The sequence below is a fragment of the Arachis hypogaea genome, chromosome 14, assembly GCF_003086295.3.
Source record: "Arachis hypogaea cultivar Tifrunner chromosome 14, arahy.Tifrunner.gnm2.J5K5, whole genome shotgun sequence".
Taxonomy (NCBI): Eukaryota; Viridiplantae; Streptophyta; class Magnoliopsida; order Fabales; family Fabaceae; genus Arachis; species Arachis hypogaea.
The window spans coordinates 137,307,731-137,379,819 of NC_092049.1; the positions used below are offsets into that span (position 1 = coordinate 137,307,731).

General features: G+C 29.7%; 4 protein-coding genes and 1 non-coding gene across 11 annotated transcripts; 3 read left to right on the plus strand and 2 right to left on the minus strand.

Annotated features, from left to right (window-relative positions):
• Positions 1-6,042: 6,042 nt before the first annotated feature.
• On the plus strand, positions 6,043-6,123 carry TRNAL-CAG (transfer RNA leucine (anticodon CAG)). The gene has a single exon. It is a non-coding gene; the product is annotated as a tRNA-Leu (tRNA).
• Positions 6,124-7,152: 1,029 nt separating this feature from the next.
• LOC112744486 (large ribosomal subunit protein eL34) lies at positions 7,153-8,578 on the minus strand. Its single transcript, XM_025794136.3, has 4 exons — positions 8,421-8,578; positions 8,226-8,305; positions 7,487-7,596; positions 7,153-7,386 (listed from the first exon to the last, which is right to left on the minus strand). The coding sequence occupies exons 1-4, from the start codon at positions 8,497-8,499 to the stop codon at positions 7,293-7,295; spliced, it is 363 nt and encodes a 120-aa protein (XP_025649921.1). The 5' UTR covers positions 8,500-8,578; the 3' UTR covers positions 7,153-7,292.
• A 1,057-nt stretch (positions 8,579-9,635) lies between these two features.
• LOC112744487 (uncharacterized) lies at positions 9,636-15,865 on the minus strand. Of its 7 annotated transcripts, none has more exons than XM_072215173.1 (6): positions 15,562-15,865; positions 15,284-15,369; positions 13,571-14,874; positions 11,985-12,401; positions 10,599-10,861; positions 9,636-9,914 (listed from the first exon to the last, which is right to left on the minus strand). In XM_072215173.1, the coding sequence occupies exons 3-6, from the start codon at positions 14,853-14,855 to the stop codon at positions 9,654-9,656; spliced, it is 2,226 nt and encodes a 741-aa protein (XP_072071274.1). In that variant the 5' UTR covers positions 14,856-14,874; positions 15,284-15,369; positions 15,562-15,865; the 3' UTR covers positions 9,636-9,653. The 7 variants fall into 7 exon arrangements, with proteins under 7 accessions (XP_072071274.1, XP_025649929.1, XP_025649927.1 ...); XM_025794144.3 differs by having other exon boundaries at positions 15,309-15,369; positions 15,562-15,721; XM_025794142.3 differs by lacking the exon at positions 15,562-15,865 and adding an exon at positions 15,460-15,518.
• Positions 15,866-17,175: 1,310 nt separating this feature from the next.
• LOC112744489 (large ribosomal subunit protein eL38z/eL38y) lies at positions 17,176-18,890 on the plus strand. Its single transcript, XM_025794145.3, has 3 exons — positions 17,176-17,303; positions 18,095-18,278; positions 18,673-18,890. The coding sequence occupies exons 1-3, from the start codon at positions 17,301-17,303 to the stop codon at positions 18,693-18,695; spliced, it is 210 nt and encodes a 69-aa protein (XP_025649930.1). The 5' UTR covers positions 17,176-17,300; the 3' UTR covers positions 18,696-18,890.
• Positions 18,891-32,109: 13,219 nt separating this feature from the next.
• On the plus strand, positions 32,110-34,295 carry LOC112744490 (transcription factor MYB30). The gene is made up of 3 exons (XM_025794146.3): positions 32,110-32,798; positions 32,941-33,070; positions 33,166-34,295. Exons 1-3 carry the CDS (start codon positions 32,666-32,668, stop codon positions 33,929-33,931), a joined length of 1,029 nt encoding a protein of 342 aa, XP_025649931.1. The 5' UTR covers positions 32,110-32,665; the 3' UTR covers positions 33,932-34,295.
• The last annotated feature ends 37,794 nt before the right edge of the window (positions 34,296-72,089 follow it).

A 72,089-nucleotide genomic window follows, 5' to 3' on the forward strand; every position in this document is an offset into this window, starting at 1 on the left:
CTCGTAGCATCATTCATAACTCATCAAGGAACTCTAAATAGGGATGGCAAAAAACACTCGAAACTGCGGGTATCCATGAGAACGGGGAGAAAAATAGAGATCCATTAAATCTTCACGGGGATGGAAACCGTCCCCACGAATAAATGGGGACGGGACCGGGATTGAAGTACCCTCCCATGGGAACCCGCAAAATTCCCACTAGAGTGAAATTATTTAAATACCCTTTATAAATATGATGTAAGTATATGTTTAATTCTTTTTTTTTCAGTTTTATTTAGAAATAAATTAATGATGTGCATAATATCTAAATTTGCATCAACTAATTATTCATATTTGTATCATTACAAGAAGGGAGTACGATCACCGAGCTATAATGGTCGACCAATATTTATTATGTTGTTATGTTGGAAACTTTTCTACTATTTTGTTTTATTTTAGTTTATATGTTGGAAATTTAGTTGAAAATGTTGAACTGGGTTTAGTAATGTTGAATGTGGTTGAATTAGGTTTGATTTGATACATTTTAGCTGAATTGTATGAAATTTTATCGAGTTAAATCTCAATTTGACCCCTGAAATTTGGCTCAAGACTCAAAATGACCCCCACAATTTCATTAGCCTCAATTAGAACCCCCCAAATTTGTAATTGTGGCTCCGGCTTGCCTCTGCATTCATCACCGTCACCAGAAAGCTGATCTAGCACAATGTCATGACACAGTGGACTACACGTGACCTGTTAAGTGCTGAGTGGGATTGCTAACAGTTACATGACCTGGAGATAGAATTTTATGTCTCAATCTGGCCCTTACGATTGAAATAAATCCCTAGACAATGGCTCAAAACCCCTAAATTGATAATTCATCATCGTCTTTGTAGGCATGATTGGGAGCAGCAGTCAAGGTTCAGCGAGCTCAAATAGGTCACGTTCACATGGAACGTGGGCGAGGACCACCAATCGCATCAGAGCAGGGAAGCTTCCTCAATGGTGTGGATGCGGGATGCACCATGTTCTTCGTTGGTCTGGTACAGACACCAATCCTGAGCGACCTTTTTTTAGTTGCCCAAACTACAATGTGAGTTGTTGAATCCTGGGAGCTTATTAGAACCTCCTTATTAACTGTATTTTATGTTAATTTTTTTCTGGTATCATTGCAAACCGCAAGAAAGAGATGGTGCGGGCTTTTCGTATGGGCAGATGAGAGGATGAAGCCATTGTTAGGAGAGTTGATTCCGCAAGAGATGTTGACCATTGGAAAATGAATTTAAGCTGGACAATTAGGGATTTGGAAGCTGATGTTAGAGTTTTAAAAATATAGAATTGTGTTTTAAGTTTGCTTGTGTTTTTTATTGTGGTTTTGTGTATTGGTTATGGCTTAAGTTGTAGGAAAATAAACCATGTGAAATTGTTCCTGATTGTACAATTAAAATTGACTTGAATGCAATGGATATGTTAAACATCACTTTTTGCCAGTGTTATTTTCAAGTTGGCTAATATGATAATGTTGAATATTATCAATTTTTGTAATGTAGTGGTATGAAGTTGCAGTAAAAAACAACATCTAATTGAACATAAATTATTATAATAACTAATATGCAAGTTTCAATTTCAACTTGGCTAACATGGTGATATTGAATATTATCACAGTCTTCAACGTGCACACATCAAGTTGCAATTAAAAACAACACCTAATTTAAGATAAACGGTTATAGTAACTAATAGGCAAGTTTCATTTCCAATTTGATAATAAGGTGATACTAGCACTAACAGTTATAACAATCACTAGCATTGATGTCTATGTAGTATCATCATTATACAAAATATTAAAATCATTCAAAATAGAACCACCTATTGAAATCCAAACTTAAACATTCTATATCAGTTTTACTGTTTCTGACTTGTACATAAACTAATCCCAATATACAATCATCAAGATGAACCCAAGTTTAACATAATTAAATACAACAAAACAGAAAGCTTCTCATCACTTCTTCCTTGGAGGTATGAAGCCTGGCGTAGGGACAAACCTCATGACCCCTGCCAATCTTGCTGCTGTCCTAGAATTTGTTCCCTGTATTGGATCCATATTTGCAGCAGTTGAGTGTTGAGATCTTTTCTTTGGGGGCAACTTGTTTGGCCTTGTAGGTTGAATTAGAACAAGTGGAGCAACCTGCAAGATAATGAGTCAGTTCTGCTACAGAAATGTGTAAGAAATAATCATTGTTTATTGCTTTGAAGTGAGTTGGGAAGTCATACCACTTCATTAATCAATGGTTGTGAATAACTGGGTTGTGTAATTTCAACCTCTGAAGCTACAGTATCATTATTGGCAGTGGTGAGCTTAGATGAGTTGGGCTTCGATGTAGTTGGTTTAGCTTCATTGGTGGTTGTTGACTTTTTTAGGGCATTGGCTGATGCATTGGGTGGGGGTTTCAAAAATTGAAGTAGTCTCAACATTTAATTTTGTGGCTGCATTAGAAATGGGGATTGTAGGTGTTGAATTAATAGTGGATTGTTTGGTGGTGGTGTGGGGGGTGCTTGTATTTGGGTTTAGGGTGGGAATGGAAATGGGGTTGGGAAAAATCTCACACAAGTTTGGACACTCCTCTTCATCATCAAATTCTGGTTGGGATACTCCATGTTCAAAGTAAACATGTACAATTCCTTGGTTATTCTTCGCATGAAAACACATCTCCAACAACTCAGAATCATGTGAAAGAGATCTTAACCTAGTCTTCAGAGGTCTTCCAGGAGCCAGCTACCAACATTCCACAATGTTATCATATCCTACACTTTGTAGTAGTCCCTAATTGAAAACACACCCATTATGTCTTCATCTAATCCAACCAACTCATCAGTGTTGTCTCTAACATATGCTACATTACCATCCTCCTTGGTAACAAACCTACCTCCATGGTGAAATACTATGGTTATATGATCATCCATCTACAAAGAAATTTCAATTAATTCAGACTAATTTTTATGCATACGACATTCATAGGAAACCATCCCAAAAGCACCACTGTCAAATCTTTCTATTACAACATTAATCCTAGACCAACAAACAACCAATATGTCACTCATCAACAAAACTAACTTTGTAGCAAACTAAAAAAAACAGCATCAAACCCTAAGTCCTACATTGCATGTGCACATTAACCACAACAGTTTATTAACAAAATACAGGAAAAATCAGCAACCAAAGTTAAAGAAGTAGACGATAGCGCATTGGTAGCAATGGGTTTTGTAACTAACCTCTGTATGAACTTGTGCTTGTGGTTTCTTCACTCTTGCCCAAAACCCCGAAGTTTGCATAGATTTTCAGAATGGCAAGAAGGAACTCCTTTAGATTTTACAGCAATGCATTAGGAAAAATGAGGAAGAAGAAGAAGAAGATTTGCAACTTATGATCGTCGTATTGAGAAGAGGGGGAGTTTTAACCACCAAAACAAGTGAAACGATGTAGTTTCAATAGGGTTTGGGCGCGAAGCCATACGCCGTCGTTTTAGTATAGTCCACCGTGTCATGACACTGTGTCAGATCAGCTTTTCGATGACGGAGATGATCGCAGGGGCAAGCCGGAGCCACAAGTGCAAATTTGGGAGTTCTAATTGAGGCTAATGAAATTGTAGGGGGTCATTCTGAACCTCAAACCAAATTTCAGGGGACAAATTGAGATTTAACTCAATTTTATCATGGTTAAAATTTTTTAAAGGTCAATATCCACAGATACCCACGAGTATCTGCAACCCCGCGGGGAGAAATAAATGGAGATCCGTGACGAAGATGGGGCGAGAATGAGGGCAATTTCCTAAATGGGGAAAGAGAACGAGGAGAGGGTCCCTGTCCCCATGAATACCTATTGTCATCCCTAACTGTGAACCTTCAAACTACTCCTTTATAGTTGCAAGATTAACGAAATTCGAGCGCAACTGACTCTGGCTAATATACATCTGATTGTTTTCCTCTTCCGCCATATATATAACTACTATATCCTGCAATAAAGTAGACATCTACACCCGATCTCCCACCACCACCACCATGTTTAGCATCACCACCACTATCTCCACCACCACCACCACTAAAGCCCTTAACGACACCACCGAATCCCCCGCCACCTCTACCACCATCTCCACCTTACCCCCACCACCATTCCCACTCTATCCCTACCACCATCTCCTTTGCCACCCCCACTGATTGTCTTCTGAAATCACATGCACTTCACAATGAACTTGTCAATACAGTTCACAAGAGGTAGTACATTGAGTACCTCCTCGAACCAAGTCCAATCAGATATATTGTTCTCAATAAACCTCTCGAAGTTTGTCTAGGACTTACTTATGTAGTCACCATTGATTAGAAGGCTTAGCTGGTACGCCACATCCTGTAATGTGATGGTGCACTCCTCGAATGATATATGAAATGTATGCGTCTCAGGATGCCATCTGTCAACAAAAGCGCTAATGAGCAGTTCATCCAACTTAACCCAGTAGTCATTGAACCTAGCAAGGTGGTATAATCCGCCACTCTCTAGGTATAGTATGATCCAGTCATCCAGAATTATACCATACTGCATCCATGCTGCTAATACATCAGGTCAGTTACAAAATAGTAAAAAAATATCTATTAAGAATTCATAATAAACTTTATACCATCAACAAATAACTCGATTAAAAAAATTTAATATTATTCGTAACCCATTGAAAATTATATAATAGCCTAATTCATAATCATGTAATTTATTAACTACTCCTTATAAAAAATGATGACAATCTTATCCTAAAAAGTTAAAGCCCAATCATATCATATATGTAAAATCTAATTGATTTCTCTACTATATATGCTACTCTAGCCTTATAGATAAAAATCAAATTCCAATAATTCTACATTTAACTATAATTATTACCCATTTAAATTTAGCTATGATCAACAATTTTAAATCACTACTGTCATTGACATTTCTAATTAAAAAAATTCTAATCAACAATTCTAAATCACTGCTCTAACTAACATTTATAATCTAATAATATCTAAGACTCTAAGTTACAAAGAATTGCTAACATTATTAATCTAATATGAAGAAAAAAATTGTGTGGACTTACCTCTTCATTAATGTTGCTAGCAACATAGACAACTCCATCTAGTCAGTAGATACGATCCGAATTGTCCTCCATGACCCTATTTTTGAAGTTTGTCGTTTTCTACCATCTGAATCCTCTCGTGTGGGTGCAAGAGGGAATGAGTGAATGTAAATCATATGAAGGCAATTCAAACCTTAAATAAGCAATCCAAAAGTTAAATTGAATTAGATGCATTCGATTTACAATAAAAATTATTTTCTGTAAATTGAGTTTGGGTAATTTGATTTACCTTTATTTCTCTCTGTTATGCTACTATTAATTCGATTTACATGGCTGCGAATTTTTGTCATAAATCAAACATGTTTGATTCGATTTACACAAATTTAATTAAGATAGACGTGTAATCAAACTCTATTAAAGATATTTGTGTAATTTTTGTCTTTAATTATTTTATTAAGGTAAATTATCCTAATAATAATAATAATAATAATAATAATAATAATAATAATAATAATAATAAAAAAGAAGGTAATCTATATTCGCTATTAAGGGTAATAATGACACACTATAAATATATAATACGATCTTATCTAGAATTAACTGTTTTTAGGTAAACGGAATTTTATTTGATAACATAACATTACCTGAATAGCCTTCAAATTTAGCATAATGAGCCAATTACATTAAAAATATTCTCAGACACTGAAAATAAATCACTGTGTTCAATATTGTCCAGCAAGTAGCAATTACGCATTATTATATTTTTACGGTTAAAATATCGTATGCACAATGTATATTAATGTGCAAATTGCATTTCATTGGTGTGTGCGAAACATTCTACTACATGCACAGCTGCAGAAGAAATCTAAACTAATAAAATAAAGGTGTCATGAGTTATTTCGAATTATGAGCATGTTTATTATTTTTCAAGTAAGTAAATTTTTGTGAATACGTAAGAACAAAGGTCAAGATGGCCGAGTTGGTCTAAGGCGCCAGTTTCAGGTACTGGTCCGAAAGGGCATGGGTTCGAATCCCATTCTTGACATGAGAACGTTTAACTTTTCATAAAGAGTAATAGTTAGAAACTTAAGACTCTTTTTAACGACAATTCTCAAGTTGGTCCACATAAAGTTTAGATGTGATTAAATACCCCAGACAGTATTCTTGCACACATATATAATGAAGTTGACATGAAAATCTTACACGCTAAGTCCTAGTTATGTGCTATTACAGTCAGACTTTCACAATTATTTGTTGGAGCATACATATCAACTCGAGGTCAATCTGAGATAAAAGTTCTTCTACTTGCGTAGTACATGATTGTTTTCACTAACATTGTTGCTATAATGGATGATTAAAATTTAAACCTTATGTTTAGTTGTTAACTTCTACCCAGGTATCCTTGAAACTTGAAAGCCCTTTTACTGATTGGGATTTCAACATTTTCCCCCTTGTTTAAAACATTGATAATTAGTGATTCACTGTTTTCTTAATCATTTTTGTTACAGTTTTAATATTGATCTTTTTATTATCAAACTAGAGCAGAATAATACATTTATAATGTCTAATTCACGGAGGTCTCTTTCAAATATAGTAATAATATGCCATTCTACAAACTTTTCTAAACATCACTCTAATTCCTAAATACTATATATATAACAAAAAACCTTCAAGGTCCTTAAAAGTTTAAGAAAAGAGAATCAACTATGCCACTATTAGATTGGTACTTAAAGACAATAAACATGTAGTTAGAACAAATGACACCAATGAATTACTAAAAGAAAAACCCAAGATAATAATAATATCAATTTATTCTAAGTTACACCAACGTATAATGATATCATTTGTTGGTACTCTCGCATATATTCTCCTTTAAATAAACATCAATTGTTAATGTTATCGTGTACCTTTTCAATTCAGATCGTTTTGACTACAGGCTAATGGATGATTAGGATAATAATTAATACCTCAATCTCAAAGAAAATAACAAATACGTAATTGTTCTATATGTAGGGATCCTTAAAAAGATATGCACTTGAAAAGCATTAGGCTGATAATGTATGAAACTGAAAAATTAACTAACAAAACGCACAAGAATCCATAAAATAAACTTCAAATAAAGTTCCACATTCATAGTTAACAGTAACACAATCCAAAGTCAAAATTTTAACAGAAATTCAAGAGGTTTAATATTTTATCCATGGTCCACTCAGCTTAACTCCTTGATGCTTGCTTTTCTTTTGCCTTTTGGATCTTCAACACCTTCTTCACAATTTTTTGTTCCTCAACAAGGAAAGCACGGATAATCCTACACCAAGATTAAATTGCCATGAATGTTATTTACTCTAATTAATAAAACAAAACAATGCAAAGAAGTAAAATCTATTGAATCTTTTTCCAGGACAAACCTTTCTCTAACTGCTCCTCCAGACAAGACACCTCCATAGGCACGGTTCACTGTGCGGCGGTTTCTAGGCAACCTAGATCTCTTGTATTCAGCAGGTCTCAGATGTGGAATCTACATATTAAGTCTGCGTTAGAAAATAATAACAGGAGCAGGTGCAGTGCTACACAGAATGCAAGTCTACTACTTCAACCAGAAAGGGAGAGAAAGACAAACAGGGCCATTAAAGACACACAAACAAGTTGGCACATCCCACGACTACCAAGTTAGGGTTATGCCTTAAGACAAGAGAAAATGAAAGAGATGACAATATTTGAGGGAAACTTAAGTTAACAAGATAACAAGCAAGAAGTAAAGCACTCATCTCTAGAAAAAATGGGTGCATCAAAAATGAATTCAATGGATTTTTGTTTTTATTTTAATGAATCAATTTGATGAAAGCTTCGGATAGGGAACTCAGATGTATCAAACAAATAATAATAATCTGAAATGGTTAATGAAGCGTTCATGAAATGCTCCTTAACATATTAGTTCCTATTAGCTAGCTTCATCCATTGGGGACTTTCAACAAACACAAGGCATACATAATTTAAGCTTCCAACAAAACAATCCACCCCATAATAACATACAAATCACTATAAAAAATCATCAAAATTCATCAACAAACATCATCGGATCTCGCTGTCTACATCATTTTCAAGCATATTAAGATTCAGAACCAAACGATTAACAAACATACATACCCCTTGGATCCTCTTTCCGGTGACAGGGCATTTTGGTCCACTTGCTCGCTTCTTCGTGGTCTGGTACACCAGCTTCCCACCTAAACAAACATCATTCAAAACAAAACAGAAAAACACAGATCAGAAAATTTTGAAAAAAAAAAAAAAACAACTTTTTTGGGGTGGCGTTTTGAAAGAGGGGAAGAAAGAAAGTACCGGGGGTTTTGACAACACGGTGCTGGTTGGATTTGGTGGCATAGCTATGGCGCTTACGATAAGTGAGCCTCTGAACCATTGTCACCGATGACTCTGTTTTTCACACACACACTCCCTCTCTGAACGATGAAGAATGAAGATGATGGCTGCCAAAACCCTAGATAACCTTTTATTATACGGTTTTGGGCCGTGGGCTTTATTTTATTAATTTAGGCCCAAATATTCACATTAAACAAAAACAAAGTAATACTGCTATGTAAACCCCCCAGCCGAAAAAAAAAAAACTATATCGATTTTTTAAAAACAATTCAATTCAATAAAATAAGTAGCATGTTACTACTAAATTTGTTTACTACCGAAAAAAGTTTAGGTTCAATATAATCAATTGGGTCTGAACCAAATAAATTATTTTTGATAAATTAAACCGCTGTCTAAAACCAAAATCATATAAAATATAAACTAAATATAGTAAATCAAATTAAAATCATATTGATATTTAAGTATTTTGGATAACAAACATTTGTTAGGGTACTTTAAGGTTTTTGAAGAGAAAATGTTTAAACTTGTAATTCAATGGGATATTAAAAATCCAAAATTTAATTTGAGTAAAATGCAAATAAATGCTAAAGATTTATATTTCGGACAAATTAGTTTCTAAAAAAAATACAAATAAACTCTTTAAAGATAACAAACGTGGACAAGTTAGTTCAAATTAAAACTATTTATTTTAAAGGACTTTATTTGTATTTTTTTTAGAGAATAATATGTTTAAAGTGTAAATCTTTTGTCATTTTATTCTTAATTTTTTCATTATAACTAGTGTTCTAACCGAACCCTAAATTCCTAAACTGCTAAAAACCAAATTGAGCTTTCATCTTATATTAAGTTGTAATCTCATAACTTTAAATCTATTAGATTAAATAAAGTTTTTAGGACATCTTAATTTTGTAACTATAGTAACATTTTATGGTTGATCTTGCTCAAGAACATGTTTATTTTTTGTACTTGAAGCTACAATGCATCTTTAAACTTGAAATGGCATTAGTTGAACGGTATTACCACATCCAATTTAGGTTACATAAACCTCCTACTAATTAATTACTATCCTTTGGGTTACTCAAATTTACCCTTTAAACCATGGAATAGAAAAATATAAGAGATCAAAGTTTCTATGACATAATAATACCATATATATTCTAACAAAAAATGGAGAAGTAATATGAATGATGAAGATCAACTAGGAAAAAGCAAGAAAGTTGGTTCAACATGTATCCTTCTATTTACAAAAGTGATCTTGTTCAATTTACTACGACACCATGCTAGTTGATCAGTCGTTATTCTTGACATGTTCAACACTCTCCAAACTAATTTCATATCCACTTGAGAGAAAAAATAAAGCACTTGATCTGTCCCATCTTCATCATAATCATGCTTCTTAAGTTTCTTCAATATGCAGCTTTCACTCCTCAATACCTCTCTCAATCTCTTTTCCTTCTGCCAATCCAAAACAACAACAACTCAAGACCAAACCTATAAAATATATATATATACCGAAACCACCAAATATTCACTCTTCTAGTGCTAAAACTTTATATTACGTATAACTACTTGAAATTACAACCTTTAATCATATTTTTTTTTAATAAACTAACCTCATAAGTAGATTATTTGACCCAAATAACTTAGAACAAACGTCTCATTTTTTAGTATTAAAAAAGTTTATATAATACATTTCGAACATTTATCACATGTATTATTCAACATTGACTAAGTAAAACAGATGATAAGTAAATTTTAAACACTCATATATAATTATATTCATACGAAGTTAATAATGAAAAATATTAAACAATAATTTAGTAATAAATATTAAATAATCTAATAATTTTTAATTATCAAATTTATATGAAAAATAACTATACTTAAGTTTCACCTAAATAAATATTGATGATATCCTTCTCATTATCATTCAATCATAAGTTGTAATAAAATACAAGTATATATATTTTTGCAATTTTGGTTTGATGCTGCAAATTAAAACATTATTATTATAATTAAATGACGAAATTAAAGTCATATATCAACCGAACTTGGTGAAGAGAAAAACTAATTTACATGTCCACGTAATTAAAAACTATATATGTGGCTTTAATTATTAAAAGTTTTATTATTTTTTACCTTTTGAAGATCTGTTAGAATTTCTAGTAAAAGCTGTGAATCTGAGAGATCCTGTAGCTGCATGAGTTGATGAGTTTCTCTTGCAGATTTAAGTGTGAAGCTAGATGCATCCTTATCAGCTCTTATAAAACGCCAAATTGTTCTGATTGATTCTTCCAAAATCTCCACTAACATGTCACTTGTTATTATTATAGACTCATCATCTGCTGCTACATCTCCTCCTTTTTGTCTTTGTTTCTTTTTATCTTTGGAACTGTTGTCTTCTGCATGCATAACCAATTAAATAAGGTTCTATATCCATAAGGAATTTGTTTGTCTCATTTTTATTTATGTATATATTATGGTCCCCTCATCATCAAAGAAAAGCTTAAAGGGACATTTCAGAAAGTGGGACAATTAAAGTGACATAGAAGATGTTCATTTATTATATTATTATAGGTCAATGATGCAAACAGTAACACTCAACCAGTTGTAATGCATTAGCATTTTAGCAGTGTTTAGTAGATGCAAATGCATTAATTACAGTATATCAAAAGCTTTAAAACTTTGGTTTGATGATACTACAAATTTTGGTTTATTTAATTTCCTAATCCGTGTCTTAGAATATGAGAAGATAATCTTGATGTGGAAATTACAAGAGTCATAGATATCTCTCTCTACCAATTTTTCACTTTTGTTAAGATGAGATATGATGATATAATCAATAAAAATACTAATTTTTCAACAAGAATGGATCATCTCAAATTCTCAATTGTTAAAAAAAATTGAGAGTGTAAAGTGTAATCTCTAACCTTTCATTGCTTTCTCTCTCATATTTATTTTTTATTCCACTTATAAAATTAATGATAAGAGATCACACTTTACTCCTTCAATTATTAAAAAAAATTGAAAAGATTCATTCTCATTTGACAACAAAAAAAAAGTATATAACTAAAAAGATAAGGGTAATTCAGACTTTTTATCTTTATAATTGAGGATTATTTGTTCTATTTGTAATTGTAAAAAAAATATTATTTGTATACTAAAATCTCTCACTAAAATCAGTCACTAATGTATTTGTGTATAAATACATGTGTAATTTATTTTTTTTTAAATATGTATTTGTATTTTAATATGTAATATTAGTAACTAACTTTAATGACTGATTTTTAGTACACATGTAGAAGGGTTGAAAGTCAAATTAGAAGGGTTGAAAGTCAAATGAGTAGTTTTCTGCGATCAAATCCACATCCAAAGTAACTTAAAATTTGAGAAAAAATTCAATCCTATCTCCAATAATTAAAAAAGAAAAATATTGAAAGTTTTTCTCCTCATATTTTTAGTGAGAGAAACTTGATAGTTTAATGTTAAAATCATCTAAAAAGTAGTTAGTGGTGTATTAATTACCTCTAACGAGTGGAACTTGAAGAAGATTCCTCATGACACAACGATTCTTGGTGTAGTTTTCAACTCGTGGACCTTGGAAAGGTTCATTCTCTATAAATCTCTGAATCAAAACCTGGAACTGTTGAAATTCCCCAGCAACCTCATTGAATCTTTTCAAACCGTATTGGTCACTTTCCCACAGCTCCAATGCCTTCTCATATTCCCATTGAAGAAACTCCCAAGAAAGGCATAATTGCCCCACATAAACCATTTCCAAGTCACTGTATAGTTCCCTCATGAACTTGTTTGTCGCGTCCCCGGACTCCTTGTTCTTTCGCCGGCCGCTCTGTGGCCGACGAAGAATGTTTTTTATGGCATAATTAGACGATTTTTTATGCCATGAAAGTGTCTGGAGTGGATCTTTTGACGATAAAAAACCTATCATTTTCCACAAGAGAAATTTATAAAAATATTTTCTTCGCATTTTACTGTCCATTTTTAATATATCTTCTGTGTAATATATATTTCGACACAATTTTTTAAATGTTTCCACAATCATATACTAAAAAATGATAAATGAAAACAAATTTATGGGAGTAGCTTTCTAACTTATCTTGCATGTCAAGATTTGATTCATAGAGGGAAAAAAAAAAAAAGAAAGAAGAGTCATGTGAACAGTGGTTGAAGCATTACAATCATTGATAGCTCATTGTAGGGAAAAGGTTTCTTTTTGAAATTAGGCAAAAAGCTAGGTTGGCCACAATAAGCAAATGTCCAAATTTCATGCCGGTAGAAAATGGGAAGTGCAAATTTAATGTACACCAATTTTTTTGATATGATCATTTAAATGAGTAGAAAGGAGAAGGTGGATAGGTCTACTTAAGTAGATACACATATTTGCTTATTTATTTAATATAAAATTGTTTGTTCTAAAAACACCTTCTAAAATTACAAAATATATAATTCTCTAGAACTTTAATTTTTATTATAAATAAAATCATTTTTTGAGGAAACCTACTACTACTAGTCTTATGGGAAAATGAAGAAGACTAGTAGAAGCTATGGTTGTTGGGAATTCTACTATGGAAGAAGACAAGCATTTATGTAATCAACAGAAATCTCATGCATGTGGGAGGAAAATTTGATCCCTTCCTTAATGGCAACCCCCAAAATTCAACCTCTATCTTCCTTGTTACAATAAACAAAAATAAAAAGAACTGCATCAACATTTGACAAAACTATTTACTGATAAGTATTATTTACCTTCCTTGAAACAAGAAACTAGTATACCAGATAGAGTAAAGTTGTATTATAATTCACTATAGGGTATTTCTATAAATTCATGCTTTCCTAGTGTTCAACCAACCAGATTTAGTGGGTCCAAAAACAAACTACTTTTAATGATATAGATGAGTTAGGTCTTCATGATCATGTAAGATAGATGAAATTTGTTTATGAAAAAAGGCACAAACCTTTTTACACTATCATAATACTATCTAATAAAAAACTTTAATCATCCCAAAAAAATCAAAGTTTTAGAGTTAAGCTAGGAAAAGGAAAATAAAATAAGAAAAATAAAGGAGAAAAGGGTAAGAAATTTTACTGACCTATAGCATACATCTTTTGGTAATTCAAGATATCAAATTTCCTCATCCTCTCTCTGTAACTCTTATAGAATTTTGGAAGATCATTGGTGTTGGAACAATGGTGGAACTTCTCATCAATATTCCATGGTTTCAAATCTTCCATGATCCTTGGAGACTCAGAATCCTCAAGGATTGTAGGTAAACCAGTTGCTCTAACTTTCTTCAGCTCCATCTTTAGCTGCTCTATCAAATCTTGATGCTCCCAAAGTGTGTCGAACCGGCTTGAATCCTCACCATCAAAAGCAGCTAAACTATCTGAATTGTTCTTCAATGATCCTTCAAAATTTTTACCTGAAGACTTTTCCTTTGCACAATCTTCTTCAATCTTTCTAAGCTCATTCATTATATCTTCGTCTTCTTCGGCAAAATCATCAGGCTCATAACCAATATCTAAATTCTCCAAATCTTTATCATCCAAAAATTCCAAATCTTCTTCTTCATCTGTTATTAGGTCTGCATTTTCCTCACCAACATGATGGTTCCCCAATGTGTAATAATCAATATTGGTTCCGAAGTCTGCTTCCGACAAGAAGCCTTCTTCTCCCATTGAATTCATAGAATCTGAATCAATACTTGAGCATATGAAATCATCATCTTCATGTGGTAAATCCTCAGCAACTGGTTCCGAATCCTTGACCTTATTTTGTGACACCTTTTGAGTGGAATTCTCAAGAATTTCTGCATTAAAGCCTTCTTTGGAATCAATGATAACTTGATTTTCAAATGGAGAATTATCACCATTTGAATGGACATAAAACTCTTTCACAGTGAAATTTTCAACTTGTGGTTCATCCAAGAACTGGCTGAAACTTGCACCGGTGAAGATCTGATACTTGTTGGTACATGAGGAAATAGTATCATCCCTCTCCACAAAATCACAACTTTCCTTGGATTCTTCTTCAACCAAGTTGCAACCCCAACTTTGATATTCAAATTTAAAAACCAACTTTGATGGTTCCTCTTCTTTTTCTTCTTCTTGAAGTCCAAAATTTACACCTTCATCAACAAAAGTTTCAGAGCAACATTCATTCATTGGCCCTGCTTCAACTTCTGTTTTGCCCTCGCAGAATTCAGAATCAATTTGATTACTTTCATGTGATAGAGAATCACAAGCAGAATCAAAATTCTCATACTTCAACTCTGTATCTTCTTCACATGATCCATAATAACTATCCCCCTCAGCTTCAGTTTCTGGATTAGTTTGATGAATTTCAAAGGGAAATTCAGAACAACAAGCACAACTCATTCCCTTAGAACTATAATACCTAGAAAGGAAAAACAAAAACAAAAACAAAAGGCAACCACAAAAAATAAGTAAATTAAATATAAGAAAAAGAGACTAACTTATCAACAGTGAACATTGAAAATTCAATATACCTCATGAAGATTTTGGTGAAAACCCAGAACAGAGATTGCATAAGCTTAGAAAACAGAACACAAAAATACTCCGTTAAAAGAACCACCTTTGGATTCAAAAAACCCTTGCTATAACTCATGATCATAGAATAACAATTGGGTATATCACGAAAATTTCATTGAGGGTCACTATTACATGAAGAAGCAACAAAAGAAAAACAGAGGAGGGAGGAAACAAAAAAACAGAGCAGGGTCATGCAAATGCAAACTCTTGATTTCGGAAATGAAAAATAAAATAAAAATAAAGGGACTTTGCACCTGAACTAGAAAAAGATGTACGTACAAACTCTCTTCACTGTTTTCACATGGTGAAATCCGATTCAGCCGAGAGGTGGAAGTGTTACCTAATGAGTGAGATTCAGAAAATATAAATCAATGAAACAATTAAATCAAAATTGAAAATGTTAATGCAGAAGAACTAGGGAGAAAACAACGTGTGAGCGACTTGTGTTTTGTTCTAATCTTTAGGGGTTGCTTAGAATAAAGAGAATTTTTTTTTAACCGTTATGAATTGAGGATTTATATATTTTCTCAACCTTTTTCTTCGGTGAATAGTCCATTGTTATTGTTGTTGTGTACGATTCTATTGATTCATGTGAAGGGTTGATGTGTGAGTGAATAAAAGAGATAATGTTAAAATTATAGAAAAAAATAAACAGAGAATTTGGGTTAAATTGAAAGTTTACGTTATCAAATTTATTTTTAGGCACTTAGATTCATAACCAAATTTTGCACTGAGTAATGAAAAATGATATTTGTATTATTATTATTATTATTATTTTTATAATATCGAAAAACATTGATGATTTGATATGTTTGAGAGTTGGAACGTGGTACGTTGGAGTCAATGTGGATATTGATTAGTATTTAGTAGGATGAAGAATTCAACCAAGCGTGTGGGCTGTGACTTTGGGAACGGACCAAATAACCGACATCCGTCATAGATCAGGCTCTTCAATCAAATAAGATACGATTTAGTTATAAAACCTTTCTTATTATTATCAGAACCTTTTAGGCTGCCTTTGTTTATTATAGATATGGAATATTGATATAAAGACATAAAAATATAAAATAATATTTGATAAATAAAATATAAATAAAAATATTGTATTTTGAATTAGTGTATTTTGTATCGATAAAAAAAAAAAAAGACATTAACAAAAAATATAATTTATTTTTTATTATTTTTATTAATTTTTTATAATTATATTTTTTATTAAATTTTTTAGATGAAAAAATGAAATGAAATGAAATTTTTTTTATTTGTTCTAATTTATTATCAAACAGAATACAAGAGCATAAAATTTTGTGTTTCTTTTTTTTTGTGTCTTGTCTTGTTCTCAGAAATAAATGTCATCTTTAGAGACAATAATTTTTAATATTTTAGCTATTATTTTATTGTATAAATATTAAATTATTTTTAATAAAATTTATATATATAAATTTTAAAAAATATAAATATAAATACAAATTATATATTTTTTGTATTATAATATTTGTTAATTATGTAGAATTATTCTATTATTATTATTATTATTATTATTATTATTATTATTATTATTATTATTATTATTATTTACAAATCGACAATATGTAAAAAAATAATTATATAATTGTCAAAATTTAATTTTATATAAAAAAATTTACATAGTTATTTAATTAAATTTATAGGTGTAGATAATTTTTTAAATAATAAAAATTATTTTTTCTAATCTAACAATATAGAATATATTATTTGTGTAACTTTTTTTTTTTACAAAATAGTGTATAAAAATGAATTTCTAATAGTTACGTTAAAATGAAATTGAATGAGTTATCAAAGTGGATATTTCCTACTTTAAAATGTATATTTGGTGTCATATTTGAACCATTTACAGGAACACGGGAATAAATTAACAAGTTATTTGCCTTTTTAGTCATATATAGGTAATTATATATAAATAAATAAATAAATAAATTTGGGGGAATCATAATTCAATTCATAACTCTCAGTCTCATAAGTTGTGTTTGATTTTTTTTTGTTGTTTCTGATTTACGGGCTTCTTTTTTTGGCCTTTCGGGCTTCTTTTAATTGTATAAGCAAAGTGGGCCCGAAAACCATAAGTAGTAATGGGCCGGCTTAAGAAAGGATAATAACGTCATTTAATAATATGTGAAGGATATTCAACGTGTAGGGTTTTACTTTTATGAACCCTAAACCTAAAAATCGTTGTTGTCACTGATTGGGGCTGTAGGAGGAGCTGTCGCCGGTGCCAATAGTCACGAAGTCAGCAAAATGGTATTTCAATTTGATCTCTCTGCAAATTATCGATCCTCTTAGTTTATGTATCTACGATTGATCTATTCACAGTTTGTTATAGCAAAAAAAGGAAGCAACTTTTCTATTACAACCTTCAGTTTTTTTTGGAGGGAGGGTTCGGAATTAGTGTGTTCTTATTCGTTTTATGAGCTTCGGATTTTACTCGGTGGTAGCTGATTAGCTATTGTTGTTAGCCAAAATTTGTAGAATGGTGTGTAATAGTTTAGTTGAGTGTAATTTGTGACTTGTGCTCATTTTGCAAACTTGTTTTAGTTTCAAGTTTTGCTTCTTTCTCAAACGGGATTGTGCCATTGTAGAATTGGTTCTGTCAAAATAACTTGTAAGAAAGTACCAAATATAAATAATTTGACTTTGAAGTCATTATAACTCATTTTTTTGGTATATAACTCATTTAAATTCTGAAGTGTGTGTAATTCTTTAGTGTCACTTTTATCAATATGTTTTGTTTAGGTTTTTGGAGTTTTTATGTTTTTGTGAGCTCTTAAAGTTTTTTTTTTTTTTTATTCTGTGTTGTATTTTGGCAATTGAGAATAATAGATTGAATGTATTTTATTCTTGAAACGAGGGATCTAGACATTAAAGATATAAACTCGGGTCAAGAGAATATGTTACCAACAAAAATAAGGGGAATATCTGAATGTCATCACTTGATTTGAAAATGGATGAAATGGATTTAAGAACTTGCTCTAAATTTTTACCTTTGGTAGTTTGGTACTCAAGCTTTTTTTTCATGAAATGGTTTTATGTAGCCGAAGCAAATTCATGAGATTAAGGACTTCCTCCTCACAGCCCGTAGGAAGGATGCGCGTTCTGTGAAAATCAAGCGGAGCAGAGATGTGGTCAAGTTCAAGGTTCGTTGCTCCAAGTACCTGTATACCCTCTGTGTTTTTGACCTTGAGAAGGCCGATAAGTTGAAGCAATCACTTCCTCCAGGTTAGTTTTAAGAAATCTTATTGCTGATATATGCAATTATTAGTTGTTATGCTTGTCTTCCAAGAAACTAGTGGAAAAAATTTATGTACGTTGTATGAATTGTATAGATAGTTGATGTCATCGGTTGGAAATTCAGAGGTTTAACTCGTTATAATGGGAAACCAATTTATTGAAGTATAAGATTCCGTTGTGTCTAGGGAAAACAATGGTTTAGATTCTGGTTAATCATGATCTGGATGTGCTCACGGCGAATGATAGAATGAGTACAATCTACATGGTGTTCTTGGGTATCCAAGAATTTCTCCATGCTTCTGCCATTTTTTAGTCATGCTTTGATTTTTCCCTGTTACTTCTTTCTGTTTTGTAATTGACTCATTGTATTCGCTTTGTGCAGGTTTGAGCGTGCAAGACCTTTGAATATCGGGTACAATATAAGGGACCAATTTTGTTTGAATTTGTGCTTTATATTTGCGTTTACCATTTCGTTTCTTATCAGCAAAGCATTAGATTATGATTAATGTAATGAACAATGCAAGTTGACTTGACCCAGTTTATGCTTTTTGTAGCCAATTTCATATATTATTATGGATAAAACTTGGTTAATTTTATTAATCTTTCTGGTTGTTTCTTATACTAATTTACAAGAGCCGAAGTGATAGTTACATGTCATTGAGATTGAGATAATGAATACCATAACATTGTCGAGCATCATCATCCCTGTTTGACAAGGATTCAGCAATCTAGTGGATTTTGAGCTTTTTGGGATGCATGAAGTGATAGAATTTTAACTCCTAATTTATAATGGTTACCTTTTTTATTGATAAATGTATAAGTAGTGGTGGAATTGGACCGAGTTTTAGGGTCAATTCGGTTTAGCTCGTTTTATTAAATAGGTCAAATTTAATTTTTCGGAAAACTTATTAGCTCAATAGACTTGATCATAGACTTTTTGTAAATGATGATGAAGTTCGTGTTGATAAATGTAATGATTATTTTAAAAAAATGTATTATTCTTGTTAATGGTTTATATATTACTAAGTATTATTATATGTAGATTAATACTTATTTTTGCAGTCTATTTTCACCTTTATCTGTAGGGGATTTGTCACATACCTTTAAAAAAAGAAGAGGGAAAAAAAAACAAAGAGGTCACGTTACAAATTTTTTATTTTTAATTTGTTGCAGTCCAAATAAGATCACTTGTTTTCTTCAACTATGAGTTTGTGTGTGTGTGTGTATCTGCAAACAGAAGTTATAAGCTAAATCAAACATCTCATAATTAGTTAATGCATCTAGACAAATTTAACCTAACAATATAAATTAAGAGTGTGACATGGTCACTAATTGGAACCGCATTTTGTGACTATAGGGTCTACAAATAAATAGCAGAAAAGAACGTGTCAGATTTGATTCAAAGCTGATATTACAACTTGGCCTTGAAGAAATCTTTATAAGCAAAATTTGAAGCTTTCTTACGGGGTTATATTTTTTTTGCTTTCATATTGGTCAGCTTTCACCATTGGACTTAAGAATTCCATCTTTCATATTATCTTATTTCATGTTCCATGCATATTTCATTGTCATTGTCATAATTATTTATTTTAACTTGTTTATACAAGAAATTAATTTAAGCCAACAGGCTAATGAGACAGGACGCCTACTTTGTTGACATTTTAAGCCATATGAGTCAATGTTGTTCTTTCTAAGTGACAATGATATTCCATTTTTTTTTATCTGTTCATGCTTCAAGTGAAAGTGATTTATTTGGGAATTTCTTTTTTTTTTTTGGTGATTATTTGGGGATTTATATGCTTGTAATATTTTGATTAATATATATAAAATTTTAAGAGGTGGTTAATTTCTATACATTGGCAATACAAACAGAGAAAATAACATTTTCTGTAAATCATATCGCAGAAAAGTAAAAAATAACCATGGTGAATAATTATAAGGAGTAATGTTGATTGGACATATTCTTGCAATTTGATTGGTAGTTCAATGTGAAAGAAAATTAATAAATATGATAGTATCCATATACAATAATTAATATTTATTATATATAATTAAAAATCACTAATATAATTTTTTTTCACGGTCAGTGGGTTAGGTCAAAGAATTAATTGGTCACGAATCTAAACTCCATTAAAAAGTTGATATTCATTGCATTTTTTTGTTTATGGTATCTCTTAATTCGATATTACATTTTTTTTGTTGTTCATGGTATTTTCAAACCCGATAGATCAATACCTAATCCGCTGTGAATCTAAGCTCCATTTAAAGGCTTATCATTAACCAATAGATTACTGCATGTATAAGACAATAGTCAAACTTTCGACATTTGTTTAAACAGACGAGTGAATTGATCGTCGACGAATCCAAATTGGTTACCTTCAATATTTACTTTTTTGTTTTTTTTTTTTTTGGTATAGACCTTCAATATATACCTTTTTTTTTTTTTGGTTTCCCACGGTATCCCTCAATCCGGCAAGTCAAGGACTAATCCGTCGCGGTACTGAGCTCCATTTAAGCCAATATATACTTATCACTAATAGAAAATATATATAAACATGTACAAAAGATTCAATCCAATTGGAACTATTTTTGGGGGCTCAAGGATTCAACATAATTTGTATGGAATTATGGATTGAATTACGGATCAGAGAACAAACTATAAAGTTTGGGTAGATTTGCATGGGCTGGAATGTGAAATGGACCAATGAAAGATGAATTAGATAATACGCAAAATTGATGTTCGACTTATATGGGCTAGTTGTAAGTAGCCCAATCAAAATGGAACTATTATTTCTTGACCCAAAAAAAACTAAATTATTATTATTGGCAGAAAATAATTGGGTTATAAGTTTTAACTGCAACTTTATATCACTCATGGTTAAATTAATTTAATTTGTATACTGATTATCTTCTACATTGTGAAGCTCATGAGCATATTATATATATATATTGGTTCTCTAGGTTTATTAAAGGTAGGTATATTCCACAGGTTCTCTGGCATATATATTTAAAGCCATTTGAACCTAATTGTCAAACAATAGCACCATGAACTTACACGTATTGGTTAGTAATTAATTGATCCAAAAATATATGTGTTTATATAGCCTCTAATTTCCATGATGAATGAGAGTTAGTTGTAACTATATACTGTCAAGTTGTCATAATATAATTAATAAAATAATATATACTAATTAATATAATGTATTTTCGATGAGAATTAATCAACGACTTTGGTGCATATATACATGTCATGATCATGATGGTGATGATGTGTATAGTATACGATTTAGATCGGATAAAATTAAATTTAGTATGAAATGGATGAAGTGATGATAAAGATTGAAGTCTCCAGAATTGACTCTTCTGGGAAATGGGAGTGAGTGTGGTTTCCTCATTTTCAAACATACTAATAAATAATATAAGATGCAAAGGGTCCATATACATGAATAATGATAGATACTAGTTTACTAATAGTCAAATTAATGGTGTATTATTTTCTTAAATCATATGAATTCAACTATAAGATGGAAAGGGCACTATGTTCATATTGTATACACAACATGTATGTAATAATAATAAATGATATGTGACCTATATATGAGTCAGTAAATAGGGTATTAGCAGGACCATTACTATAGAAGTATAGATTCTCCTGGCTAAGTTTCTTATTTACTTCTTAATGAATGGAATGGATGAACTTTTCAATTTGCAAGACTAAAGTATTTTTTAAAAAAATATTTAATGGATACATTTTTATAAAAATATCTTCGCATAAAAATAATATTGTAAACTACCAAATAATTTAACGTATTTAATTTAATATATTTGACTAAATTATTTACTGATTTACAATATCATTTTCATGTGAAGAAATTTTTATAAGAATATCTATTAAAATATTTTTATATAGAGAAATGTTGTAAACATAATAAGTTATTTTAAATAAAAAATAATTAGATATAAATTAAAAAATAATAAAATTATTTTATCCAAAAATTTAAATTGATAAAAGAAGATACATAAATAACCATATTTCAAACATGTTTTTTTATGCAAGAGTTTTTTTTAGTTTACTTGAAATTTTTATAGTTTCTTTTTTAATTTGATTTATGTTAATTTTTTTTTAAATTCAACAAAAAATAAACTCTAAATTTTTAGTTATAAAAGCCCTAATAATATTATATTATAAAATTACTTTATTTAAAAACTTAAAGGAATGAGAAGACACAGATATATATGAATATATCTCTAACAAATTTGTTAAAAATTAATAATTTCTTTACAAAAAGCTATGGTCGTGCCTAGTCTTTTCTTATTCATACTTAGCGTATTTGAATTAAATCATATAAATTAGCTGGAGTTTATTAGATTGCATATAGATGGGCTTCCCTTTTTCCCTTTTCTTTTTTCAGGAAAAACCTAGAAATATCAATGTTACATATATAGAAAAAAAAATTATTTCATAATCTATTAAACTTGTTACAAATAAGCTATCACTTTTATTTTCTTGGTTTCTCAAGAATATATAGAGATTAATTCATTCATTAATTACGTATCATTCAGTTAAAAGCAAACAGCAGACAATCACTTTAGTCATGTCATTTTCTAGCCAAATTTTGAGACAGATGCATGCTTTTTTTTTTTCGCTCCTTATATATAGAGCAGTTATTAAGTATTGAAAATATTTTAAGTGCACCGGAAGTATCGGTACTCCAATTATTTTAACTGTTGATCTGAATTATAAAAAATATATATAATATATATTAATTAAATTCAACGATTAAAATAACTGGTGCACCGGTACTCTTCGATACACTTGAAATGTTTCCTTAAGTATTAACTATTAAGTAGTAATACGGACTCCATCCTCTCTTGAATTTGCGAAACAAATTTCTCTTACCTAAGTGTTATTCCATTGACTTGTTGATGAGGATCATAAACTTAATTATTCCTAAGTATAATTATTGCCGCCATATGTTGTTGGGACTAGACACCATCTTTAATAGCATGGCTACTCTCAATGCATGTTATCATCTTGACATTTCCATGAGACAATGTGCTTGTCTTTAGCATCTTTGATATTTTCATACTAATTAATGATAATTACTATTAATATTCTTCAAATGCTTAACAAGTCTCTTTAAATAAAAGTTTCTTTTGTGTTTTTTTTTTTTTATTTTTGTGTAGGCATTTTTTTTCTCTTTTTTGGAAATAACAATGGCTAACTTTTTTTTACCATAAAAATTTTGATACTATATCTTAAAATCACTTCTGTTAAAAATTTAAATTGATAAAAGAGGATACATAAATTATTATATCTTTAATATAAATATATATAAAAGATTAAAATTAAAATTAAGGTTTTGCTAATCAATGAATGTTCTAATGTATTTTTTTTCTATCATAAAACATTTTTTCCCCAAAGTTTAAGAGATTGTTTGTTTGTGTGATTGAGAAAAATGAATTTTAAAAGTAGAATTAGAAGTAGAAAAATATTTCTTACTTGAATATGTTTACAGAAATACGTACTATTTTATTGGAACTAAAAGTAGTTAAGTTATTTAATTTAGATATAACAGATATATAAGCATCTTTTTTTCTTTTTATAATATTATAATTATGATCATGAGTAAAACAAATTACTTTACATAAGATGGTATTTTTGAAAAATTACAAGATGAAATTTCTTTATGATATATGTTTACTTATATATTGGTATAAAATTAAATAATCACGAAAATTTTTAATGGAATATATTAACTATGTTATCTTTTAAATGATATTTTATTTAAAATATTTTCTTAAAAGTTAAAATTATTTATCTTAAAAATTTAAAATAATAAATAAAATCACATTAATGGTTTTATATATCTCAGAATATAAAAAATTTCAAATATGTATAGCTGTCTAGCTGACAATGCAACTAGAATCAATGAAGGAAACAATGAAGCACCATATCAATCAAAATTTGTGATAGAGATCAAGAAAGGAACAAATTCAGTGACTACTACTTAATTAATTAGGTTCTTCATCGTTTTTATATGTATTCACTAAAACTCAACAAATTGAACAAACAGACAAATATGGTAAACCCTAATTAAGATGATACTAGTAGCATGATGTTTTATCTCCTTTTGAATTTTCATAAAACACCAATGACAAAATAATATTTAAGCATTATTGCAAAATGTTTTATTTTTTTTTTTCTACACTATTTTTTAGTTTGGCAGGTCAAAAATTAATCTGTCGCAGATCGGAGTTCCGATTTATTTAAAAATTTGTCGCTAGCCAATAAATTGCTACATGCATAATGCAAGATTCTAATCTCCAACACATTATTAAACAGATTAGTAAACTAATTACTAGACCAATCCAATTTTATTCAAAATATTTTATATTTGATCAATTAAAATAGAGGATTATTCTAGAGTTAGACACAGTCACCAATAAAAAAAATTCTAGAGTTAGACACATAGACGTACCTTGACTTTGAGTGTACCCTTAGATTTGTATAAATTAAATTAAATGAATAGAGGTTCTAGCTTGTAAGTGTGTGACCAATTCAAAGGGTATGTGTGGGCCTTTGTTTGGGTGCATGCCACTTCAAATGTCATTTATGATGAAGTTTATTACGATGATTTTTTGTTTTTCTTTTCCAAAAAATTTAAAGTAGCAGTGTTAATTAGTTTGCGGTAGCTTTGGTTTCCATCACCGAATTGCCTGATCTATACTTAATTGTTTAGAGTCCACATACACATCCATGCATTATTAAATTCATATATATATGAATTCATCATCAGTTTTAAGTGGGATATGCATTCAGTTTCTTGAATTGCCATGCACCAACATGATCTTGACTCTTTTCAAGTTTTAAATGGCATAAATTTTATATGATCATGAGGAATAGTATCCCGTTATACCTATGTTTTTTTTTTCTTATTCTTTTATCTTTTTTAAAGTTGATGAATTTGGTAGAATAATGACTCAAATTAATTTTTGTCATTATTTAACGAATTTTTTAACAATTATTTCGTATTGTCTCAAAATAATAATATATTAAAAGTCGAAGTTTTTTTTTTTTTTTGGGGTAAAGAATGATGTTGTCTTTTGTAAAAATGAATAGGAAACTAAATTGGGATGTGACTCAATTTGGTATTTAAATAGTTTTGTTAAAGAATCATGTTAATTTAACCAATAATAAGTCAACAAAATAGTGGATGCCTAAAGATGAAAGACTTGAATTATTATTAAAATAATGCTAGGTAAATGACAAAATTTAATATTTTTAATCAACACTAAATATTAAAAACTAAAATTTAAATTATAAAAATTAAATTTTAAATTTTAATAGTATAAAAATAAGATATTGAATTAAAGTATTGGCTAAGATTGACAAAAGTATTATCTTCTAATATTTCACATATTATTATAAAGACAGAAAAAAAATTTACAAAAGAAAAATATTAGCACATTATTGTCTTCATTTTAATTTTTAAAAGTGTTGCTGAATGTACTAGTAATACTCAAATTGGCTACAGTTTGGTAACTGTCGCAAAAATTTGTAGTGACAGCTAAAATTGTAAGACAATTCAAACCATCAATAAACAATAACTCAAAAAAAATATTACAAAATATGTTTTTATGAATTTAATTTTAATACATTAATAGTTAGTATAAAATATTTTATATATTTATTCAATCATATTCATTATATTTTAAATGATCATTTATGTTGCTAATAAAAAAAATTATTTTTATTAATAAATTATTATATAATTAAATACACAAATAAAATTACTTTATATTGACAGCTTCATCAAAATTATTTTTTTTTTATAACCTATAAGTATTAATTTAATCTTTCAATTATTTCGAAAATCATTTTTAATTTCTAGCCGATTAACAATTAATCAGTGTGACATCCTAAGTCACCACTTATCAATTATGGCTATATGACACGTCATGTCATTGATTAATACCACGTACTAGCTACGTATATAATGCACGGAATGAGTTAATATATAATTTTAAAATTTTAGAAATTAAAATGAAATATAATTATTCTTGCATATGAAACTAAGTCTTTTTTTTATATAGTTTCAAATTTTAATTTTTTTTTTGGTGTCGGTATACTCTAGTTCGTTTTCAATCATTTATTATTAGTTACAACAACGATTTTAAGGCTAATAAGTAATAACTAAAAAATTTAGTAATCAAGATGTTGTCTCAATTGAAAAAGGAAGAGTACCTTCTATCAATAATATCAATGATAATAAATGTATTTTTAGGAGGCTTTGCAATTTGAAAACCAAGCACGAAAGATTTTCACAATATAAATCAAAAGAATATACCTTTCACGGGAGTCAAGTATATGAAGAGTGTATTACATTCCATTAAAAAAAACTAGCTTATTGGATAAAATAATTTTGTACCTTAAGTTGTACCACACTAATATAAGCTAAGCTTATCATTACTTTTTTGTTTGATGTGCGACTAGACAATTTTCCTTTTTAGATAATTAAGGGAAGTTTATTTCTCTAATAGAGAAGTAAATAGTTCCAAGAGACAACATATAACCAAAATAACTAGGTAAATTCAGATGCAGTCGACTTCACGTAAATTTGATAATTGAGAGTCGTGAGATGATTTGACTGATTTGACTAAATTTTCATCTAACAACTCTCAGTTATCAACTTCACGTGTTCACCAAATAACTAAACTTGAATCGATCATGAATTGAAAATTATAAAAATTAAAGAAGCATTACAAAATCATTAACTGAGACAAACTTTTTTTTTTCATTCATGGTAGATCTTTTTTAGTCTCGTAGGCACATTAAAATTCAATTTAAAAAATTGTCACGGGCTAAATGATTAATAAATTATTATATATATAAAATAAAATTTAATTTTTTGATAATTATTTAAACGAACTAATAAATTAAATTAGTGAAGCTAACTCATATATGTGAGACTTATTTATTGTCAACCATTTATAAGAATTTGCGTCCACGATGACTTATTCTGTTGACTATACTTTGATATAGCAGCCCCTTTTGTCTTATGTACTATTTTTCGATAGAATTATTATCTCGTTATTTAATTTATTATTATTATTAACCTTTATCCAATTTGTATGCAGTCTTTTGTTTTGTTCGCTGAAAAGATTTAATTAATAAGTATTTTAAATGTACATATTACAATTATCATAAATAAAAGTTTTTAAATTTTTTAATAAATATTAAAAAATATGTTAAAAATGCAAACTTTTCATATTTTTTATAATTTTTTTTATAATAATGAGAGTCCATTCTAACTATTAGACTACATTTGAATTTTGTTCAGGGCAAAAATATATAAATGGAAACTCACCCCATAAATAAATGGGAATTTGAGGATGGAAGTCTACTAAATTTTCATGACGTAAAATCACAATATAATCCTTGATTCTATTTATATGCAAACCTAAAACTAGAATTATAGTTATTAACTTATTATTAATTTTGGTAATATGATGAGATTTAGACAATATTATGATAGAAATGTAATAGATGATACATGAATAATCTTAGATTTTTAAAATGGTTTAACCTTAAATTAATATAAATAAATTTTTATGTTATATTTTAGTTTTTTTTTAATAAATAAATTATGCATATTTATCTTTTAAATTAAATTATATGTTGAATTGTATTATTTTATGTTTATTATTTTATTTTTTAAAAAATATCTTTTTTCAATTAATATCCACAGATATCTACAAAAATTTGTCATCTCTACGAAGGAATTTTCGGTCATAGAATCTCACTGCAGTCCCTAAATATTGGGTGGTTATTATGCCTTGATTAGTAGTGTATGATGCTTGCATTCAGTAAAAAGAAAAACAAAGAATTATTTAGGTAGCTTTAATTTTAAGATTATAGTTTCTCACTTTCATTATATGCTTATCAAAGAGAAGCAAAAAAGTCTTTATGGTCGCTGTCCTAAATATTAATAAGCATTCATACTGAGTGTACGAATGCTTAATGAATTTAGTGATAAGTTAAAAGAAAAAAGGTGGTGGTTTATTGAGATCACCGATGAGCAAACAATGAACAGGGGAGGTGGATATTTACGTGTGACATCATTTATAAACTTTTCTATTAATTAATAAGAAAAAAACACTGTAATATGATGTTCATACCAAAATTTTATCAATGATAAAAATTTGGATTTGCTTATGACGCTTATTTAGTTCTACAAAATACTTTAAACATTTTAATATAGTAGAAAATTTAAAATTTCAATTCTTTCTTATTATAGCTTAATTAACAAGTGCTCTATATATAGAAAAATTAATTTAGCCAATGAGAATTTACATAGTTTCATAAGGTCTGAACTGGAATTTAGAAAAACCGGAGATTTTTTTTTTTTGTAATATTTTGTGGGTGTTTTCTAATATATATATGTTGTTTTGATTTGGAAGCAAACACAAAAATTTTTTGTTAAAAAGAATAAAATTTTTATATATTTAAGAGTTTTGTTAATAAATGTTTTAAAGAATTTTTTAAAAAATATTATAATTAACAATTTTACGTAAAAAAGCAAATTGGATAAATTTTTTTAGTTTTATATATTAAATACATTAAAAATAAAAAATTATTTTTCATTTATACTTTAATTTTAACCAATGTATACATGTGCCATTAGGATAAAACATAAAAAAAATTGTCTATTCTTAATATTAAAAAAAAAATACTCAATTTAACCTCTTGAAATTTAAAGTTGAACTTAAATTGATTCTTGAAATTTTAAATGACTTAAATTAGATTTGTAAACTAGTATTTTTATCCGTAATGTTATTACGGGAATATAAATTTTTTAAAATTACGATCTACTTTATTTGTCCTGACAATATAGATTATGCATGACACAAAAGATTTATAGAATCAAACTACTTTTACAAAAAAAAAAATCGTAGGTTGACAAAAATCTCCGACTAAAAAAAACAATATCTCTGTAGATAAATTAAACAATAAGATTTTTAGTTATTATTTTTATATGAAAAAGTCTAGATTTTTATTAATAATTAATTTAACATTCTTTATCTAAAATTTAAAACAATTTAACGTGTATACTTTTACATTTTATTAGGTGTTAAGTCTGTTACACAAATAAAAATAATTAATTTTTATACTTACTAATTAAAAATAATATTTTTCTCTCTGTGTATATAAAAATATAATTAGATATTAGCATAAAAAATGATATTGATAGTTATAAAATTAACTCAAAATTAATTTTTTAAACTATTAAATCTTGATTCTAACTTTTAATTATAACATTAGTATTCTCTCCAAATTATATGTAATAAATATTTGAAAAAAAAAGAAATGAAAATATCTATTGAAAAGATAAATGGTAAGAATTTAAAACTAAATAAAAAACTAAAAAAATATGTATATAATAATTGTTACGTTATGTAACCGAAGATTAATGGACTAGACTTGTAAGGTTAGCCCAATCGTCAGAAGGATGTGGTCTCTGACTTGGTATGCGTCTGAGAGCCACCGTCCAACTTGTGTGTATGACAGAGTGGGGGTGGTACCTGCAAAGACACTCTGATGCCTAAGTCAGCAAGGAGTTAAGCAGGTTTGGAGAGTATTGGAACTTAGAGATACCTGAGGGTTGTTAGTGTATTTATAGTGGTGAACCAATAACCACCGTTGGAATATTTCCACCTTTTAAGGTGGATAACCGTTCCTTTATCTTAGAAAAGTTGAGATATGGCTCCTGGAAGTGGGTTGAGAGATTTTAGGGGCAGTTAATTATTTGAGTAAGTGTTATCTGCCAGTTATTATTCGATCCCAACTTCTTTGGAGTGGAGTATGTATTCGATCCGACCTCCTCTTATAAGGAGGTCGGTGAATAGCAAATGTCAATTCTTTGGATTGGGCATTTTTGGTTTATTTGGACCTGGCCCAAGTGTTGAGCTAGTGTATGAATAATAATAAATATTATTATTTGAATTATATTATTTTGTTAATTTTATTTTTTGTAGAACAGAAAGGTAGAAAAAATAGATAATGAGAATGAGAGTTTGTTAATTTTAGAAGAAAATTTTTTATTTTAATTATAATAAAAAAATATCGAATGACATATTTTGATTTGTCAAATTACTAATATAAAATATAAATTAATATAGAGTGAAAATGGTAGAGAGAAATAGAAAAATAGAAAGAGGTGGATGAGAGAATTTAGGAAGGAAATTTATTAATTTTAGAAGAAAATATTTTCTCTCAATTTTAATAAGAGAGTGTCATATGACACATTTGGTTAGTAAATTATAGATAGTAATATATGATATATGATACATAATATAGGTATATTTTAATTTTAATTTTAACGCAATTAAAGAATGTCATGTTATACATTTTTATTGTCAAATTTGTAATTAGTCATTAATAATGATATATAAAAAAGATAGAGTGATTGAAGGAATGAGAGAGATAGAGAAAGGAAGAGGGAGGAGGGGAGAACTCTTTAATTTTGGAGGAAAAGATTTGATTTCAATTATAATGAGAAAGTGATATGTAGCACACTTTGGTTGTAAAATTAGTAGGGAGGAGAGAAGAATTCTTTAATTTTGGAGAAAAATATTTGATTTCAATTACAATAAGGGAGTAATATATGACACATTTTAGTTGTAAAATTAGTAATGATGAGGAAGAATTCATTAATTTTAGAGAAAAATATTTAATTTCAATTGTAATAAAAAAAAATACCATGTGACACATTTTAATTGTAAAATTAATAATATATAATAGATATAATAGATTTACAATTGTTACTCCTATACTAATTTAGCATGTTAATTTGTCATGTTGAATAAAATAAAATGATATTATTTTATATTAGTGTCCAATTTTTAAAAATATGTTCTCATTTCACACTAATAGGATAAAATGCATCTCATTTTATGACCATGATTAGTGAAAAAAATATATATTTATATAAAAAGATGTTATTTTTGTTAAAAATTAGATGCTAATATAAAACGATATTATTTTATTTTATCCAGCATAATAAATTAATGTACTATATCAATAGATCATTAACAAATAACAAATTTAAAAACTAACACAAACTACTATTATAAAATAAAAAATTCAATTTGAATAAATTAAAATTTTAGACATAAATTTAAATCTGACTTCAAATTTTAGAAATCAAATTAAACATAAACTCCTTAATATTCTTAAAAACTCATAACAAGTGCCTAAACAAATTCTTATATAAATAACTAAATGCTCCTACAAATACATACCCATTAAATCTAGCTAAAAACATGTAATTTTTTTATATAAAAATGAAGATACATAGCTTATATTTGCAAAACCCTAAAAGTTAATGGGTAATAAGGTTGGTTACATGAGATTTTTTAGGTAAGTAAGCAGATCCTACGTGATGATCTATTCCCTAGAATGGAAGAGGTGATTAGGCTTTGCAAAAGTCAGCTTTATCCTCATTGTAGCAATTAATGGCATGCCGGGGATTAGAGACATTTAAAGGCTGAGATACATATGGCTTTCCCAGTGCAACCCACATTCAATGCAACGCGGTTTTCATTAGACCTATTACTATTACCACTATTATTATTCTTATTATTATTATTTACTTATTACTATTACTATGACACAGAGGTGAATAATTTGGTTTGGCCCTTCCTGCCCTTCACTTTAATGCCCTTGCTGTCAACTTTTGACCTTGGAGCACCTTCCTCTCTTCTTTACTTGATTAAGTCAACATCCTCACACACCTCAACACTCTCAATTTTTTATTTTTTATTACACCATACTAAAAAAAATTATATTAATATTAATTATTTTTCTAGAAGGATTATAGTATTTATTAACATTTTCTATTTAAATAATTATTTATATAGTTAATATAAAAAATAATGGTTTTTGTTGATATATCATTATTTATTTGTTTATTCGTTTAAAATTATTTTATATTAAAATTATATTTTAAAAAAAATAAATAAATAAAATATATAATAAAATAATGTAAGGGATATCGGTTACACCACCTCCAAAGTCATACCCCCAGCAATTTAACCCCCTTTGTGTTTTTGCTATATATGTACACCAAGCACTCCTTAGCCTTGGACACTTGCCTTAGCTTACACCAAGAAAAAGAGGTTATATATTATATATCATAGAGAAGTAGCACATAGATAGATAGATAGATCATCACAAAGAAGCAAGTGATAGGGAGAGGAAAACGACCGAGATATATACACACATAAATACATACATAATTATAATTATTGAGGAGGGAGTGCACATAAGCTAAGAATTGAAGAAGAAAGAAGGGAAAAGAAAACAAGGAGACATGGGAAGACCACCATGTTGTGATAAAGAAGGTGTGAAGAAAGGTCCTTGGACTCCTGAAGAAGATATCATTTTGGTCTCTTATATCCAAGAACATGGTCCTGGCAATTGGAGGGCTGTTCCTACCAACACAGGTATTTATTAATTTTTTTTAATATTAATTTTATGTTCATATATACATATCTAGCACTATGATCTGAAAAAGGTTCATTTTTGTTGGCTCTTATTAGTGGGCTTTAAACTTTAATTAATTAATTTCCACTTTAATTTTTCCAGGGTTATCAAGATGTAGCAAGAGTTGTAGACTTAGATGGACTAATTACTTGAGGCCTGGAATCAAAAGGGGTAACTTCACTGAACAAGAAGAAAAGATGATTATCCATCTTCAAGATCTCTTAGGAAACAGGTAATTAATTAATTAGTTATTATTAATATTTATTATTATTTTTTTTTGGATATATTTTCACATGGCTAATTAATTAATTGAATTTATGGATGCAGATGGGCTGCAATTGCTTCATACCTACCACAAAGGACGGATAATGATATAAAGAATTATTGGAACACGCATCTGAAGAAGAAGCTCAAGAAGTTGCAAGCTCCTAGTTCTGGAGTTTGCAACTTCGGCGGAACCGGAACTGGAACCGGAATTGAAACCGGAACGAATTATTCCGGTTCGATTCCGGTTCGAGGCCAATGGGAGCGAAGGCTCCAAACCGATATCCACATGGCGAAAAGAGCCCTCAGTGAAGCCCTTTCACCGGAGAACAATAATAATAATAGTAATAATAATAATTTTTGTTCTTCATCTTCAACAAAAGCGATTACACATCATCCAGGAACAAATAACAAGTGTTCAAGAACAAACTCTTCATCTTTGACTACTCAAAACAACAATTTCTTTGTTGTTAATGGTGGTGACACAGCTTCAAAGGGATCAGGAGGAAGTAGTAGCAATGATAACAGTGTTGAGTTGTCTGAAACCTTTGAATCCTTGTTTGGTTTGGAGTCTTTGGATTACTCATCAAACGCTACTACTACAACAACTACAACTACCACAACTACTTCAGATCATGATCATGATCATGATCAGTTTTCTCATCAATCTTTGTCTCCTAATGATGAGAACAATGTTTTTCAAGAAAATGAAAGCAAGCCTGAGATTATTGAAGATGTGATGCCATTCTCTTTGCTTGAGAAGTGGCTTCTTGAAGAGGTTGCTTGCCAAGATCAGAAAGTTATTACTGCCGATGCCAAGTTCTTCTAGAACAATCAAGAAGATATAGAAGAATGTATGGTTCAACTTTTTGTGACATATAATTATTAATTAATTATATATATCATCATCAGTTCTAGTGAAATTAAAGCTAGGAGAAGATGTAATTTCATCAAATCAGCAAAAGTTTGATGCTAGCTACAACAAGTGTATATCTATCTCACTAGTAACATTATAGTATTTATCATATACTATATGTTATATATATTATTAATTAATGTTAGGTGCATCATATCACTGCAAAAGTTTGCTGCTTCTATATATGTGTAAAGTTGATGTGATGAGATCTTAGTTTCTTTTTTATTCTTTCATTGTTTCATTCTGTTCTTCCTGGAAATTCAAGTTTAATTTCACATGTCTTCAATGTTATTACTCCATCTGGGATTTAGTTTCTGTGTTAATTACAAGTGTTCAATTAACTAAAATTCTCAGTAATTAATCAAGCTGATAAATTTAAAATTAGGGATTAACTAAGGATACCAAAAGATTAACTTTTGATGATTTTTATACATTTATTAATAACATTAACTACACACACAAAAAAAAATATCATTGAAAACTCTCTCTTTGGATATTCTTGATCATTTATTAACCAAACTCTTATATAAAAATTTTACCATAAAAAACGAGAACTTTAGGGTGCGTTTTTATTTTCAATTTTTTTATTTTTTAGATTTTATGAAAAAAATAATAATAAAATTTTGTTTTTTCACAAAATTTTAAAAATTAAATACTTTTTTATAGATCAGTTATTTTCCTCAGGAAGTAACCGTTTAGATGAGCAAAATTTGATGGTTTGATTTGAATTTTACATGGGTTGCTAAGCTAAAAATGGTATGATATGTGACAATACTTCATCATTTAAACCATGGATGCTGCCGTCTCCAAAGGCACCCAGATATATTTTTTACCACCTTGTTATGGAAATAGTAGTTAGTAGTCAATATATATTATATTGTTGGCTTAATTTACTTTCACGATCATTTTAATGAAGAAAAAGCATTAGCTGATTATTTAATAAACTAAGTATAAAAGAGTTAATTTTTAGTTAGTTAATAATATGAAATAATTTTCTATTGTAAAATTGTTTTTAAACTAAATTTTTGAAAGATTTAGAGTTTAGAATTAAGATTTAGGAGTTTTAAATTTAAAATTTTGAAGTTAAAATTTAGAATAATTATTTTTAAAAAATTGATTGATGTTGATTAAAAAATTAAAGTTAAATCCCTAATTAAATTTTTTTAATAAATCATTAAAAGCATTTCACTAAATCGTCAACTACTTTAATTACGTTTAGTCCCTTTTCAATGACATGTAACAAATCTAATTAAATAATAATTTTTTTTATAGGTCTAATTACACAATAATGATTAAAATAAAAGCATTTGTCTAAATCGTCAACCATTTAAGATAATAATTCAAAAATTAAGAAATGACTTAATAGTTAATAGATCTAATTATTAAAAAAAAAGCATCATCATCCTATTAACTCTTTTACTTAATGATGATTCCTTCGTTAATTAAAACATACTTCGACCCTCCATTTTAACTTTTAAATCCTCATTTTTATACTAACCATCTTTTATAAAATGATGATTGTCATTGGAACCCTCTCTTACACTTTTAACTATACAAAGTAAGCGATAACAAAAATAATCAAATCCTAATTAATTTGGAAGGCATTATTAAACAAACTCACTCTTTATTATTTAGAGCATTGCTAATAATGAGCCTATGATAATAATGTATTTTAGGTTCTAAAATTGGGAAAATTTGATTAAAAAATTAGAAAGGTTTTCAATTTAAGTACTACATAAAAATTGAACACTTTTTTTCTTTAAAATCTTAAACATTAACACTCTTACAAACGGCCATATTAGTAAATAAAATAAAATATATAAATGTTTAGTGAATGCAAAGAATTTGGCGTTGACTTCTGAATGCATTATTACTGTGTACAGAAGCTTATTTAACTCATCATTTAAGAGGGGGGAAAGAAATTCAATAACATTGCAGATTGATTGTTTATGTGACCAATTGATTACTAGCTAGTAAAAGGAGGGATTCTTCTGTACTGTGTTGAGAATTGAGCAGTGTTCTTTCTTTTTTTTTCCTCCATTATTACCCTTAGTATATATTAAGAGTAAGAAAATTAAAGCCTCGTGAAAATGCTCATTATTGATATCTTTAGACGAAAATATAATTGTCGGTTTAGCCACATATGTTAAGGTTGTTATTAATTGAATTTTTTTTATAAAAATATATAAATTTAATTTTTTAATGTATTTATTAAAATAAAAATTTAAAAATTTTTATTAATAATTATTATGAAATTATTTCTTTTAAAAATTAAAAAATTTAAATTTTATGAGAAATAACATTATAACTCGGTATCAAAATTTTTATGGCGTAAATATTTATAATTTAATCATTGTAGTAGACTCAAAAAAAAAAAAAAAGAATTTCAGCATAAAAAAATAAAAGGAAAAGAGAAACAAAATTTATATAAAAATTCATGCAAATCAAAAAGGATTATTGCGTGAAGAAAAATATTAGAAATATAATAATGTATATGTCTCTTCTTATTAGCTTAAATGTTTGAGAAGAATAATTTTATAACATAACATGAGAATTTTTATGATAAAAAAATTTAGAATTCAATCTTTATTATTTTTTCTCTTTTTATTTTACCTTATGTTATTTTATTTATCATTTAGAAAATGACAATAATTGAACTTTAAATTTTTTATTATAAAAAATATGATACTATATCATAAAATGATTTTTTCATAAAATATTTATTGTTAAACTGACCAAAAAACATACTACCAAAAACAGAAAAACCTGACCATTTAATTTTTAATGTAACTATAATAATATTGCTAGTTGAAAGTTTAGACTTTTTAACATGAAACCTATTAATTATTATCATTATATAATTCACTGAGTAATAATGCTTGATGAACCCATAAACATGGGTTATATTTATCAGCAAAGTGTAAATATGAAGTCTCACATCATATAAGTAGAAGACGAAATATGCCTTATAAAATATATAGATATTCTTTAACGCATTTTGATAGGTGAGAATGAAAATTTGCCATTATAAGTAGATAATACCTACAAGTAGATAAAGTGATGAACTCTACAATAAGAGTTTTGAACCAGCACATCATAACCAATACTTAAAAACACTGGTTTGAATATGAACCAAGATTAAGATTATATATTATTATTCAAATTATAGTAAAGTCTAATATGACTTTCTCTTTTCCTCCAAACCTATCGAGTATCGACTCGATACTTTTTTTTTTTATTTATTGTGTCTGCACATTAAATACATTTTAGATGCGATATTTATTAACATTTGTTTAAAATATGTATTTTTTGTGTCCAAATCGATATATCATGATAAAAAATAAAAAATTTAGTTTTAGACATGTTTGAACACACTTAAATACCATCACATATCAATGTGTCCAATTTTATTCTGAACATGTATTCTTAAAATAAATTTAGAATTAATATATATTATTAATTATTAAAACAAAAATTATTTTAAATATTTTATATAATAAAAAATATACATTAAAAATAATAAAAAATTTAATTTATATTTTAATATCAATAAAATACCAAAATATCATTACAATTTATCTAAAAAAAATTTATATTTTATGCATATGTCGTGTCTTCGTGTCTTATAATAATTTTAAATTCACATATCCGCATATTCTATATTGTGTCGTGTCTTGTCTTCATATCAGTATCCATCACGAGCTTATCTTAAATGGGGTCCATATCAAAAATATTTTGACAATTATTTTCTATCTGACCCCCAAAATTTTGTTTCAAGTTCCGCCACTAAATCCATGCATTATAGCTCCAAATAAATTATTATTTTTTTTCATTTTCATATGAGACTTATACGTTAGATTTGATTTAGTTTTTGATGATAGAATCTTTATAGTTTCAATTATTTTTAAATTTGATTATTAATTTAAAAGTTTATAATTAATTTTTTAATTTTTAAAAAAATAGGTCTTTATATAGGGATGTTTATAGGTGGATGGATATCTGATTACCCATCTGAACTCAAATCGAACTGATGACACTCTCTATTAATTAGTTCGAATAATGATTATGAAATTGTGAAACCAAACCAATTCGTAGACCCAAACTCTTTATTAATTAAATTAAAAATATATAAATTTTAAAAAATATATGTATAACTTTTACTGATTATTAATCTAATCCTAAGATACATTGTAGCCTCCCAAGTTCCCACCCACATCCATCGTATTTCTTTTCCAGAAAAAGAACCCTAACAAAGTTTTTTCACTGTTACTCACTCTAGCAAATTGGCGACAGCTTTCTCTCCGTCAGCGTTGTATCTATCAACAGCATCGTCGTTTCCGTCAGTATCATATTCTGTGGCACCGTCGTCATCTTCGTCAGCATCTTTTTTATCATGGACTCTTTTTCTGCTTCAATGCTTCAGCAATCTTCCTATTTTTAATTTATTGTCTTTTATTTTTTGTGAATCTAATTGTTAAATTTTGTCAACTTGATAGGTTAAAGTTAATGTTCTCTTTTATTATTAATGAATTTTTGTGAGTCTGTTTGTAAATTTGTTGGTTAGTTTTTATAACTGTGTTGGTTTAGGGTTGAGATATTCTGTGAATCTGAAAAAAAAAATCTGAATATAAATATGATTTGTTTTGATATTGCTAAAATTGATTATATTTGTTTTTAAATTTTGCTGTTAGAAAACTTTTTCTTTTTTCTTCTCAATTTTTTTATTTTTTTAAAATTTAAGATTTAATTCGGTTACCTACCATCTAAACTAATCCAATCTAAGAAAAATCGATTTGAATTGATTTGGATCTGTTCTAAAAAAATACCTTATCCAATCCAAATTAATGTTATGACAATTTAATTAGTTCAGTTTTAATTTATCTTTAAATCTGATCTAACCCAATTTGTAAACATTTCTATCTTTATAGACGAAACCGTTATAGTTAAATCTTTATATATAATATGCAAAATTTTCGACCAGGTACCTTTTAGTTGGAAAATTCTTCAACCAATAATGTAGTAACACGATAACAAAATTTTGAAACTACAGGAGCCTAATAATACAACACATGAACTTGATTAAAAATGTTTAAATTATAAATATTTAATTAAACCTTTTATATAATATAAAAAATTTAATTTAAATATTTAAATTATATAGATTAATTTAAAAATTGAATGCAATTGTAATCTCCATATACATGCATGTTTAGTCAAAGTTCTCTGTTTTAAAAGAAAATCAAATAAATATAATATTTCCACAATTCAAAAATAAAAAACAAGCATTTAATATATTCTTCATTTAAAAATTAAGAGGAGAATTTAGTTGAGAATAGTTCATTGTTTAATAAGTTTTATATATGCTTCTTTTCTCCTTCACACTCCAGCCACTCACTTTATTCTTGCAATTTATTTCGCCTGTGCCATGAATTTATTCTTCACCGTCCATCATCATTTTTCAGAAAAAGATTAATGGCCACCGAACCAACACTTGTCCACGCAGTTTCCGTTGCTTCCATTCTATCTAAAAATAACACCAAAAATAGGAAAGCATAATCCAAAAATAAATAAATAAATAAAAATATAAAGTCAGCTAAATCGTCGTTGATTTGTTTGGTCCAATCATATATACCATCAACACATTGTTCTCTCACATAAATCTAGCCAGTTACAAAATCTGACCATATACACAGTACAACGAATGTATATTACTACAAAAATAAATCATCGTATATTCATGTATGTATAAATATATATTATTTAATTTATTTTTAATATATATTTTATATTTTAATATATATTTTATATTAATAACTAATTCTTGTCATGGGGTTCGACTATATTTATATGTTGGTTGTCGAAAACTTAACACAACCCTCCTCCTTTATCCGGTTTTGGGACCGGCTATGTACCGCAAGTATAACATAGGGAGAGAGTTGGAGTAACACCCATTGTGAAAAAGATAGTTGAATCGCGTCTCAAATGGTTTGAACATGTGAGAAGAAGACCGATAGAATATTCAGTCATGAGGGTAGATGAGATGGAAGATGGACAAGGGGCAAAAGATAGAGGAAGATTTAAGAAGACCATCCATGAGATGGTCAAACGAGATCTACATGTAAACGGTCTCTCTGTAGACATGATATATGACAGAGCACAATGACGTCGTTTGATTCATGTAACCGACCCCACTTAATGGGACAAGGCTTTGTTGTTGTTATTTGTTTGTTGTTGTATTAATAACTAATTCTGATGACTAATTTTAGTATACACATAATATAATTGATATTACTATTAATCTATTATACTATATTAGTATTTCCTATTGTTATATATATAAATCTCATTCACATTATATATATATATATGATAAAAACAAACTAAACAAATTAAAGAAAATACAGCATCATCACAAGATACACTTGGAAAATATAGATATAGAGTGCTTTTGCTACTTGCATTTCTAGCCTCCAATTTCTCTGTTCCACCATGTTATATTGCATTTGCAGTTGTAAGAACTTATCAATTTGTCCCATTATAAATGCTCATGCGTGTGAGGCTATGAATTTTCTATTTCAGTTTCCCTTTTATTATTTATTTTCATTTCTTGTTTATTTTTTCAGTTAGTTTTGTACATCTGTTCTGGCAATGCAAGTAGCATATATATACTGTAAAGAGATTGGAAGATTAATAAGCTTCTCATGAGTTTGAGTCTCCAATTTCTTACTTTATATGGGGGACCATTACTGCTTTCAACATTAAATCTAGCAATCATTTTATTTAATTTCAAACATCCCTCACTTCTAGACAATATATATGACATTTTTTTTTTTATAATTGGCAAACGTCATTTTGGAGACATTATAGCTTTGCAATGTGAATTAAGTCAACTTTTGTGGCATATATGCATCTAGTTATAATGTTGTGCAGAGTAATGAGAAAAAAAAGAAACACTAAATGCATCTCATCATGCTACTAACAATAACTACTAAGAGACAAGGATGATTTTTCTATATTATACATTCGTATAAAATACAATATCAAGTAGTGTTATAAAAAACTGTTGCGTACATATTAAAAATTACATATTAAATAAGTTATTACGTATTTATATATAAATAATTAATTTGACGAGTAATTATATATATATAATTATGATTGTATTTCATATACCTGTAATTAGGACCCACTAAATAAAATCCCTTTACCATTTATCAATAATTTTGCCAACTTTTCAACATTGGAGATATGTCCATTTGGGGAGATGATGAATTAGGTGTTTTTTTTTTTCATAATAAAATATATTTGACTATGTATACCCCGCCTCAGCAAATGAAGAAAATAGAAAGATAGGAAAAAAGTTAAGTTATATTATTATAAATAAATTTTATTATTTGTCTATTATAAATTTAATTATTTTAATATGATAAATTTAATTATTCTAATGATTATTTATTTAGTTAATATATATATATATACTTGAATTAATAACTGATATTAAGTATGTATAAAATATTTTTATTAATATTTCTTAACCTTTTTATAGCATTGTCTAGTAATTATTAAAAAATTTTGTTTCGAAAAATTGAAATAATGTAAATAGAAATAAAAAATAATTTTTTGTTTTGTTTATATCTCAATATTTTTATTTTTTTATAAGTACTTATAAAAATCAATATAATATTGGTATTTATTTATTGCGTACAACCCTAGATTTGTGTATATTATTTGAGTAATATTATATAATCAATAAAATTTATTATTTTTATTAATATTTGATAAATTTTAAATTTTAATAATATAAAATTAAAGTATTAATTTAAAATATTAATTAATATTATTAAAAAATTTGTTCTAATATTTTTTATATTATTTTAATGAATCTATTATACATCTAAGTATTTTTGTCAATTAAGTTCAATCAAATTAGATCAAACTTAACAAAAATTACTCACATAAGGTACGCATGAATCACACTTCTTCTTTTTTGTATTCCTTCTTCTTCGCATGTTTCTTCTTTTTCGTCGTTCTTCTATTACTAATGTTATTGATACGTTGTTTTTTTAATTCTTTTTTTTCTCGCTCCTCCTCTTTCTAGTATTATTGTAGACTTGTAACATTTTTTTTCTTTGTTTAAATTTTTTTTTTATTTCTATCTTTTTTAAGAGGATCTAAAAAAATTATGAAAAAGTAAAACAAGAAGGAGAAGATGAAGTAAAAAAAGAAGAAGAGATGATAATGAAGAAAAAGATGGAGAGTTTTAAATTGTGTAGAATTTATCAAAAAAATATTATTAAAACTTTTTTAACTTGACACAAAAAATTTTTAAATTTTAACACCAAAATTTTTTAATAATGACACAAAAAATTTCTTAACGAATTGAAAATTATCAAAAACAAAAATATGCCGAAACTTCTTAAAAATAATCCTAAAATTTTTCAACCCTAACACCAAACTTTCTCCAACCATATCTTATTCTTTTATTTTTTTTATATTCTACTTTTTCTTTCTCCCAACATGTTCTTTTTTATGTTTTAATTTGTTATTGCTGATACAAAATTTTTTCTGTATTTTCTTATATTTTATTTTAAAAATATAAAATTTTATCTAAACAAATTTATTTTAAAGTTAAATTATATATTCATAAGTCTTAAATAACAATTTGTTTTGCAATGTGGTATAGAGATCAATTTAAATTATGTATTTAATATAGTAAAATTTTTATGTTTTATATAATAAATTTTGGTATCATTTATATTTTATTTTTATATTTTATGTAAAAGAATTTCGGTGTTATTTTTTTCTTTTTTTTATCATTTTCATTGTCATTTTTTTGTTTTTTTTTATTTTTCTCATTTATAATTTTTTTTTAAAAATACACAAATAAATAAATAAACAAAAAAAATAAAAAAAAATAAAAAAATGTACAAGAAAAACTAATCGATGCTAATGATAATGATGACCAGGACGATAATAAAAAAGAAAAAAAAAAGAAAAGAAAAGAAAAGAAGGAGGAAAAAAAATTAAATTATGAAAGAAGAAAGAATGAGTAAGAGGAAAAAAAACACTAACTAAAGAAAAAAAAGTCTATATACCCCTATTTTTATCGTTAGTACTTAGTATCAGAGTTGTTATAACCGAGTCGATGATCAAATCGGTTATATTATTGGGTCATTGGGTTATTGGTTTAATCAGTAGGTCACTATTTGAACTGGTGGATCCGATCCTATATAAATAAAAAATAATAAAAAATTTAAAATATATATTTTCACCAACATTTTAATAATATCTAGTTATTCTAAAATAATATGGAATATGAATAATAAGTATTTTGTTAATTTTACTCTATCATAAATATTTTTATTTTATTTTTATATTAAAATAATTATTATTTTTAAATTTCAATAATTTATTAATTAGTTTATATCTATTATACTATTATATACTAAAATTATTTATTAAAAAATAATATTAATAGATATTATATAATTATAAAAAAATAAGTAAATTTATAATTATTATTAAATAAAAATATAATTAATTTAAGAATGAGTGAGTTTATAACTAAAATTAAAAATTTATTAAATAGAAGTAAACTATTTGATTAAAGATATTTATATGTATTATAATTTGCATATATATTAACAAGAAATATGACAACTTGATGGCTGTGAAGCACATTTCTCTTATTAAGGACAGGAATTTGAACCCTACCTCAAGCAACCCGCCCACAAAGTTATTATGATCAGCGTCCGTCTTCTCATATATAGAAGACACCTCCAAAAAAGAAGGCATGACAACAGAGGGAGGGAAAAGAACCTGCACAATGCGTCTTGGAGGCGGATGAATGCTCGGGTCGAGACTGTCGGTGCGGTTGTGCGAAGATTGACAGCGCGTCGGCACTAATAGAGGGGCAATGGCACAGCTATCTAAAATTTGTGGTCACTGTAAATGAGATGAGAGAGAAGAGGGAGCGGGAGGTGCGGCACAGCTGCTTAGATTAGGATTAAGTTGGGATTATTTTTTTTTTATGTTAGTGAGTTTTGGACCCAATCCAATAAAAGTTGGTAGATTTTATGTTGGTTACCTAAAAGAGATTAAATTCTAAATTTTAAGCGATTTCGATAGGACCGATTTTTACCGATTCATTTTAAATTTTACCAATTCGTTCTGATTCTCCACCTTATACAATCCAGATATTAGACAAGATTGACATAAGATCTAATTTATCAATTTTTTGTTGAATCGACCGATTTGATTCGATTTTAATAATTATACTTAGTACACAAATTTTTGATAATCACTCACCTGCATATATTCTCAAGTCGTGATGATTTTGTGCTATATATTAATAGAAAAGTTAATCCTAGACAATTTTTCTATTTTACTTCTAAAAATTTATAATTAAAATAAAAAATTTATAATTTATAATCTAAAATTTAAGATAAATAAAATAATTTTTAAATAATCAGTTAGTGTTTATAGAAAAAATTAACTCCCAAACACTGCTTATACTAATATTCTTATTAACATGTAGATTTAAGTTCACTTTTAATAATAAAAAAAAGGAAGAAAAATCTAGATCCACTGCCAGTGCCAAGTATCGGATTTGGTCCAAAGACGTTCTTGTTTCTCCACGTTAAATCATAATAACTACATTGTAAGTTTTGTACCTTGAGAGTTAAGCATTATTATTATTAAAGTAATAAAAAGAGCTAACAATGCAAAAGCACACAAGAAATCATTACGTGTAAGAAAACTTATTATGAACTTGTATATATATATATAGTTGACAACTATAAGTCTAGAACTACCTCCCCAAAAGACAGAATCATGTGGGGGCGAAGCATAAGCTTCTGAGTCCAACTCATTCTGCATTTAGTGCGGCATGTGAATACATATCTATGTTGCCATATTTGACAGCTTGCAAACTCATACACGTAACTACATCAAACATGTATATCACATAATAGGTACTAAATTATACGGTAAAAATTTAGAATTATTTTACGTGAACTTAATATTTGAGAACCGTTAAATAATTTAAATAATTTGATTAAATTTTTATTTAACAGTTCTCAATTATTAATTTCACAATAAAATTTTTACTAAATTATATAATTTTTGTTGAGACGGGCTTTACAATAGATAGATAAGACTAATATTATTGTGGTTTTTTTTTTTTTGTGCTTGGGCTATATGAAAATGATCCATATATTTGGCAATATAATAGACAATATCAACCGACACTTAAATGTACTGTAAGGATTAGTCAATTAGTGACATTTGTGTATACGTTACTAGAGAGTGTATCAGGATTTAAATTCTAGCTATGACTAAAAAGTAGTTATATGACATTCATGGGAAGAGAATGGTGTGTGTTAAGGTGTATTAAAAAAAAAAAAACCGACACTTAAATAGGTTGATTTATGCTTTGGCTTATCCCATATTTCTCATTGATCATATTATGGTGTATATTAATTTTTATACATTAAATTCCATATACATATATGGAATGTCTTGGCGTTTTTTAATGACCAATTGACCATAGACAGAAGGTGATGAGCCAAATGGGGCAAGTTTTCTAGTTCCTATTGTTTATTTGTTTCTCCCTCAACCATTCTCTATTTTTTTTTAGAAAAAAAATCCTCCCCAAGTTCCACGTTATACCCATTATATATCAAACCAATTAATTCTATTATATATATATATATATATCATGTGTGTTAAATAGAATTTTCAAGTTGTCAAAAAAAATAAAAAAACACTTAGATCCATTTTAAGGCCTCTTTTGGCACATTGTTGCATAAGTTTAATTACATTTATATAATGAATACTTTTATTACATTTTTTTATTTTTGTTTAATATTTATTTATATTTTAAAATAATGGTAAATAAAATATAATATTATAGATAGAATTTATAATTTGATATCTTATTCAGTGCTATATCAAACAAATGTATATTATTAAAAGTTTATTAAATCCTATACTATCATACTTAATTATCCTATTAACCCTTAATACAATCAATTTTTGTTGGTCAAATGATCAACTCATGTAATAATATTGAAAAAGAAGAGAAATAAAGAAATTTCAGATAAAAGATAAATTTAAGAAGAATGAGAGATATTCTAAAACATTTCACAATTCACATGTTCACTCCCTTAGTATTACAATATATATTTCCTATTTAAACTGCGTTTAGTAATATCTATTATCCAATTCTCTAATAATTAGCCCAACCCAATTATATTTATTACATCAATACTCTATTTATATTATACTATTGTTTTTTAGTATCTATTATATAGTTTTACTCATTTATTTAAACAAATATTCTGTGAATTTAAATCTCAGATTGTGTATATAATAATTTATAGGCCAATAACCAAAACTAATAAATATAGTAAAAAAAATAATATTTATATATTATATATCGATCCTTATTATATACATCCTAAACATATTTTAAGAATATTTTTAATCGGTAACGAATCTAAAAATTTTATAAGAAGAGTCAAATTAAATATAAAATAAATTAAAATATAACATAACAAAAAATTAATAAAATATAATTTATAGTATATAGAATAAAATTAATAATTATATTATATAGAAATCAACATTCAACTACATATTTTAAGATTTTGGTATTTTTGAATTTATTCTGCGATATTTTATATAACTAATATATATATATACATATATATATATATATATAATAATAAACTAATAGTACTAATTTTTAAAAAAAAAAAATTAGAGAGACTATGGCCATTTTAGGCCCCTTAAATTCGCCACTATTCCCAATATTTAGTTTTATTATAATTCTAATTTTGGTTTCACAAAATGTTACATTAACATTTATAAGACTAAAGATCAGATTTGTCATTCTAATATTTTATTTAAATTTAATTTAAATTTTATAGAAAGTGACAAAATTTAATTGGTTTTGTATCAAAATAGAACTGCCTCTTTCTATTAAGACTGACTTCATTCCATCCATTATCTCTAATGTAAAATAAAATTTTAAAACAATTCACTTTCTATAAATATATTGAATTTAAAACTTCACAAACACTATTAAAATTACTATAAAAGATAGTTAGTTAAAATCTATTAGTTCTTAATTTGACTACCCAAGATGTACTTATTATTTCCCACTACTTCTTCATCATATAAAGGATAGCAAGTTAGTTAAAATCTAATAGTTCTTAATTTAACTACCCAAGATGTACTTATTATTTTCCAGTACTTCTTCATCATAGTAAAGTTGCATTGTTGGACGAACCAGCATTATTATTGGTGATGACATATTTAAGTAGATAGAAAGACTATTATGTTCAAACTGACTTGCTTATTAAAATACTTTTTGTGCATTATTGTCGTTGGCTTGTTGTTGTCGTCATTTTTGTTATTGTTATGACTTGAATTAATAATCCTGTATAGGTGGAATTAATCTTGTATTATCTAATGGTTAACTTTTGCCATAAGTATTGTAAGATGTGTGATGTCTAATAACACACTATAATGACGCAATGATATATATTGTTAAATTAAGAGTAATGTTACGAATTTAAGTCTTTTTTATGAATTAAGTCCAACTAAGTTAAAAAATAAAATTTGGAATAATGTTATTCATAATTAATTTTTATTGATGTTAGACCAACTTAATTAGATTTAGTTAAAAAAAAGGATAAGTACGATTTTGGTCCCAACGTAGATGCCGAAAATCGATTTCGTCCTCGACCTTTTTATTGCTACAAAATGATCCCAAAATTTCAGTTTATTTTAAAATCGTCCTTTTTATCAATTTTTTTATTATCAAATTACCCTTCATTAAAAAATTATAAAAAAATTATAAAATAAAAAAAAGAAAAAAAAAGAAAGAAAACAAAGGGAAAAGGGAAGGAGGAATCACGCAGAGGGTGGGAGGCAGGGAAAAAGAAAGGGAAGGGGGAGGTCATGCCGTCGTTTGGGCTGCCTCAGAGGTGCACCGGCCGCCGCCCCTGCGTCCAACCCGCAGCCACCGGCCGTTGCAAGCTTGCATGGAGGTACCGCCGCTGCCGTTCAGCTCTCGACCCTCCGCTGTTTGCTGTTCGAGTTTTCCCTGTTTCTTCCCGAAGCCGCCACTTGCTCCTACAAGGCCTCGCCGCTTTGTCCTCCATCTCGATTCCAAGGGAAGACCGCCACCAGGAGTTGTGGTGGATTAGTCACGCACTTCTCCCTTCCGCGCCGCGAAATCACCAACGGCGGCTCTGCTCCTCACATCGTCATCAGTGGCGGTTGTCCGCGGGTTCGGCGCCTCCCAAGGAAGAAACCGAGCCCTGTCCCGTCACCGCCGCTGGAGTGAGGTCCGTCGCCATCGAACCCTGTTGTTGCTTCTGCTTTTCTACTTTTGCTTTCTGCCTTCTGCCTTCTGCTGTTACTTCACCATTGTTGATTCACCCTTCACAATTGTTGTTGTTAATTTATTATTGGTGATACTGCTTCTGATTATAGTAAATTAGTAATTGCTTCTGATTATAGTAATTGCATGATGATGATTTTTTTATTTTCTGAGTTCTGAGTTCTGCATCTGGGTTCTTGTTTTTCTTGGTTCTTGACGATGATGGTGATTTTCTGGTATTTCTTCTGATGATGATGTTTTTGGGTTCTTCTGATTTTATTATCCAATTGTTGTTGTTGTTGTTGTTGTTGTGCTTCTGGTTGATTGTTTTATTGGTGTTGCTTCTGCTTCTGCTCCAACGTCTGGTTCAGCTTCAGCTTCTAGTTCTGCGTTAGTTGATTTTGGAAAGAAGGGGGAAGGGCATTTTCGTCCGAAGGACGATTTTAAAACTAAATTAAACATTTGGGACCATTTTGTAGCAAAAAAAAAAGATGGGGACGAAATCAATTTTCAGTCTCTATGTTGGGGACCAAAATCATACTTATCCTTTAAAAAAATACTTGGATGTGCAGCATTATTCTTAAATTAAACTATAGCATGCATTGATTTGATAGTGTTTAACTGTTTATAGAATGTTCAGTTTTTATTTTGAAATTCAAAGTCATAAATTTATTGACATTTTAACAATATAAGTTCGCCCCTGGTTTATTTAAAGGTGTTATTATTAATAACAAGTAGGCTTGCATTGAAGCATGGCGCATAGTCTTCATCTTAATTATGAGAATAAAATTAGAAGATCTTGAAAGAAGACATAATCGGAATTGGATAATTGCAAAGTCTTTTAATGCCAATACTGTGGTCCATGCTCGTGCACGAAAGTCTCGCCAAACTCCAATGGATTCATGAAAGAAAATATGGAGATATAATTATTTATACTAGCGTCTTTTTTTTTTTGTCGACTTTTATTTTTGAAATAAACAAATTTAGGATATATGGTATTTGTTGTAGAATAAATAAATAAATAAATAAATAAGAGACAGGTAACATAAAATAAAAAATATAATTAGATATAATTTTAGTAGTAATATTCACCACAATTACTATATCAATATAATAGAAATGATTATTAATATATGAAGCAACTTATTAGTAAAAGAGAGAGAAGAACAGTATATGAATAAAGAGAGAGTGATTTTATTGTTGATTGTAGTGTGTAATTAACGAAGACTTAACCTCCTATTTATATATGTACAGAGTCCTCTTTTTTTTCTTTCATTAAATGTAATTTCTTTGGTAATACGGCACTTTACTATAGGAAAGTTGAGTCATTCAAGTCATACGTGGTCATCCATATTATCATCTTTGTCACAACACTCCCTTTTGGATGACCATTTAGGATTATGTCTCATTAAAATCTTACTAAAGAAAAATCCAATGAGAAAAAAACTTTAGTGAAGGAAAAAGAGTACAAAATCCTTTGTGATGGGACTGCCTCATTAAAAACCTTGTTAAGAAAAACCCAATGGAAAAAAACCTGACCAAGGAAAAAAGAGTACAGTCTTCCCCTCTTGTCGACATCATTTAATGTCTCGAAATCGGCGCATCCCAATCTGATGTACCAATTTTTCAAAGGAGGGTTTTGGGAGTGACTTTGTAAATAAATCTGCCAGATTATCACTTGAGCGGATCTGTTAGATATCAATTACTCCTTGACTTTGAAGATCATGAGTGAAGAAGAATTTAGGTGAAATATGCTTTGTTCTATCACCTTTGATGTATCCACCCTTAAGTTGAGCAATGCATGCTGTATTATCTTCAAACAGGACAATTGGAGCTATCTTATGATCAATTACTCCACATGATGACAGAATATATTGGATCAAACTCCTGAGCCAAAAATACTCGCGACTAGCTTCATGTATTGCTAGTATTTCAACATGATTAGAGGAGATTGCTGCTATCGTCTGTTTCGTGGACCTCCATGATATAGCTGTACCACCATATGTGAACAGGTATCCTGTTTGAGATTTCCCTTTATGTGGATCAGACAAGTATCCAGCGTCAGCATAGCCAACTAATTGTGATTTGGATCCATATGGGTAAAACAATCCCATGTCAACCATTCCATGAAGATATCAAAAGATTTGTTTAATTTCATTCAAATGTCTTCTGGTTAGAGAGGAACTATACCTTGCTAGTAAATTCACAGCAAATGATATATTGGGTCGTGTATTATTAGCAAGATACATTAGCGCTCCAATGGCACTAAGATATGGTACTTCAGGACTAAGGATATCTTCATTCTCTTCTTTAGGACAGAATTGATCATTTTCCACATCCAAAGATCTTACAATCATTGGGGTACTTAATGGATATGACTTATCATATAAAATTTCTTCAAGATCTTTTCTATGTATATTGTTTGATGAATGAAGATCCCATTTTTTGTATGCTCGATCTGTAGGGTGAGACAAAATTTAGTCTTTTCAAGATTTTTCATCTCAAACTCTTCTTTTAGAGTTTTTATAATTGTTGGAATCTTTTCAGGGGTTCCAATGATATTTAAATCATCAACGTACACAACAATTATAATGAATCCATATGTAGATTTCTTTATGAAAACACATGGGCAGATATCAGCATTCTTGAATCCATTTTTTGCCAGATACTCAGTAAGACGATTATACCACATTCGTCCAGATTGCTTTAGGCCATATAAAGATTTTTTCAATTTGACTGAGTATAACTCATGTGAATATTCATTGGATGGTTTAGATATCTTTATTAGTCCTTCAAGGACTTTCATATAGATATCACGATCCAATGATCTGTATAAGTATACTGTTATCACATCCATTAAATACATATGTAGTTTATGATACATGGATAAACTGACTACGATCCAATGATTCGTATAAGTATGCTGTTACCACATCCATTAAATGCATATGTAGTTTATGATACACGGATAAACTGACCAAATAACGCAATGTTATTGCATCCACTACAAGGGAATATGTTTTTTTCATAATCTATATCGGGACTTTGTGAAAAACCTTGTGCCACAAGTCGGGCTTTGTAGCGCACAACTTCATTTTTCTCATTTCATTTTCTCACAAATACCCATATATATCCAACAGGTTTTATATTTTCTGGTGTACGGACTACAGGTCCAAAGACTTCATGTTTTGCTGGTGAGTCTAACTCAGCCTTCATGCCTTCTTCCCATTTTGGCCAATCATTTATTTGTCGACATTTTTCGACAGATTTTGGCTCAAGATCCTTACTTTCATGCATGATATGTAATGCCACATTATATACAAATATTTCATTAATAATTGTCTTATTTCGGTCCCATTTCTCTCGTGTAAAGACATAATTTATCGAGATCTTGTCATTTTCATAATTTTCAGGTACCTGAACGTCTTCTGGCATTAAAACTATATCAGAATTTTGGACAACTGCAGGTGTCTTTACTATGTCTTTTTCAACAGGAATAGTATTTACCTCTTTTCTTTTTCGAGAATTTTTGTCTTTGGAACCGATAGGCCTGCCACGCTTCTAGCGTGAATTTGCTTTAGTGGCTACTTGTCCAACTGGGACATCAATTCAAATTGGGGCATTTTCTGCTGGTATATAAGATTTTGTTATCCTCTTGGTATCAGAAAATGTATCAGGCAATTCATTTGTTATTCTTTGCAAATGTATAATCTTTTGAACTTCTAGTTCATATTACCCTGATCGAGGATCTAAATACATCAAGGATGATGCATTCCAATTAAGTTCCTTTTCATGAAGCTTATTCTCTCCCCCTAATGTTGGAAATTTTGATTCATCAGAATGACAATCCGCAAATCGGGCTTTAAATACATCCCCAGTTTGTATTTCAAGATACCTTACTATAGAAAGAGAATCATATCCAATATATATCCCTAATTTTCTTTAGGGTCCCATTTTAGTGCGAGAAGGTAGTGCAATGGGAACATATATCGCACACCTGAATATCCTTAAATGGGAAACATTTGGTTGCTGGCCAAAAGCTAATTTCATAGGGGAGAACTGATGGTAACTTGTTGGTCTCAAATGAATAAGTGCTGCGGCATGTAAAATAGCATGCTCCTAAGCCGAGATTGGGAGATTTGTTCTCATAAATAAGGATCTAGCAATCAATTAGAGGCGTTTAATAAGTGATTCTGCTAACCTATTTTGTGTTTGAACATGAGCTAATGGATGTTCAACACTTATTCCATTAGCTATACAATAAGCATCAAAGGTTTGGGAAGTAAATTCACCAGCATTATCAAGACGAATTGCTTTGATTGGATTTTCTGAAAACTGTACTCTTAATCGAATAATTTGAGCAAGTAATCTCACAAGAGCCAGGTTGCGAGAAGATAATAAGCACACATGTGACCATCTCGAAGATGCGGCTATTAGGACCATAAAATATGTAAAAGATCTACATGGTGGATGAATAGGTCCACATATATCTCTTTGAATCATTTATAAGAATTCAGGGGACTCAAATCCAATCTTTACTGGTGATAGCCTTAAAATTAGCTTCCCTTGAGAACATGCAGCACAACAAAATTCACTAGATTTAAGAATCTTCTGGTTCTTTAGTGAATGTCCATGAGAGTTTTCAACAATTATCCGTATCATGGTTGTTCCCAGATGATCCAATCGGTCGTGCCAAATTATAAATTCATTTGGGCTAGTAAACTTCTGGTTTACAATGGCATGTGATTCAATTGCACTAATTCTAGTATAATACAACCCAGATGAAAGTGAGGGTAACTTTTCTAATATAACCTTTTTTATTTGAATCATGGGTTGTGATATACAGATACTCATGATTTTCCTCATTCGTTGTTTCAATATGATATCCATTTCGGCGAATATCTTTCAAACTCAACAAGTTCCTCAAAGACTTGGTAGATAATAGTGCATTATTTATTATAAATTTTGTTACTCCAGGAAACAAAATTATAGATCTTCCGGAGCCTTCTATCACATTGCCTGAGCCAATAATAGTATTAATATATTCTTCTTTTGGCACAAGATGGGTAAAATATATATTACTTTTGAGAATAGTGTGCGAACTTGCACTATTCGCAAGGCAAACATCTTCACTATATGTCCTTGCCATTCTCTTCAAAGACAAATAATAATAAAATGAGTAGAAATATTTACACAGTAAGATCATTTCCTTGATTGAAATATTTTTCTAAGAAGTATAGTATATACTAAAAATTTCATTATTATTATCTTAGCACATTCAGTAATTTTGAAATTCAAATGTATAAAACTTAACAAGAAGTTTCTTACATTATTTGTTCACATGAATACTTAACAAACACACATATTAAACTATTTCATCATTGATCAAATGGTCAATATTTCCTTCAGGATCCTCAAAGAAATCAGATACATCATAATGAGTGGTGGAATTCTCAACAGCATCATTTGAAACGAAATTCGTTTCCTTTTCTTTGTCATCCTTTTTCAAAGATTTTTTATAAAGATCGACTAGGTGCCTTGGTGTACGACAGGTACACGACCAATGACCATTTCCACCACAACGGAAACATTTATCCTCTGTTGATTTATTTTGCTCATTGTTTCTTTCTTTATCCCACTTCTGGTGAGATCCTTTCTTGTGAATATAATTCTTCTTCTTTCCATAATTTTTCTTGTTACCAAAACCCTACCATTTACCTCTTCGGGGTAACGATTTGCTGCATTTACTTCAAAAAATGGGGCGGCGCCAGCTGAGCGCACTTCATAATTCCTTAAAAGTAATTCATTGTTGCGTTCAACAACAAGAAGGCAAGAAATTAACTCAGAATACTTTTTAAATCCTTTTTCTCGATACTGCTGCTACAGGAGCACATTCGAGGCATGGAAGGTCGAGAAAGTTTTCTCTAACATATCATTATCAGATATCTTTTTCCCACATAATTTTATTTGTGAGGTGATTTGAAATATTGCTGAATTATACTCATTTATGGATTTAAAATCCTGTAGACGCAAATGCGTCCATTCATATCAGGCTTGAGGAAGTATCACTGTCTTTTGATTATTATACCTTTCTTCAAGGTCTTTCCATAGATCTGTAGGATCTTTTATTATGAGATATTCATTTTTCAATCCTTCGTCAAGATGACGACGAAGAAAATCATGACTTTGGCTTTATTCTTCTGGGATGTATTATTTTCAGCCTTAATGGTATCTCCAAGATCCATTGAATCAAGATGGATTTTAGCATCTAGTATCCATAATAAATAGTTGTTTTCAGATATATCAAGAGCATTAGATTCAAGATGAGAGAGTTTTGACAAAATAAAAATTTATTTCTTGAGTCTTCCTAAAATTTGATCAGAGTCTCGTGCTAATAACGTGTTGTAGAATAAATAAATAAAAATAAATAAGGAAAAGGTAATATAAAATAAAGAAGTATAATTAGATAACTCTAATAGTAATATTCACCACAATTACTATATCAATATAATAGAGATGATTAATATATTTATCTACTAATATATGAAGCAACTTATTAGTAAAAGAGAGAGAAAAATGGTATATGAATAAAGAGAGAGTGATTTTATTGTTGATTGTAGTATGTAATTAAAGGAGGCTTAACCTCCTATTTATATATGTATAGAATTCTCTTTTTCTTCTTTTATTGAATGTAATTTCTTTGGTAATATGGCACTTCACTATAGAAAAGTTAAGCTATCCAAATCATACGTGGTCATCCATATTATCATCTTTATCACAACAGTATTTTTTATGACTTAAACATTATTTAGAGTTTGATTATTAATAAATAAAGATAGAAATAAATCGGGCCAAGTAAGACATTATTGTTAAAAAAAGGCTTGTATTATAGGATTGTCAAACAAGTCAGTTTGTAAATTATTTAAGTTGGTCTATTTATTTTTTATATGTTCATGGAATCTCAAATTTCCAGTTCAAACAATTTATGTTCAGTTCGACAGATTATATAAACCGAGCCTAATTTGTAGCTTGTTAAAGATTTATTTAAATGTTTAAAAATCTGCGTTGGCTTGAAACTTGTTAACAAGCCTATGAACAAATAAAAAAAAATTAAAATTAGACTAAAATTAAAATTTTAAAAAGGCCAACAACGACTTGACAAACTTTGTAAAATTTTCAAACCTCTTAAGATAAAAATGTTTTATCATGAGGCTGAGCTTGTTTGTAGTTTTCAAACCTCTTTAAGATAAACTTTGCACTACTACAAGATTTGAAGAGTTTGATGATCCATCTTTATACCGAATTGAGAGGTTAAATTTGGATCCTCTAAATTTTGAATTTCACTTGAAAGAGTAAAGTATAATTTTTCACTATTTATTTTATAAGTGAGACAAAAAAAAAATTGAGAGAAAAACTATTCAAAAATAAAAAATCACACTTTATAAGTAAAATTCAAAATTTAGAAGATTCAAATTTAAAGAATAAGGGTTAGTTTTAATATTTAGTCAAGTTAGCTATCAGTTATGGTTTGTTAAAGAAGTTGTTACGCACTTAAGTTAGTTTTTTCCGATTATTTGTTAAACACTCGACCACAAAAGACAAGTAGAAGTACTCAGCAATATAAAGTGTAAACTAATTAGTCGAATGCACAAAACATCATCACCATCCTTACAAATTAAAAGACATGTAACACAAACAAAACACCCCAAACAGAATAAAAGCAAACACCCCTAACGAAAAAACAGAACTTGATATAGAGCACTACGGGTGGTGTAACAACTTTGTGTATACATAGGAAGAGTTTCTCTACAAAAAATATAGTAGATATAGTTCATAATATTATATATGTTAAAGATATAATTATTTATATGCTTATTGCTATTAACTTATAAATTACTATTGTTTTTTTTTGAGAAAAACTCAACAAAAGTTTAAACAAGAATCTGTCTAAGAGAAGCAATAAAAATAATTTTTCCACAATCTGTGCGATTAAATAGGCATTACCAAAGATATTCAAGCAGTAAATATAATGGCAGAAATTAAATAATCACATACCAGAATTTTAACGTGGAAAAACTCCTAAAAGAGGGACAAAAAATCTACGGGACCTAGTCCAATAAAATTTTTTATTATTAGAATAATGGGTACACAAACAGTCTTTCTAGTGACACTAGGACATCTCAACAATCAACAAAATACATCATCAAAACTGATGGAATCAACATAAACCTTCCACAAAAGTGTGTATCTGAAATCAGCCAAAAGAAAAGGCAATACAACTAGCAAGTTATATCCTAATGTTCATCTCTACACCAGGAATAATATACTAAAATTTCATAAGAAATGGAGCAAATTTACCGGTTCAATCGGATAAAAAATGACTTGCCATTTTCCCTCAATTTTCTTCTCCTCTTCGACGCCGAAGCCCTTTGCGTGCTTCGTTTGCTTTCTTTTCAAAAATTGAAAGAAAGCTTCTCTCTCTCGTGTCTCATTAGCCACTTTATTTATTTATTTTTTTTGTTTTTAAAAGTTGTGTGGGCCCCACTTGAGGTTTGGGATCCACCAACAAATCTCCCTCTCACCAATTTAAGTGGGGATAGGCTGTTCTACCAAATCCGCCTTCTCTTTACAGGAATCAAACTTCATTGCAGGTAAACTCTTAGTCATCATATCTGAACCATTATCATCAGTATGGATCTTCTCAAGTGCATATGACTTCATCTCAAGCGCTTGACGTATCCAATGATACCTCACCTCTATGTCCTTCGATTTGGAATGAAACGTCGGATTCTTGCTAAGATGGATAGCACTCTGACTGCCATAAAATAACACAAACTTCTCTTGATTGATGCTTGACTCTTGTAGAAATTTCTTTATCCACAAGAGTTCCTTAGAAGCTCCAACAACAGCAATGTATTCTGCCTCTGTAGTAGACAAAGCAACTCATTTCTAAAGTCGAGATTGCCACGACACAGCTCCCCCTGCAAAAGTCATCATATAACCAGAAATAGACTTCCTTGAATCAAAATCCCCAACCATATCCGCATCTATGTAACCATCCAATACAGGTTGGCCACTCCCAAAGTATAAACAAACTCTGGAAGTACCATTAAGGTATCTGAGAATCCACTTCACTGCTTGCCAGTGTTCCTTGCCAGAATTAGAGAGAAACCGACTAACAACTCCAACAGCATGAGTAATATCTGACCTGGTGCAAACCATAGCATACATCAAACTACCAACTACAGATGCATATGGAATCTTCTTCATTTCTGCTTTTTCTTTCTCACTTGTACAACATTGTCGCGAACTCAGCTTGAAATGACTAGCAAGTGGAGTACTAACAGGTTTGGAATTACTCATGCTAAACCTCTCTAAAACCTTCTCAATATACTCTGCTTTGACAACTATAGTTTTTCATTTTTTCTGTCACGAGTGATACTCATGCCAAGGATTTTCTTTGCAGGACCCAAATCTTTCATAGCAAAGGATCTGTTCAAGTATTTTTTAAGACTTTCAATCTTCTTAGTTTCATGACCAACAATCAACATGTCATCGACATAAAGCAAGAGAATTATAAAATCACCATCAGAGAATTTCTTAACATACACACAATGATCAGAAGAAGTCTTACTATACCCATGACCTTCCATGAAGGAATGCATACAAGGTGCTCCTTTCCTTTAACCTCGAAATCCTCTGGTTGCTCCATATAAATTTCTTTATCTATGTCACCGTGAAGGAATGCAGTCTTCACATCAAGCTACTCAACCTCTAAATTCAAGCTAGCTGTCAATCCAAGCACAACTCGAATAGAGGACATCTTCACAACTGGAGAGAAAATCTCATCAAAATCAATACCTTTCTTTTACTCAAAGCCTTTCACAACCAATTGAGCTTTGTACCTTGGTCATGAGATATTTTCATCTGCTTTAAATTTGAACACCCATTTATTCCTAAATGCTCTCTTACTCTCTTACCCTTCGGTAACTTCACCAATTCAAACATATGATTCTCATACAAGGATTTCATTTATTCTTGCATGGCCTTCAACCAATATTCCTTATGCTCATCAGACATAGCTTCCTGGTAGCTCTCTGGCTCCTTAGTCTCAGTGTTCATTACATACTCATGAGGAGAGTATTTCTGAGAAAGATGACATTCTCTAGTAGATCTTCTTAATTCAGACTCAACTGGTAGTTCAGGTGGAACTTCAACATCTGGTGAAACTTTTGCATCTGGCACCTCAGGTTGAGGTGTAGGTTCATTATGCAAATTATCACCATCATTATCAAATTGTAAATCTTCCTCATCAATAGGAGGTCTAGTGGAAGGACTAGGTTCATCTTCAGCAGAATGTCTAACAGTTATTATTGGCTTATCTGTCTTCTCAAGATCTTCAATAGTTTGGTCTTCAAGAAAAATTACATCTTGGCTTCTAATTATTTTCTTGCTCACAGGATCCCATAATTTGTAACCAAAGTCTTCGTGACCATAACCCATGAAGATACACTGCTTTGACTTTCCATCAAGTTTGGATCTTTCATCTCTTGGAATGTGAACAAAAGCCCTACAGCCGAACACCCGCAAGTGACTATAGGAGACATCTTTTCCTCTCCAAACTTTCTCTGGAACATCACCATTTAGTGGAACTGAAGGAGAAAGGTTGATTATATCTACTGCAGTCTTCATTGCCTCACCCCAAAAGGATTTAGGCAACTTTACATGAAAGAGCATACATCTGAATCTATTATTGATAGTGCGATTCATTCTCTTACAACTCCATTATGTTGAGGAGTCTTAGGAATCGTCTTCTCAACCTTGATCACATGTCCTTTACAATACTCTTCAAACGGACCCCTGTATTCATCACCATTATCTGCTCGAACACATTTCAATTTCCTTCCTGTTTCTCTTTCAACACTTGCATGAAAGTGTTTGAAGATACCGAGCACTTGGTCTTTAGATTTCAAAACAAAAGCCCACACTTTTCGAGAATAATCATCAATAAAAGTAACAAAATATGATGCACCACCTAGTGTCTTAACGTCTGTAATGCAAACATCAGTGTGAACTAAATCTAGAACATGTGATCTCCTATGAGGTCCAGAATTATGAAATGATATTCTAGCATGCTTTCCAACAAAACAATGAGTAAAAGTATTTAAAGTTGTACCTTTTACAGGAAGTGAGTGCTTCTTGACTAAGGCGCTTAGTCATTTCTCACTCAAGTGACCAAGACGTATATGCCACAAATCAGAAGAGGGATCATCAGCTACATTCACCTCTTCTTTGCACAACTTTGCTTGCAACCGGTAGAGAGTAGTAAAACTATTGTCTTCTTTAGCAACAATGAGAGCCCCTTTGGTAATCTTGCATTTTCTACTACCAAAGGAAGTGCAATACTCCTCCTGATTCAATGCCTTCACTGAAATAAATTTGAACCGCATATCTGGCGCATGCCTAACATTCTTCAACTACAACTTGCATCCCATGTTGGTTTCAAGCCACATATCACCTATACCAATGATATCACACACTCCTTTATCTCCCAATTTGATCTTGCCAAAATTTTCAGCAATATAGAAAGTGAAAAATTCACGCCTCGAAGTGACATGACATGAGGCACCAGAGTCCATAATCCAAGTGGAATCATCACAGACAAGATTCACATCATTTTCATCATATGTGATAAGAACATTTTCATAAATAATAGCAACAGTTTCTTTATCACTATTTTTATCTTTGTCTTCATTTCTTCCCCTTGATTGTTCTCTTTTCAAGAACCTACAATACTTCTTTCTCTTCATTTTTTTCCCTTGATTGTTCTCTTTTCAAGAACCTACAATACTTCTTGATATGCCCCGACTTGCCACAATGGTGACAAATGAATTCCTTTCTTGGCTTTTACTTTTCTCTTGACTTCCTTCGACTCTCTGACTTGTCGAAACTGTGAGATTTTCTACTTTGACTTCTTTCCCGTGACTCTGAAACAAGTGCTTCTGACTGGGAGGAGGCATTGGTCAAACTTCGCTCTCTTCTTCTACCTTCTTCATTCAACATGTTCTTTTTAACCATTGCTAACGTCAACTTCTCATTTGGAGATGAGTTAGTCAGTGTCACAACTAGAACTTTCCAACTATCAGGCAAAGAGCTCAACAACAACAAGAATTGTAACTCATCATTCAAAGTGATTTCATTATTTGTCAGTTGGTTCACCGTCTCCTGAAAAATGCTCAAGCGCTCCGGCATTGATTTACCTTCAATATACTTCATATTGACAAGTTTCCTAATTAAGAATGCTTTATTTTGCACATTCTTCCTCTCATATAACTCCTTCAATTTCTTCCATATCTTCTCAGCATTCGTTTCGATGTCAACATGTGGATACACACTAAGATCAAGCCATTGCCTAATCAAAGCAACTGCCTTTCGATTCAGTTTCTTCCATTCAGCATCAGATTTGGTACCTTTGGATTTATCCCCCTCCACAGGATCATACAAGTCCTTGCTGTACAACATATCTTCCATAAGGGTCTTCCAAATCGAGTAATTTTGGGAATTCAATTTGACCATATTTAGCCCATGATTGTTTTCCTCCATTTAATCAGCACAAAGATAAACAACTAAAGTTATAGATACTACTTTGTTGGGAAAAACTCAACAAAGGTTCAAACAAGAACCTGTCTAACAGCAGAAGTACCAAAAATAATTTTTCCACAACCTGTGCGATTAAATAGGCAATACCAAAGATACTCCAAGCAGCAAATATAATCGAAGAAATTAAATAACCACACACCAAAATTTTAACGTGAGAAAACATCCAAAAGAGGGACAAAAAATTCACGGGACCTAGTCTAGTAAAATCTTTCACTATCAGAATAATGGGTACACAAACAGTCTCCTAGTGACACTAGGGCATCTCTACAATCAACAAAATACATCATCAAAACTGATGAAATCAATATAAACCCTCCACAAAAGTGGGTATCTCAAATCAGCCAAAAAAAAGGCAATACAACTAATAAGTTATATCCTAATATTCATCTCTATACCAAGAATAATATACTAAAATTTCATAAAAAATAAAGTAAGTTTACTAATTCAATCGGATAAAAAATGGTTTCTCCTTTTCCCCAATTTTTTTATCCTCTTCAAAGCGGAAGTCCTCTGTGTGCTTCGTTTGTTTTCTTTTCAAAAATTGGAAAAAAGCTTCTCTCTCTGTGGTTTATTAGCCACTTTTTTATTTATTTTTTTTGTTTTTAAAAATGGTGTGGATTCTACTTGAGATTGAAATCCACCAACATCTTTTAATTTTAAAAATAAAAGACATAAATTAAAAAAATTATTACATAAAAAATATTAAAAATATAATTATTCATATATTTTTATCTGTTATTTTAAATTTTTAGAATAAATAATTTTATGAAAAACATATTTGAATATAATTTATACAAGCATTAAACTATCACATCAACATATCATACATATTATCGTATCAACAGAAAAGCATGGTCTCTTGGCGATACAAATGTCCTTGTTGATATGGACAATAATATAATGCATAATGATACAGTTACCCGAATAAAAATCTCTATATGGTTCTGTTTGGAATTACATTTGATTCAATTAGCGGTTTATAAATCGTTTTCTATGGAAAGCAATTCAAATCTGTTGTTTGCATTTTACTCTTCAATTCATTCTTATCCGCGAATTATATCTTAAATGTTTAACGAAAAATCATGATGATAAAAGTGTTAATTATTGTTTCTGATTAATAGCTGAGGCTTAACAAAATAAAAAGATATAAAACATTTTAAATAATAATAGAAATATTTAATAACAAAAAAAAATAATAAAAAATAGATAAAATTTATCTTATTTAACATTCATTAATTCTAACAATAATTAATAAATATTAAATAAGACAAAATCTAATTTTTTTTATCTTTCTAATATTACGGAAATAATAATTTTCCCATCCAAAGTAAATTTAATAGTACACCATAATTGTGACTTACTAATGTAAACACAAAAAGAACTTCACTTTTCATTATTTTTCATAAAGTCTGTATTTTAGATTCTATACACTGTTATCTATGCCCTAAAATTATGAAAACAATATATGCAATTAAGTAACTGACTTTTATTTGGCCTTTTCTTTTTACCAAAAGATATATTTCATTAATGCTGTTAAGGGTATGAGAGTTAGTTGACAGTGGTTATAAACCGGTTAAAGCAGTTAAATCTGTTAGAACTGTTAATGGAAATCTATTATTGTGTTAGTTATAGGTTCATATAGATATGTATGAGGCTAGCACAGGAGTGTACGTAAGATATAAGAGTTTATTTAAAAATTATTTAACGTGTGAAAAGAATTTTATTTCATTTAAAAAAAAGAATTTATTTTTGTTTAAAATTTAATTTTATGATTTGAAATAACTATAATATATTAGTGGAATAGAATTTTGTTGAGTTAAAAAATTAACTAAATTAATTAATGATGACAAGTATTATTTTTAGGCAATTATCTAAATAATGTTAATTATTTATAATTAAATGTTGCAAGTCAAAATTGATATACAAAACAGCAGCCCAAAGTAAATGGAAAATACAAACAAGGCTAGACTATAAAAATAACAACAGCCCAAGGAAATCAAAGAAATAAAGTCAGATGGGCCAAATGGGTTGCATGAATCAAAACCAATCCAAGCCTGTATCCATCACTCCAAGCTGATCCCTTTCATTTGCTTTTACCAAAAGCAACATTCACTTTTCATCTTGGTCAGAAATCACAGAAGTGAGAGAGAGCTTTTTTCCTAAGCTATTCACTAAAGAAACAAGAAAGAAAAGGTTAATTAAGCAAAAAGGGATTGAGGTCTAATTAACCATATCAAACCAAATCAAGTTAAGGCAAAGGTCAAATGTAACACATTTTCAATTGCATGCATTCTGCCTTATTCTCTTCTTTCCATCTCTCTGCCAGTCCGAAAATGAGATACATGAGAAAGTTGATCTCTGTTCTTCACTGCTGTGCATCTACGGTTAAAACTATGTCTTGGGGACCAAGTAGTTTTTCAATGGCCAAGATCTGTATTCACCTTTGAAAGACTTTTTGTGTTTGCTGTCTTGAGGCTTTCGGTCAACAAAGGAAGTCAGAACAAAAGTACCTAAATTGAGGATTAATGGAAGAAAGTAAACGGCTGGGTTGGTGAAGCACACAGCTTGAGGGTTGACCTAGGAGAGAGCAACTCAACCTCATGCAAGGAGATATAAAAGAAGATTTTTTATCATTCAGAAGTCAAGAAGAGATAACCAGTGTTCTTGAGGTGTATGTTCTGAGAAGAGTTCTCTGAAGAGGTTCATCCACTTGGACAGTGCTTCCTAGTCAAAGGAGCATTCTGCCAGAATGAAGAACTGAATCAGAGGCTAGCAAATCTGGTTTATCACATAGCAAAGAGACTGTTGAAGAAGTCAATCTCCTTTATGTTTTACAGATTGTAATTTACTTTTCAATGTTTATCTTTCTGTAATTTTTTGAGTGAAAAGGCATATTGAGAGAGTTCAAGTAAAAGCCAATGAGTGAAAAGAAGCTGAGTGATACACTTGAGAGAAAAGCCTAGAGTCATTTCAGATTTTTTTAGGTAAGTCTGTGTCTTGTATCTTGTACTTGTGAGGTATCCCTTTCTTAGTTGGGTTAGTACTAAGAGTGAAGAGTTAAGTATTAGCATAGCCAAAGTCAAGTTAGGTTAGAACTTGAGTGTGAAAGGATTGTGTCAATCCTGTGGAATTGGTGTATGTAATACTTTAACTATAGTAAAAATTCCACCACTATTGTGGTGGAGATTGGATGTAGGTTGCATACCACAAGGTAACCAAATCAGGATACATGCTTCTCTGCTCTATCCTGTTTTCTGATATTCATGAGATAAAATGAAATTGTCTCATAAATTTTTCGCTGCTGAATTCAAACAGATTCAAATTGCAAATTAGTTTTAAAGGGTTAAGTTTATTAACACAAAAGAAGGTCATAGATTAAACACCCTTTCTCTAAGTCTTCTACAACCTTCAAATTTAAATTTAAAGAATGTAAAAGTTGATTTGAAAATCAGACTGTTTTTTGTCTAATTTATAAATAAAAGAAAAATGAGAATTAGAATTCTCAAATAAATTCTAATTATTCATTTTTAGTTGTTCTAAAATAAAAAAAAAATTACTATTGAATAAATTCTAATTTCTAACATTCCAAACAAGGTCTAACGTATTCATAATTCTTTTAGTTTTAAGCATTTCTTCGCTCTCAAGAAACTCTTCTCTGCCCTTGTTCTCTGTTCTTGCCTTTCTTGATTTTCTATTGATCACCGTTTATGCGTAAGCTCAAAGTTTTACAAAGATAACGTGAAACAAGTATAAAGTACGTGATATTTTATCACAAGTGAGATATGCTCACTATGCTTCCATGAGTTCCATCCACCCTTTTGTATAAATTGATATAGATATAATTATTTATATATGTTTAGTTATTATTTGAAAGACAATAGTTGAAGATAATGGCAAGAATTCGATATCTTAGTGTTAGGGGTGTGTATGGCTCGACCCGATCCAAAAATTTGGCCCGGCCTTGAACACTTTTGGAATTAATTTGGTGTGATTTTATTGGGTTTAGGATCGGGTAAGGGTCTCAAAAATAGACCCGATCATTATTTCGGGTCGGGTCTGGGCCATAGCTCGGGTCACCCGAACTCGACCCGGTGGTCCGATCATCATATACAATTAATATTTTGTGTTATTAGTGATGGATGATAGTTATTCTTATATGGAATTTAAGTATTGTAAATCTTAATATTTTGTTTTATTAGTTATTATAAGACTATAAGTTAATGTTTTATGTTTAAAATGCATAAAATTTTAGACAAATGCATAATATTGTGTTATTTGTATTGATTTAAATATTTGGTGTTATTAGACAATATTAGTATTGATTATGGATATGCTTTAATTTTAGAGAAGAGTTGGTTCTTGTTATATTTTTCTAAATGAATTTTATCATGTCAAATAATGGTTGGAGTCTTGAAATTTTGGATATTTTCACATGCTAGCTTATAAGAAAGTATCAAGGTAATGTAATGTTAACGGCCCGGTTTTCACCCGATTTTTACCCCATATAATCGTGGCCCGAAAGTATATAGGTTTCATCGGGTCTAAAGCCGAGTCCGGGTCTAATAAACAGGTCCGGTGTATATTTCGTGTTGGATCTGGGTCACATCAAACTCGGTTTCACCCGACCCATGCACACCCCTACTTAGCGTTTTCTCTGACAGGAAATCATTGAAAAGCAATAAAAATATTTCCAATGGCACTCTAACACTCATTAAAAAATTTTAAATAGATAAGATTTTGATGTTTTTAGGCTGAATAATTATATTTTGAGAACGAATTACTCTCCTTTGAGTCCTGCTAGAGAGCCAATGAGATATCTATATAATGTGTACATTGGGTTATTTATTAAGCCCAATATCAATAAAAAATAAAAACTAACTCACCTTTTACCCTAATTTCAAAAACCCCCATTCAATTTTATTTTAGTTATAATCATCTAATCCCTAATTCAATTTTTTCCCAACCCTTTCTGACGGCAACCCTCCCTACCCAATCCTTAAGACTTCTCTTGACCATCCCACCGTAGCGGCGGCGAGTGACCCCGCACCTCCATCAGCGCTGTCTAGACCCCTGCTGCTCACCCTCCAGCGCGCGCCTCCTACGTCGCCGGTCGCAGCCAGTTCGCTTGCCTCCCGCTTTCCTCCCAATTATTTTTCTGCGCAGGCTGTTTTATGGCACACGGATACCTTGAAGCAGAAGGCTGTTCTTGAAGAGTATTCGTCTATGAGCACCGATGTTCGTTTTATTCCAAGCATGCCTCGTTTAGCAATAACTTCATTTGACAAAACTGCCAGGGTTTGGGACATTGATAATATTAGTTGATTCTTTCTCTTTTGACTCTAATGATATGCCATTTTGTGCGAAATTATTTCTATGGATTATGAAGGGTTTAATTATTTTCTGTGCTGAAAAATGTTGCACACCAAAATGTTGTTGAAAGTTGTTTCTGAAGATTAAAAAGGGTTTGAAGTTTTTTTTTATCACAAAGATAAATTGCTAACTAAGTAATATAAGAAATAGACAAATAAAATATAATTTTATTCAAAAACAAACTAAAATTTGATTTGACCATTGGAATAAGTCAATTAACAGTAGGCCATCTTTTCTATAATTTGTTTAATATACGCCATTAGTGGCAAAATAGCTGCAAGTTTTCTTTGATTTTTATGCCAAGCTTTTGCCAAAAATAAGCGGCATATCATGGAGGAAAGAGACTTTTACCAAAAATAAGCAGCATAACATAGAAGTGGTATTCTGCATTTCTTTTAGCATGCATCCAACTATGATTTAGCTTCTTTTTAATTACTAGCAACATATCATGCATATAATAATAAAAGAAGACCTTATGTAGTAGCATATATGCTGTCTGATTGTGCTGTTGGTGGTGGCATTGGATTTTAATTAAGAATGTAATAATTGAATAAAAATTCTTAATTTGTTAGATGTTTATTATCAACTAAAGTAGATGTTCATTTTATTATTATGCATATGGTTCATTTATTCAAAAATTGGATGTTTATTTTACTTATAATATTGATCTTTTGCTTGATTTGCTTAATTATGCATGTATATGTTCCACTTGTTTCTTTTGTTAAGTGGTTTCGGAGTAATGAAAAAAAATTGGATTAAACTTAGTTTATGTTTTCTTGAATTGAAGTTGGGTTTGAGTTAGGCTATGTAAACATGGTGTACGGATAAAATTTTGGTTAATTTATTAGATGTTTATTATCAACTAAAGCGGATGTTCATTTACTATGTATGCATATGTTCATTTTATTTTGTGTTGGAATTGAGTTTTACTCTATTTTATTGGTGATAGTGAAAGCAATTATTTAGTTAATTATTTAGTTATGCTTTTTTGAGGTTAAGACTTTTTTCATAAACTGTTGATTATCTTCTAAAGCTTGGAGTTAATGAGTTCTTGTTACACACTAGTAATTGATATGCCTAAAAATTGAGCTGTGTTCCTGCTTTTCAATGCACATTGACTATCGCACGAGTTACAAAATTGAAGAACAAGGAAGAGAAAGAAGGATCACAGGTACAATCTCTAGCAGCCAAAATATTGGAGAAAGATTACAAGTAGAGAGCTCCTAACAAGCTTCCTTTTAGCCTTGAAGAGCTTAACACTGTCATCATGATACAGCATTTCTTGAAGATTCTTCTTATGTTAACACACTTTTAAATATTGATGACTAACTATTAGCTTTCTAGTATTTCTCTAAACTATAAATTATATATCTCGTGTAAATGTTATGTAATAAAAAAAAATTCTTTTAATTTCAAATTAAGACTCTATTTGTTTTTCAAGTTAATATCAATGTTTACACAAATCGTATTTTATTCTATAATTCTCAAACCAAAAAACAAAAGAAACACGTAGAGCATGCAGATGCAAAAAACAAAAAATTAAGTAAAGGACAAACGGTATACCCAAAATAAACATTCACTCTAAAAAGAAAGGAACAATTCGCATACACAGTAAAAATGAACATCCACATTAGTTGATAAAAAATAACTAAGCAATTGACAAAAAATACCAGTCGTGCATCATGTTTAAATGGCATATCTAGAACCCGGCTTGAATCAATCAAATTAAACTAAATCTAATTCAACCGGCATAATAAAAAAACTTGCAGGGCATGTGCAATTGAAATCAAGTAAAAGATAAATAATATACCCAAAATATCAATCTATTTTAAAATAGAAAGAACCATCTGCAATCATAGTAAAACGAACATCCAATTTAGTTTAAATGGCTAAAAAAAATACGATTTAGTATTTGTTTTACAAATCTAAATGTCACATAACCTTGTTATAACTTAATCACTTATATCTAACTGCAACAACTCCAAGCATATTTGAATTTATTGAATGGTACACTAATTTCAATTCTACAATATGACTAAGTTTCGTCTCATTAGTTTCTAGCTCAGTCACGTCCGGCACTTCCACGACCTACAATCGAACACAAAAAAAAAAAAAAAACAACCAAAGGAATTAAGTGACATATGGTACTATGACATAGATATCAGCAATATAAACCACCAAGAAAATGACTAACTTAAACAGGATTAAGCGTGTTAGTAAAATTTCAATTTATAATAGGCACCATACTCACAATATTTTTAACAAATTCTTCTGATCAGGCAAAATTATATTAAATTCAATCCAAATCAAATAAACATCCAAATTAGAATGAAAATAACTATCGACCTACCTAGTAAAATAAACATCCAGCCTATATTAACTACTTTACACTGAAAGTGCATCAAAATTAAATTCTAGAACATATATCTATACTCCCCTTCATGAAAAAGAACCATTAGAGCTCCAAGCCATAGAAACAAAAACAGAAAATGGATATATACAAAACACTATTCTCTCTAGGATATACATTTTTTGCGGCCTAAAACTCACATTTTCTGTATTTTATTTTATTTATGTCAATTTAGTTAGAACATAGTATAAGATCTTATCTATGAGTTAAGACTTATTTAGAGACTATAACTCAAAGAAACCATCATAAAATAGAATTCTAAATAGAGGAAACTAGAAAAGAAGTATTTGTACTACCTTTCCAAGAGTGAAATCAAGGGCTGCACCAGCAACACCAGCACCTACAATGATGATATCATCACATCTTTCTGAGACTTCTGGTAGAGTTCATGTACCATTTTCTGATGTCTTTATACTTTGTGCATGTGTTGTTGCACTTGGAACACTGAATTTTCTCTTATTTAATGCAGAACTGTATAGAACAAGCACAAGTACCAAACCAGAAGCTATGACACTTCCAAAAATGAACATATAATCCATTGCCAAGAATAAGAAAATTAAAAATGTAATTATAGCTTAATAATTCATTATTATTGTTTGCAGCACACAAAACAGAAATGGATGAGGATCCAAATAAGAAGGATAAGGGTAAGAGGCTAGCATAGGAAGCAGCAGCACCAACTTCAAAAAAGGATCCAAATTAAAGAAGCCACGGCTATTGTTGGAATCATCATCAATAGTTGATAACTTTCAACAGGTGAATGAAGCCGAAGCCGCCGCAGCTGCCGTCGCCGAAAGCTTTCCTAAAACGAACATAACAGATGTGGTGATGGATTTTGAGGAGCCAGAAGTCGAATCCCATGAGCAGTTCTAAACACACGGTGAGATTATGCATAATTTTACTGTTGGATGCCAAGAAATCATAGAGAAAGCCAAAAAGTTTAATGAAAAATGTAAGCAACTACTACACCCTGCTGTATGATAATTAAATTATTTTAATTTTCATTACCGTAATAATAATTTCTTGAATATTTTTAATTGTTTTTGTCAGTGGCAAGATGTTCTTCAAGTAAGAAGCATGGTGATGATGATAAGGATAATAAAGACATAAGGAAAAAGATAAATAGATTCCATTCAACTTCAATTGTTAAGGCTTCTATATGTGATGAAGATTTCTAAAATCTTCTCTGAAGCCTGAAAGAAAATCTATTGTTGTATATGTTATATACTATATGATCCAAGTGAACACAATATACACTATACAGTAGTTGTAGTTAATGAATGAATGAATAATACTACCATGCTTGGATGCATCTTGGAATTTGAAACTTAACTTTTGGAATAATATTATCTCTGTTGTTCTCTTAGCTAGTATTTGATTATATAGTTTATATTATTTGAGCTAAACATATATATGAGCTAAATAATAGTGTTTGAAAGTTTATATTATTTGAGCTAAATAATAGTGCTTGAAAGGCAATAACATGAATTGCATTGTTAGGAGAATACATTAAACAATACATTAAAAAAGATTTCTACCAATTAAAAATCCTACCTGAACAATTGCTAAAAGGAATCCAGTTCTTTTCACATATCTGTTATAATTTTTTGTAAAACAGCAACAGCGCTTTGGATCAGGATAAATCACATCTAGACTCTTTTAAGGAAACAATTCATTATTAGTTGCTAAGTGGCCTTTTTTTTTTAATTCTGCTTAAAAAATAGAGAATGAACATCCAACTTAGTGGTTCATAAAATTTTATAAAGAATATTGTGTTTGAGATTTTACATCTTCTATAGTTGAAGAACAGAAAAAAATAATGACCAAGTCTAAACAAAATGCACAACACTAACACTTTATGTTATTATTATGTTAATATAATCAACACAATCAACACATGCATAAAAAATAGCTCTGCCGGAAGCATCACCCCCACCATAGAAAGTGGCATGTCCACCCTACCAACCACCACCATAGTCAGCAATAGCACATTGAAGGTTGATAACAATAAGTAGAACAATGAGAGCAACTAGAAGTACAGTTTGTGTATAACCTTGTGGTGATGAATGACGATGTCGGAGGATGAACCGTCGCCGGGTGGAAGGGAATCTTCTCCGACTGGGACATCCACGGCTGCACGAACAAAGCAACCCTCACGACGGTGTTGCACGGTCCTTCGCCGTGCGCACGACAGCGTCTCCCAAGGCTATGCGCAATGGCTGCTGCTGCGAGTTGTGGGGTGGCACCGTTGAGAGAAGGTGAGAATTTTCGAGAAGCAATTTCCTGTAAATGAGGGGAGGGGTTTGGCAGTTTTCAATTTTGCATTATTGACGGTATGAAATTCTTATTTGGGTTGAATTTGAAATTTGAAATAAATAACAATTAATTACTTTAATTATCATTTTATTTTAATTACAAAAATATCTCCATTGTACACATTGTATAGCAACTACATTGGCTCCTCATACTTTTCCTTCTCCTTTATATAATGGTGTCTTAAAGTAATTGTGAGCGAAGTAATTGTGAGCGCCGACATTAAATGAGATTTAAATTTGGATTCATAACATTGGTTTTTTTTTCAAAGATAGTAGGTTATATTTTATTAATTATTGAAAAATGAAATATAAAAATGTTCAAAAGCAGGACAGCATAATAAAATGTGGGGATTTTCCAAAAACACTACATTGAAGGTATTCATCCAACGGTGCGTGGTCGAAAAACGAAGAAAAATCTTAAAAAAGAAAGAATGATAAATCAAATTGAATGAAACTAAGAGTTTGCCTCATGAAGAAGACGACCTAAACTGGGAGTTCTTTTGGATTTCACGGAGTAACTTGACAGAGCTTGCTAGAATGGCAGACGGCATTGAAGTAGAACCTTCAAAAATCAACTGGTTGCGAGCTTTCCAGCAGTTCCAGCAAATGATGGCAAGCAATTGAGGATTACGGTCAGCATTCTTCAACGGGTTAAGCATCTCTATTGATGCAATCCACCATGTCCAAAAGTCGTTAAGACTCTGAGGGGAAAGACAGTCACGAAGATAACTCTGAGACCATACATCTTTAATTCTAGAGCAATCGATCAAACAATGAGTGACTATTTCTGTTGCTTCATGACAGCAGGGGCATATTGGTGATATAGATGGGATGCGGTGATGAATCTGAGCAAGCATCAGAAGCCGGCCATGGAGAGCTTTCCAGATAAATAGCTTAATTTTGTGAAGCAAGTTCAACTTTCAT

Excerpts from the sequence above, each read along its gene's own strand:
- LOC112744489 (XM_025794145.3), top strand. Across the intron at positions 18,279-18,672 it reads GAAGCAATCACTTCCTCCAG|GTTTGAGCGTGCAAGACCTT; the intron begins GTTAGTTTTAAG and ends CGCTTTGTGCAG.
- LOC112744487 (XM_025794139.3), bottom strand. The coding sequence starts at position 15,111 with ATGATCATGAGTTATAGCAAGGGTTTTTTGAATCCAAAGGTGGTTCTT. Across the intron at positions 10,862-11,984 it reads TCAAGTTCCACTCGTTAGAG|AAGACAACAGTTCCAAAGAT; the intron begins GTAATTAATACA and ends TTATGCATGCAG. Across the intron at positions 9,915-10,598 it reads TTCTAACAGATCTTCAAAAG|AAGGAAAAGAGATTGAGAGA; the intron begins GTAAAAAATAAT and ends TTGGATTGGCAG.
- LOC112744490 (XM_025794146.3), top strand. The coding sequence starts at position 32,666 with ATGGGAAGACCACCATGTTGTGATAAAGAAGGTGTGAAGAAAGGTCCT. Across the intron at positions 32,799-32,940 it reads GGCTGTTCCTACCAACACAG|GGTTATCAAGATGTAGCAAG; the intron begins GTATTTATTAAT and ends TAATTTTTCCAG. Across the intron at positions 33,071-33,165 it reads CAAGATCTCTTAGGAAACAG|ATGGGCTGCAATTGCTTCAT; the intron begins GTAATTAATTAA and ends TTATGGATGCAG.
- LOC112744486 (XM_025794136.3), bottom strand. The coding sequence starts at position 8,499 with ATGGTTCAGAGGCTCACTTATCGTAAGCGCCATAGCTATGCCACCAAA. Across the intron at positions 8,306-8,420 it reads CCGTGTTGTCAAAACCCCCG|GTGGGAAGCTGGTGTACCAG; the intron begins GTACTTTCTTTC and ends ATGTTTGTTTAG. Across the intron at positions 7,597-8,225 it reads CCGGAAAGAGGATCCAAGGG|ATTCCACATCTGAGACCTGC; the intron begins GTATGTATGTTT and ends CTTAATATGTAG.